The 71,038-nt window shown below is 45.5% G+C and overlaps 2 protein-coding genes across 6 annotated transcripts; one reads left to right on the top strand and one right to left on the bottom strand.

The window, feature by feature from the left end:
• Nucleotides 1-13,904: 13,904 nt before the first annotated feature.
• SLC25A45 (solute carrier family 25 member 45) lies at nt 13,905-24,916 on the bottom strand. Its single transcript, XM_048507463.1, has 7 exons — nt 24,779-24,916; nt 24,246-24,320; nt 23,281-23,324; nt 22,844-22,915; nt 19,606-19,791; nt 16,708-16,975; nt 13,905-14,410 (listed from the first exon to the last, which is right to left on the bottom strand). Exons 2-7 carry the CDS (start codon nt 24,280-24,282, stop codon nt 14,142-14,144), a joined length of 876 nt encoding a protein of 291 aa, XP_048363420.1. The 5' UTR covers nt 24,283-24,320; nt 24,779-24,916; the 3' UTR covers nt 13,905-14,141.
• Nucleotides 24,917-38,713: 13,797 nt separating this feature from the next.
• FRMD8 (FERM domain containing 8) lies at nt 38,714-58,128 on the top strand. 5 transcript variants are annotated; one of them, XM_048516759.1, is made up of 12 exons: nt 38,736-38,801; nt 40,008-40,108; nt 40,947-41,028; nt 41,550-41,717; nt 45,559-45,660; nt 46,087-46,145; nt 47,371-47,537; nt 49,511-49,729; nt 51,271-51,394; nt 52,947-53,117; nt 55,219-55,426; nt 56,299-58,128. In XM_048516759.1, exons 3-12 carry the CDS (start codon nt 40,947-40,949, stop codon nt 56,415-56,417), a joined length of 1,419 nt encoding a protein of 472 aa, XP_048372716.1. In that variant the 5' UTR covers nt 38,736-38,801; nt 40,008-40,108; the 3' UTR covers nt 56,418-58,128. The 5 variants fall into 5 exon arrangements, with proteins under 5 accessions (XP_048372718.1, XP_048372716.1, XP_048372721.1 ...); XM_048516764.1 differs by having other exon boundaries at nt 40,003-40,108; nt 52,974-53,117; XM_048516755.1 differs by having other exon boundaries at nt 40,003-40,108.
• The last annotated feature ends 12,910 nt before the right edge of the window (nt 58,129-71,038 follow it).

Here is a 71,038-nt window from a genome sequence, read left to right as displayed (position 1 = left end):
AAGTTATGGACCCCAAAAGGAGGTGCCCCCATTTCCCATTGTTTTCAATGGGAGCTATTAGTAGGTGGGGCTACTATTTTGAGGGTCCATAACTTTGGACCCTCTGAACCAAACTTCACCAAACCTGGCTGGTCTCGTCAGGAGAGTCTTTACGATACCAGCCAGGTTTGGTGAACTTTGGGTCAGGGGATCCAAAGTTATTGATCCCCAAAGGGGGTGCCCCATCCCCCATTGTTTACAATGGAAGCTAATAGTAGATTTTCCATTTCTGATAATATCCCTCTTAAAATCTAAGTTGGGTTACATTTGGACATACAGATGATGATGAGGAGGAATCCAGTTTTGAAGGATTTTAACTCTTGTGTTTTAGCTTGGTTGCTGATTGAGCTAAGGTTTTTGTACTTTTAAAGTTATTGTTGCGACCATATTGTTTTTGTTGACTCCCTTTTCCACTTACAGAGCCAGTTTACTGTTTTTCTTTGAAATAAATATTCAAAAACATTTAACCTACTGATGCCTCAATTGATGTAATTTTATTGGTATCTATTTTTATTTTTGGAATTTACCAGCAACTGCTGCATTTCCCACCCTCGACTTATACGCGAGTCAATAAGTTTTCCCAATTTTTTGTGGTAAAATTAGGTGCCTCGACTTATACACGAGTTTATACGGTACATACTGCAAGGATTTCATTGTCCTTTCTTGCTCTGCAAACCTAGGGTTCGGCAGGATCTTCCACCATTTCCCTCCGTGACATGGAGTGGAATTGTCAGACACAATATCCATGCTCAAGACCAGATTACCTCTATCGGAATACCACTCAGTTACTCCAAGGGTAGATTTTGTTCATCTTTATGCCATGTGTTTCAGAGTTAATGGGAATTCTAGTCCGGATTGGCAATTGTGCATGCTTAACAATGTGGAAGTTCATTCAGATTAATGGGCATACTTCTGCAGTGTCTGGGGTTTCATGAAGGTGTCCACTAAAAGCTGCAAGTCATTGTATCTTGATTGAGAGCCATTGGAGGTTTTTCTCTGCCTTGGCTTCCAACAACAACAACAACAAACAACTATCTCGAACGTCACAATAGGCTAGCAGCAATGGTGCACTGGAACCTTTGCAAAAAGTATGGCCTGCCCTGTAGCAAGACCTGGTACGAGCACAAGCCAGAGAAGACCACAGAAAATGAAGAAGCAAAAAATACTCTGGGATTTTGGAATACAGACAGACAAACACCTGGCACATAACACCCCAGACATAACAGTGATAGAAAAACAACATGTTTGGATCATAGATGTTGCAGTGCCAGTTGACAGCAGGGTAGAGGACAAAGAGCTGGAAAAGATCACGAAATACAAGGACCTACAAATTGAAGTTGACTGTTTGTGGCGGAAAAGAACAGTTATCCCAATAGTAGTCGATGTTCTAGGAGGAATCCCCAGAAACCTTGAAAAGTATCTGAAAAGCCTGAACTTGGACAGAACAGGTGGGAGGTGTTTTGTGAGCTGGTGCAAAAAATCATTGTTTGGTCGTTGTGGGGGAGGGTGGTCGTCCATACCTGGGGTGGGGGGGCACCAAACTCAGATTTTGTCCCCGGGCTCCAGTTTGCCTAGATTCGCCCCTGGTAGAAGCAACAGCTGCTGGCTTCAGACTCCCCAAATTTATTCAGACCAAAACTGGCCCTATTTTTTTTAAAAAAAACCAAGCAAGCAATTTCTTCCTCTACGTGCACTGCCAAACTCTAACAGGCAGCAACGCTTACTTGCATTTTTAGCACCAATTCATTTGCTGAGATTAATTCAAGTGATAGAAGAATGTTCTGTGGGAATCTGATTGGCGAAATTAGCTGGGAAGGGCAGAGGCAGTATTACAAATGAACGGGGATAAAGGAGAAAGCTTGTATGCCAACCGCATCTCATTCCCTCTCCCTCTCCACAACACACACACACACACACAAGGTTCATAGCACAGTTTACTGAGAGCAAGACTTGAGGCATTTTTTCAATGCCAGGGTTCCTCCTCAGAATTTAAGCCTCTTTCTAAAAGCCAGTTGACATTTTCATACTACAATATGATGAATTGAACACAATCTGGGGTGACCAGAAGCAAGTTTCCCCCTCCTCAGTCTATCAAATGGTTATCTCACCCCCTCTCCTCCAAGTTGCTCAGGGTGGCATGTATGGCTCTCTCCACCTCCATTTTTTCCTCACAATCAACTGCAAAGTGGGCTATGCTGAGGGCCAAAAGAGACTTTATAGCATCCAAAGGTCTGTCCTGTGAACACATCCACTTAAAAATGTTGTGAAGGAACAATCCTGGTCAGCTTTTTTTCAGGTAAATGGTATGGGGAGGGAGGACAGGATCATCTGGCAGGGGCGTAACGAGGCAGCCCTGGGCAAACTGTAGCCCTGGGCAAAACCTGAGTTGGATGCCCCCCCCATGGGTGACCAAATTTGTTTTTGCACCAGGACATTGGTGCCTACAGGGGGTGAAGTTTTTAGACATATCAGCACCAAACTTTGCTAAGGAGATGGGGGCTACCCTTTTGAGGGTCCATAACTTTGGACCCTGAACCAAACTGCATCAAACCTTGGGGGTGCCATCATGACAGTCTCCAGATGATACCCTGAAATTTTGGTGCTGATATGTCCAAGAATGCCCTCCCTGCAAGAACATCCCGAAATTTGCCCAAGAATCTTTGTTCTGCATTGAGTTTTCTGCATTGCTGTCAATGGGGGTTGCAGGCTGGGGGGGCACATTTTTGAAGGCACAGTCTCAAAACTTTCAGGGTCTCATCAGGAGACTGGCCTAATGATTCCCCCCAAGTTTGGTGCAGTTTGGTTCAGGGGGGCCAAAGTTATGGACCCTCAAAACTGTAGCCCCCATCTCCTATTAGCTCCCATTGTTTCCAATGGGGGATAGGGGCACCCCTTTTGGGAGTCCATAACTTTGGACTCCCTGAACCAAACCTCACCAAACTTGGGGGGGTAGCATAAGGACAGTCTCCTGATGATATGCTGAAATTTTGGTGCCGCTAACCTAAAAACTGCACCCCCTGCAGGCCAAAAATGGAAAAGCACTAAAAATACCCAAAAACGAACCCAGCATTTTGATGCCCCCCACAAGATGATGCCCTGGGCAGCTGCCCACCTTGCCCAATGGGCATTATGCCAGTGTCATCTGGTCTTGCTGCAGGATCAATCCCTCACAGTACCAATCCCTCACAGCCTCTTTAAACAGATAAGTTCAACTCTAAAATGGCATCAGCAGTGGTGGGATCCAAAAATTTTAGTAACAGGTTCCCATGGTGGTGGGATTCAAACAGTGGCGTAGTGCCAATGGGACTGGCAGGGGCACGATGGGGGCGTGGCCAGGCATTCCGGGGCATTGCTGGGCGGGGCTGTGGCAAGGACACAGCTGCTGCGCCGGTCCTTGGGCAGGAAACGAATGCACACAGGCGCAGGCTGCCACGCACGCCGGTGCACCTCTTGCTAGACTGCTTCAAGTTCTGCGCGCTACTGCTGAGGAGCGGAGGAGGGGCGTAACTAAGGCAAAAATCACATGGCAAAATCACCAATTAGTAACCCCCTCTCGGCACACACAAATAAGTAGTAACCTACTCTCAGGAACCTGTGAGAACCTGCTGGATCCCACCTCTGGGCATCAGTATCCAAAGCTTTTGGGGGGTTTAAAAAAATTGCTAGGTTATTATTGTGGGATATTGCGCTGTTGTTGTGCTAGCAGGGTATAGCAAAACTGGGACAGGGAGGGCACACAGAAGCAGAAAAAATAGATGACAACATGATGTAGAAGCTCCAAAAAACCACAACCCTGCACCATTTTGAATGCCCAATCAGACAAAACCTCCATGTGGAAGCAACCTAGTTCACATGGAAGCTATGAAGTAGCCAGGTATGTGAGTGACACCAAACTCTTCAATAAGGTGAAAACAAAAATGGGTTACAGAGAACTCCAAAAGGATTTCTATAAACTGTTGGGCAACAACATGGCTGCTATTTGCCAGGGGAGACTACTCCACGAAGGGTTGAGTCCCTCCATTTGTTCAGCCCAGCTGCTGCTTCTGTTTTATGATTGTGTGTGACTTTTGCATTGTTGTTTATTTTTTGGTTATTGTAAGCCACTTTGAGCCTGGCAGGAGGAAAGTGGGCTAAAAATAGTCAACTAAATAAACAAACAACATGGCAAATAGGATTCCCCATAAATCAGTGTAAAGAGATGAACATTATACCATAAATCCCACTGAGTGTCTGAATGAGCAAAGAAAGAAATCATGGGATTATGGCAGACAGCTCAGTGAACATGTCAGCTCGGTGAACAAAACAAATTCTGTGCTATTGATTATTAAGAAAGGGGTAGGAAATAAAACAATCAGAATAGTAATCTATAAATCTCTGCTATAGCCGCATGTGGAATGCCATATATAGCTCTTTTCTCCCCACCTAAAAAAAAAGAGAGAGAGGTTATAGAGCTGGAAAAGATGTACAAAAGAAAAACGAAAATGACCAAGGAGATTGTAGCAGCTTTCCTTTGAGAACAGTCGGAGGCTTTTTAGTTTGAAAAAAAAAGACTGCTAAGGAAAGACTTGAAAGAGGTTTTTAAACTTATGCATGATGTGGAGGAGGTAGAAAGAGAGAGAACATTTTTCTCTTTCCTGCATAATATTAGAACTCGAGGGCATTCGATGAAGCTGACGGGCAGTAGATTCCGGAAAGACCAAACCCCCCCTGCCCCCCGCTGTCGCCACCACGCGCGCACACTTCTTCTCAATCCACATAATTCATTTATGGAATTCACAATTCTAGGCTATGCAGAATTACACCCTTGTTGCAAAGGTATAAGGGGAAACATGTAAAGCAGCAACCTGTGTAGCTAGCACTGAAGTATTTAGAATGGTTAAATTCAAAGCAGGGTGTGGAATGGTTTAGTATAGCCCGATCTTGTCAGATCTCAGAAGCTAGGCAAGGTTGGTACTTGAATGGGTCTTGAATGGGGGACCACCAAAGAAGCTTTTACAGAGGAAGGCAATGTCAAAACACCTCTGCTTAATCACGTACCTTGGAAGCTCTTTGCTGTCATTGGACAGCATTTTATACGTGCACACACACACGCACGCACGCACACAGTCAAAGCAGCCTGTAAAGAACTCTAAAGAGGACTCTCCAAACTGGGCGGCTGGGCAAAGGGCCAGATCTACATTTTGTTTGAAGTGGGCAAAAGTACAAAATGATCCTCGTCAAATATTATGTACATAATTTTTCTTTATATATAATCAACATACGTAATTAGCAACTCTTTTAAATAACAGAATAAATTATGTTGCCCTCTATGAACTGTTAATGAATAATTACTCGTTTACATTATTTTATCTATAGGTCAGGGGTCTGCAGCCTGTGGCTCTCCAGATGTTCATGGACTACAATTCCCATCAGCCACCTGCCAGCATGGCCAATTGGCCATGCTAGCAGGGGCTGATGGGAATTGTAGTCCATGAACATCTGGAGAGCCACAGGCTGCAGACCCCTGCTATGGGTAATGTTTGAATATTCTCTTAATCCCTCCACAAACATAAAAGCCCAACCCAAGGAGAAAGTTTTTCAGCCTAGCCTTTTCCCAGGTGGAGGAGGGAAATTACCAAGCTCAAGGAAGGTTATGTGGGGGTCTACATCCCACAACATAAGACTTGACATCTTTGAACATCTCAGGAACCTTTAGGTCCTCCTTCTCTTCACTTATCATAGTCTCTAGGCCCATACAAAGCTGATAGTAGGCCCAGGCCAGTTGGGAAATGGAGACCCCATTTCAAACTGTTACTTTTGTCAGTTACTTCTGTAATCAGTGCTAAACACATATGATTTATGTATCATACACTTTTTTTTCCATTGTGTCACAACTTATCTGAAAAAACATAACTTGGTTTGTTGTTCCGCATTTATTTGTCTATGTGTTATCTATAATAGTCTTTTATTATTATGAATAATCTATAAAATATTAATATTTTGTGCTAAAGGACACTCTTTGACTCTCTTTATAACATTAATATTCTTCACTAAAGGGTCCACACTGTCTCTGATTGAAGGAGGGGGCTTCCTCAAAATCATAGGTCTATACAGAGGTGGGATCCAGCAGGTTCTCACAGGTTCCCGAGAGTAGGTTACTAATTATTTGTGTGTGCCGAGAGGGGGCTACTAATTGGTGATTTTGCCATGTGATTTTTGCCTTAGTTACGCCTCTCCTCTCAGCAGTAGCACGCAGAACTTGAAGCAGTCTAGCAGGAGGTGCACCGGCGTGCGTGGCAGCCTGCGCCTGCGCGTGCATTCGTTTCCCGCCTAAGGACGGGCACAGCGACTGTGTCCTTGCCACAGGCCTGCCCAGGAATGCCCCGCCCCCGGAATACCCGGCCACGCCCCTGTTGTGCCACGCCCAGCCCCATTGGTGCTACACCACAGTTTGAATCCCACCACCATGGGAACCTGTTACTAAAATTTTTGAATCCCACCACTGGGTCTGTCTGCCGACTAGTCATCTCTGCTGAGCTTCCCCCACTTCTTAGCAGCAGCCTAATTGGGAGAACAGGGCATGTGCGCTGCAGAAAAAGCAATCTCTTCAGGGCAATTGAGCCTCCCCCAGCTCCTGCTGCTGCCCCCTCCTGCCGGTACCTGTTCCCCTCTCCCTACTCCACAGATCTAGGAACAAAAAGTGGAGAATTAGAGCACTGAGGTAGGGAATCCCTGTGCAGTTGGTCTGAGGAATCTCCTTTATTCACTGACTGAGCCTCAAGAGACCGTTGTATTATAGTAAGCAAGGTTTATTCTGGTTGCCTGCTCAAGAGGCAGGAGAGACTTCTGCATCCTGTGGAGCACCTCCCCTCCCCCCAAAATTAATCCTGGCCACCTCCCCCTTATCCTTGATAATGTCAACATTGTCCAACTTCTGCAAAGATCTAAGTATTGCAGTCCAAATCAGTTATGCAAAGCACATACATCTAGGGAAACATGCATGCTGTCTGGGCACACTGCCTTTGGATTTCCTTGGCACAGGCTGTGCAATATTTTCCAGTCCAGAGGATGCATTTCTCATCTTCCTGGAGAAAAGCGCCAAATCCTTGCTTAGTTTAATTTGTTTGGTCCTCAAATAAACCTCTCTCTTCCTCCCTCCCTCTCTCTCTTTCGCTTCCACCTCCCCTCGACCATTGCCACTGGGAACTAAAGAGCGGGCAACAATAGGAGCACTTTCTGCCTGCAGTATTTATAATGGCCCAGGCTAGTCCGATCTTGACGAATCTCAGAAGTTAAGCAGGGTCAGCTCTGGTTATTAATTTTTTTATTGAATGTTTTCTTTTTTTCATTTCCTTCAAACAACCCCTTCCCAGTGGTAGGATTCTCACATCTACTACACAAAATGACATATTGTTCTGATAAAGTTTGTTGTGAAAAACTATTACAAGATAAGAAGGAGAATATTACTAAATGGGTAGCAAAATTCTGTCTATTCATTATGAAAAAGAAAAAATGATCTGAATATGGTATCCCCCTTAGATATTTTTGTTTTGTTTAGTATTTTTATGCTGTTTGGTGTGTTTACAAAGTAGAATGATATATAGATGGATAGTGCTGGAATACGGGAGAGAGATCGGCATTCTTGTTTTGTTGTAGATATTTTGGAGATTTGTAATATATCTGGTCATTGACTGTAAATAAAGTCTTCTTCTTCTTCTTCAGTGGTAGGATTCAAATAATTTAACAACCGGTTCTGGTGGTGGGATTCAAAGAATTTAACAACTGGCTGTTTGCAATCACCAGTTTAACAATCGGTTCTGCCGAAGTGATGTGAACCGGCTGAATCCCACCACTGCCCCTCCCCCCTAAACAACAAAGACAAAAACAGAATACATATAAAGACAAAAATATAATAACAGCAGTGGCAGATCTAGACTTAAGTTGCTTTAAATGGTTTCCAAATATCTAAAAACAAGTCCACTGGCAATTACCATCTATATGATGTATGTTCAAATATTGATAAAGTTCTAAGGTCCTCAATCCATTTATTTTCCAGAGGTGGGCTTTTATCTTTCCAATGTTGCAGTACAAGTCTTTCATCTGTTGTGACGGTATGGAGGATCCATTTTCGTTGACCATCAGTTAGCCTCCACAAAACAGGCAAACAGTTTGCTATAACAGACTAAGTCCTGAACTGGATGGCCCCAGCTAGCCTGATCTCATTCAATTTTGGAAGCTAAGCAGGGTCAGCCTGGTTAGTATTTGGATAGGAGGCCATCAGGGACTACCAGAGTTGCTATGTGGAGGAAGGCAATGGCAAACTACCTCTGTTTGTATCTTGCCTTGAAAACCTTACCGGGTTGCAATAAATTGGCTGAGACGTGACAGCACTTTACACATTATTGACAAAATTGTACACAATATTGTAATAAGCCATGGAGGGATAGCTGCCAGAATGCTTTTGTTAACGATAATAATCCTTGAGACTTATGTAGCACTGTCTGTGTTCAGCATATTTGGCACCCACCTTCTTGTTGCTAAGCTTACGACAGCTTTGTAAGGAAGGCTAGAATTTTGGGAGCAGGAGAGCTGAGAGTGAATAGCTTAAGGCCACGTATTGAGTTGGTGGCCCAGCAATACTTGAACTCAAGACTGCCCAGACCATAGCTCACATGCTTAGCTGCTATGCCAAACAAGCTCCAGAAAAGTGCTGACTGTGAGAAAGCATAGTGCAGATGGCACAGTATAGGTTGCACTGTTGCTTAGGAGACACACAGACCCTTTTGTACCACAGTAAACTGAGTCCTTCATTATAAGGAACTCCATTCTAGGCAGGATAGTGTAGGGATAGCATTCTAAAGCAGCTGTTCTCAACCTGTGGGTCACAACCCCTTTGGGGGTCGAACAACCCTTTCATAAGGGTCGCCTAAGGCTCTCTGCATCAGTGTTCTCCATCTGTAAAATGGATAAATGTTGGGGTTGGGGGTCACCACAACATGAGGAACTGTATTAAAAGGTCGTGGCATTAGGAAGGTTGAGAACCACTGTTCTAAAGTAACTAGCTAAACTAGGATGGATGGAGATGCAGGAAACACACCTTGCTCTCAGGTGTGTCAGATGGAGAGGGTGGGGAAGGTGAAGGCAAAAGAAGGAAGATTATCTGAGAGTAACAATCTATACATCAAAGGGACAGCACCAGAGCTGTAGGAAAGGACCCACAGGGCCCTGACCTATCTATCTCTGTCTCTCAGCTTTTCAGTCTCCCTCTGAAGTCTGAGGTTCTTTATGCATCCAGTGCTTATCCACAGCACTTAGTTTCACAGTGGGGTTTTCCTGCCTTTTTTGTTTAAATGGGATTCTCCTGCTGCTAAGCGTCCCCAGGCGAGCCGCCATTTTACCCACCCATTCTCTCTGCACAACCTCTCGCCGAAGAGGTTGCTTTCTGCTGTCTTTTGTGTGTGTGCCATCTTGTATCTAGCAGTATTTTGCTAGACCATGTAAATTTCTTGCAGATTTCCCCAATCTATTACTCCCGTGACAAACCGGCAGTGTTAAATTAAAAAAAGAAAAAAGAAAGCTCTTCTGATCACTCTGAATTGCTGCCCCCAAAGAGTGGGAGGAACTGTTAAGTGGGCAGGGAAAGGTGGGGTGGTCCAAGAAATCCAAGAAGCCAAATGCATGCTGTCTTCCTTTACTTTCCCCACAAAGCAAGAGGAAAAGAGATCTTGGAAACCATGGATCTGATCTGAGATGCAGTAAGTTTGGAAGAGGGGGAAATGTGTGTGGTTACAGAGAATCCAACACATAGGGAATGCAAAGAGGACCACAAGTGCCTCAAGAGACATCACAAAGTCCTTCACTTCCAAAACTAATGACAGCATTCTTCTGTCTTGGATGCATTAATGCAGGGATTGTGATGTGTGTTTATCGAATGCAAAGGGCTCACTTCAAAATCCCACTTCACCACTGCAAAGCTATGTAAGTTGATCCAGAATGAATTTGCTACTTCCAGTTCTCCTTTCCCATCGCAATGACCCAACGTTGTTCCTTAAGTGTCCTGTTCCTCCAGGAGCCTTTGTGGAGACCGGCAGGCTGCAGTATGGGGAGGGGAGGCAGAAACCTTCCATTCCGCTGATGGAAAATGATTCAGCTTTAAGACTGGTTTCCATTAGAGCTCTAACCTTGGCCGAATCCCCACTGAAAATTTAATCTAGATACAACCAGGTTTCAAAAGAATCGGCACCTTTTCATCCAGGTTCCAACATCCTCACTGCAGCATGTTTCTAGTGAAGACATCTAGGCCTGCCCCCTGGGGGTGGGTGCAATTGTTAAGCTAGCAGCACCAAAATTTCAGAGTATCTTTAGGAGACCCTCCTGATGATACCACCCAGGTTTGGTGAAGTTTGGTTCATGGGGGCCAAAATTATGGACCCTCAAATGTGTTGCCCCCATCTCCTATTAGCTCCCATTGGAGTGTTTTTTTCAAAAAGGTGCATATACAAGCAGGTCCAGGAAAATCCTTTGATAAGGGAGGGGAGTGCCAGAAACGGGACTGATCTGTGTTCTACAGTTCGGCTGTGAGGAGATCTCGAAGGAACCTGGATATTTCGGGTGACTATCCCAGAATTAATCGCCAGTGAGGAAATCACCCTTGACGGATGTGGAATTTTTTGGTACAGATTTTTTTTTTTACATTGTAGAAAAGTCAGAATTTAATGTATTACAGACACCTGGAATCCATGCTGACCCTGTACAGAATTTATGACATCACATTCCTGGTGTGAAGTTTGGAAGCTTATAGAAAGTAAAAGGAATGTTCTTCACTAGAAGCTCTTCTTGGGAGAGTAACTTGCGGAGTTATTTTTTACTTCCGAGCTCTGCCCTCTGGTGGAAAAGAGGTTGACTTCTTTTCACCCGTTATGTAAGGAAGAAGATACAGATTAGGAAACGCTTCCTTCCTGAACAGAGACTTCAGAATTTGGAAATGTTTATCTCTGGTAACTTTGCAGTGTACCTTTGGGGAACTTTGGCATACAAATAGCAGCTTAAAAGGTAAAGTTTCCCCTTCAGTCGTGTTCAACCCTGGGGTACAACTGTGAGCAGTAATTTTATAGGCAAGCCTCTTTGTGGAGTAGTTTGCCATTGCTTACCTCGAAATAGCAGCTACATAAAGCCTAATACCAATTATTCACCCTACATACATACCATCCCCAAAGGCCAGACTCTGAGGGCTATACTTCCCAGCTGCCCTCGCTGTTTCTGGTTCATCATTGGGAACACGCTGCTCAATTATATTGTAAGATTTTTTTTTCTTCCTCCATTGTATCCTTACAACAATCATGTGAGGTAAGTTAGGTTGAGAAAGACAGAGAGAGAGATTGGCCTTGCCCATTCAGCAAGCTTCCAAGCATGACTGGGGATTCGAACTTGGTTTTGCCAGATCCTAGTCTGACACCATAGCAACTGTACCATTTCCTTCTAACACCTTTCTTTATTAAACTAGATATAATTTTTGGGAAAGAACAGTTCATTTGCTTTGCCTGGAGCTTTGAGTTTGCCCCATATTTCTTCAGCCTTAAGATACCACTAGTCACACAAGGTATCCTTCAGAAAGTTTAAAGGCAGTTACAAGAATCAGGGCTTATCATGCTACAGAGGCTCTGACTTGTGTGCTCAGACTAGCTTGATCTCATTAGCTCTGGGAAGGTAAGCATGATCAGTCCTGGTTAGTATTTGGATGGGGAGACCACCAGGAAAATGGAAGGTTGCTGTGCAGAAACAGGCGATGACAAACTACCTGTGTTCATCCCTTGCCTTGAAAATCTCACTAGTTGCCGTAAGTTGGCTGTGACTTGATAGGGGAGAAAAATGCTACAGACCAGATCTTGGCCTTGATCCAAGGTAGGTTTTAACCCAGGATGGGCTTCCTTTCTGTTTTAATGAAAAGCTAGTGATAGGCAACCAATCTGTTTACTAACTGCAGTGTTCAAACTCAGGACCTGAACAACAGAGCAAACTAACAACCCAATATCTGTCAGGACTACGACTCCCAACATGCACCAGTTCCCACCGTACTGGCCCCAAAGCGGGAACACATCAGCCAATGGGAACCAAGGGAGGGAGAAAGGGGGAGAGGTGATTGGACCACCTCCACTACGAAACTGCAATAAATGCTGGAACCGAAGAAGGAATCCTCAGTTCCAGCACCCTGTAGCTAGGGCGAGCCAGTTCTTCTTTTAAGTAGACTTTGTCCGAGTGGTTTCAGCCTTACAATATCAGGCTTGTTTTGTTTCAGGGGATCATATATTTTGACCTTCAGGATGCCTTCCTCTTTAGTGTATATTCAACAGGCCTGCAATGTTGCCCAGGAAAAGGGAGACCAACATATTTCTTATATGGATAAATTTGAAGAAGAAAAGAATTTGGATTTATACCTTGCTTTTCTCACCCATAAAGAGTCTCAAAGTGGCTTACAAACTACTTCCCTTCCTCTCCCCAACAGACATCCTGTGAGGTAGGTGAGGCTGAGAGAGTTCTGAGAGAACTGTGGCCACCTCAAAGTCACTCAGCAGGCTTCACGTGGAGGAGCAGGGAAAACAAACCCGGTTCACCAGATTAGAGTCTGGCACTCTTCACCACTTCATCATGCATTCATGCATGTAGAGTCTTTACTTGTGGGGCCCAAGAAGAATTCTGCAGGCAGCAAGAATTGATGAGCCCAGAGATGCCATTCTCTCTGAAACCATGCCAGTTCCAACCTACCAGGTCTATGGTGAGGCCTCATTTGGAATAGTATGTGCTCTGGTTGCTCAAGAGCAATATTGCAGAGTGGACAGAAAGCACATAAGTCAAACGACCAAAAACAATTAAATGATTCAAGTGACTTTTCCATGAGGAAAGGCTGAAAAGTCTAGTTAGGGAAAGTTTCAGAGTGTAGCCATGTTGGTCTGCAGTAGAACAGATAGATTCGAGTCCAGTAGCATCTTAGAGCCCCACAAGATTTTCAGGGTATCAGCTATTGAGAGTCAAAGCTCTATTTGTCTGGCACCTTTGCATCGGGTTTCCTGTTCTCCCTGTAGGAGATCAAAGATCCTTTTTACAGTTATGTGTGAGTTCCTTTGCTTTAGCGATAGCATCTCCATCACAAGTGTCAAAGCTCTTTTTGTCAAATATGATGGGGGCCTTCCCTTGACTCTCAAAAGCTCATTCCCAGAAAATCTTGTTGGCCTCTAAGGTGCTGCTGGACTCAGATCTGGCCAGTAAGGAAAAGATGACTGGGGGTGAGGCATGATAGAAGTTTGTAAAATTATGTATGAGATGGAGGAAATTAATAGACAGAATTTTTTCTCCCTCTTCCATAATACTAAAAGTAACAGACACCCGATAATGTGGACCGCCAACAGCTTGAGGACAGAAATAATTAAATACTTCTTCATTCAAAGAGTAATTCAATTGTAGAATTCACTGTCAATGAAATGTCATGATGACCATGAGGATAATAAGTGGCTTTAAAAGGGGTTCAGACAGGCCCATCCAGTAGCTACTGGCTATGGTGAGTGACTGCAGATACAGAGGAAAAAGTCTCGGAATATCAGTGCTAAGATGCAACATTGGGGGACGGCCTTGGTCTCTGCGTCCCATTTTCCCTCCAAAGTAACCGAAGAAGAGTTGAAGAGAAGAGTCTAGATTTATACCCCGCTTTTCTCAACCATAAAGAGTCTCAAAGTGGCTTACATTCCTTCCCTTCCTCTCCCCACAACAGACACCTTGTGAGGTAGGTGGGGCTGACAGAGTTCTGAGAGAACTGTGTCTAGCCCAAGGTCACCCACCAGGCTTCATGTGGAGTGGGGAAACAAACCTGGTTCACCAGATTAAAGTCTGCCACTCATGTAGAGGAGTTGGGAATCAAACCGGGTTCACCAGATTAGAGTCTACCGCTGTTAACCACTACACCACTGGTTGACCACTGTATGGACAGAATGCTGGACTTGATGGACTCCTGGTTTGATCTAGCAAGGCTCTTCCATTCTTTCCCAAGGTGTTGGCACACAAGTTCATCCATGGGTGCTTTTTCATCCCATAGTGTGAGGTAAAGTAGAGTTGAGTCAAGGTGGTCCCAGAGTTCAAATGGCAATCTTGAGGATGCACTCGTAGCTCAAGAAGGTGACCGCATTCACAGGGAAAGCCCGGAAACTGTTCAGGGCAAGGCTCTTCAGGAAAACCTGCAGTCCCTCCTGCCGAGCACTGGTGAGGACGCAGTGTAGGATCCCCCGATACTCCTTCCCCTTCATCCCATCCATTTGCAAGCGGGCCTTCACCACATCCATAGGGGTGGCCAAGGCCCACGAAACACTTCCAGCAAAGCCGCCAGCCAAGAGAACTGTTACTGGGCCTGGAGTGGGAGAGACAAAGGACCAGGGAAGGGGGAAAGAATAAACTCTTGGTGACCAGGAAGACAGAGACAGATTCTCAGGCCTGCGGGACTCCTTTAAAAGATATGGTATTGCTGTGGGAAGGCATTTGGCCTTAACAGAGTCGTGACCTTTGGATGTTTTTTAATGGCAGTTCATTGTTTCCTCAGTGGGAGCTAGTTGTCAGGAGCTGCATCTCCTGATAGATAGATCCAGAGGTGGGATCCAGCAGGTTCTCACAGGTTCCCGAGAGTAGGTTACTAATTATTTGTGTGTGCCGAGAGGGGGTTAATTGGTGATTTTGCCACGTGATTTTTGCCTTAGTTATGCTCCTCCTCTCAGCAGTAGCGCACAGAACTTGAAGCAGTCTAGCAGGAGGTGCACCGGCATGCGTGGCAGCCTGCGCCTGCGTGCATTCATTTCCTGCCCAAGGACCTGGCGCAGCGGCTGCGTCCTTGCCACAGCCCCGCCCAGGGATGCCCCGCCCCCACAATGCCTGGCCACGCCCCTGTCGTGCCCCACCCAGCCCCATTGGCGCTACGCCACAGTTTGAATCCCACCACCATGGGAACCTGTTACTAAAATTTTTGGATCCCACCACTGGCTAGATCCCTTCTTAAATGAGATAGAGAAGATGGCCCCACCAGTGTAGTGGGAAGTATGTAAGCATCTGTGGAAAAACAGCAATTTGGATTTAGGAAGAGAAAGAAACACCATATCAAGTCAGCATGTAGATTGGTAAAGTAAGGTATTGCTGCTGTGACTGCAGTGAGGCTTCCGTGTGGTAGTATCCTTTGCATTTTCCTTGCCACAGTCCCCTCTAGCAGTCATTCTCCACCCATTACCATCAGGGGTGCTTTTTAACTGTTGTTTAAATCAGCAGCTGATGTAGCGTTTGAAGGTTATAACAATCTATCATCCCATATTTCATCTTTAACAAAGTCGCCACATCCCCTTTTTGTCTTTTCCCTTATATCTCCACAATGAAAGGGACTAGCAACCTAAGAAAAATGAAAGCAGAGAACCTAATATACAGATTATTATCGTGCTATAATGATATGCTGATTTAAAAACAAAGAAAAAAAGTCCCCCCCAGGGGCAGGGAGAATGGTACCGGCATGAGTGGACCTGGAAAGATCCAAACACCCTCAACAAAGCAAGCTAGAGAAAAATTGCAGTGATGCTTATGGTGGAGAGGGACAGAAAGATGCACAGAAACAACAGGGAAGATAAAAACCTGCTTAACATTAATATTTGTACCAAAAGCTGGGATAAACAACTTTCCAGGGCTCTCTCATAAGAAAACTAACCACTTTAAACCTTAACCTCAGAACTACTGCCTGGGAAAGCAGGGAGCATATAATCATATCAGATGCCTTTGCCTCCCAACTGTCTTACATGTCCTTTGCGTACTCTGAAAAGACTCCTGCAGACAGATCTGCTGGATTTTGCTTACGATGCTTCCGCTGAAGGCTTTTTGCCAGGGAACAAGCAATTGCTACCCACTGGTTGAATATATACTGCAGTTCCAACTTACTGTTACGTATTCAAAGTCTTTATTGTTTTCTCCACTTTTCTTTTCAGGGAGCCCTGGGGCAACTTGCATCATAACTAAAAAATCGTCGACGCTCCCAGGGAGAGGTGGAATTTTCTTCCTCCAGAATCCACACTGAGTTTGTAAAATGGAACACAGCCCTGCCTGAAGGGCCTGGCTCCACGAGGAAGAGGGAATGCAACCCCTTCCCTTTTCAGGAGCCAGCATGGTGTGGTGGTTAAGAGCAGGTGGATTCTAATCTGGAGAACCGGGTTTGATTCCCTGCTTCTCCACCTGAGTGGCAGAGGCTTATCTGGTGAACCAGATGTGTTTCCGCACTCCTACATTCCTGCCGGGTGACCTTGGGCTAGTCACAGTTCTCATAGAACTCTCTCAGCCCCACCTACCTAACAAGGTGTCTGTTGTGGGGAGAAGAAGGGAAAGGACCTTGTAATTCACCTTTATTCTCCTTACTGGAGAGAAAGGTGGGATATAAATCCAAACTCTTTTTCTTCTTTAGGAAAGGGGGAAAAGCATCCCATTAATATGTAATCTGCATCGACTCTTCTTCCCTCCTGAATTCAGGGGACCCAGACTATCTCTTTCCTATCTTGGGACCCAGACTATCCCTCCCCCTAGTGAACTGAGCTCTTGAGTCTGCTAGCATTCAAATGCATAAGCCATGGGAGACCAGACAGATCCCAGCCCACTGCCTTCCCCCTTAAGGCCCTCCTGGCCCCTCACCTGGCTCCTGCCCTTGCAGAGTCATCCCCCTGCACAGCCCCACATAAGTCATAAAGTACATCGCCATGGTGGGGGTGTCACGCAGCCCCAACGCCAAAGAACCTCGGAACAAGCCTGGGACGCCCTCCTTCCGCAGTATGCTGGCAGCACAGTGTACTGGGCCCTTATACAGCGGCTGGGCCTCCGCCGGCAGGATGCCACGAGTGTAAGGGTGGGTCTGGTTCTGCAGCCGGACTTTGACGAGATCCACGGGGGCCAGCACCACAGCCTGCAGCAACACAGAGAATGGCGGCAGTAGTCGGTTATCCTTTCTAAGTATGCGGATGCTGTCAAGTCACAATCAAATCATGGCGACCCCTGTCAGAGCACTGTTGTAACTGGTGTCTGATCATCAAAATCTAACTGACAGGTATCACATGACACAGCCTCATTTTGGGTTTGATTGGTAAAGAACTGTGATTGGCCAGTAAACTAGATATAAGGCTGCAGTGTACGGAGGTCTGTGAGACCCTTGTCTTCGCACTGCCTGGCGGAGCACTTTGTCTGTGCGAGCTATACTTGAGAACAAATAAAAGTAGGGCCGCTTCTGTGAAGCTGAGCTGCTGTGTGCGTCTGACTTCCTACTGCGTTCCAGTATATTGTGCTACTCTGCTATAGGGGCTTCACCCCATACCTTCACAACCCCAGCAAGAGACTTGCAGTGCAAGTATGAAGCAGAGGTGGTTTGCTATTGCCTTCTTCTGCTGTCTTGCTTGGTGGTCTCTCTTCCAGTTACTGACTCTGCCTCGCTTCTGAGATCTGACGAGATCTGGCTATACCACGCTGCCTGCCACGCTGGTCACCCTTTCTACAACTATTGTAGGGGTGTCCAACTCTACAGTTCCCATCAGCCCCTGCCGGCATGGCCAACTGGCCATGCTGGCAGGGGCTGATGGGAATTGAAGTCCATGAACATCCGAAGCGCCAGAGTTGGACACCTCTGAACTATTGGAACAAGAGCAAAGGAAGCAGATGGAAGGTGAAGTATGAGGGGGAGTGAAGACTCTTGTGACTGAATCTTCTTTAAACAGGGCAATGCAGTCCTTGCAAAATCCCCTGCTTTTTCTCTTTGTAGCTTTTTTCACATCCATGTATCTGCCTAAAGCAGGGTTCCCCAACATGGTGTCTGTGGATGCCAAGACTTTTCCCGACATCTGCTAAGTGTTTTTAGAAAGGTGATGGAGCCAGGCGGGGCTTTTGCCCAGGAAGGTTTCTGATTGGCCATTGGATATTTGATTGGCTGTGCAGGTTTTTAAAAACGTTGCTTTAGTAGCAGCTGCTACCACAGGACAAGGATCCTCACTGTGTGACTGAAGGAAAACAAAAGCAGCCATGTTATAGCTGGCTCCACCTCCTGTGGCAGGTATTTCGTGGCAGGCATTTTGTGGCTATGGCCACACCGAGTCAGAATTCCAAAGGTGTACCCGTTCAGAAAGACTGGGGATCCCGGGCCTATTGGATATTCTTTCTGATGCATGAAAGCTTATTCCGGAAGAAATTTTGTTAATCTTTAAGATGCCATTGGATGGCTGTTTTATTTTTGCTCCAACAGCTTTGCACAACTACCCTCCTGGAATTATTACAAGGGGAAACTGCTGTGCTGCCCAAGCCACTTGGTCACAGAAAAGAGCCTGAGGGCCTTTCGCAGAGTGAGGGTTAAGCCTGGCTGGCCAAGGCTTTCGTTTCACAGCAAGGAGCTGAAAATCTCCTTCCCCAGATTTGGTAGAGTATAAAAGGTATGGATAATAGATCCCATGTCTTCAATATGGAATATTTTTATTTACTTGTTTTGCAAAAAGTTAAATTGCAAGAATAACGTTTGGGGGAGAAAAAAAAGCAGAGAATTGGATGGGGATGAATAAGATACTCATGTGATATACTGCTCCAAAACATTTTTATTATGCTCATGTTAAAATTAATAAAATTCAATTTTAAAAAAGAATACAAATTAACATTGGACACAACCCACTGCGAAGTTCCCCAACCCACCCCTGTAAGGCCAATTCAGCAAAAAGGGGAACACTTCACAAGGGCATCATTGGATTGGCCTCTGGCAAAGTTGTCTCAGAACTTCTCTTAGGACTATGGGGTAGGGGGCGGGGGGGGGCGCAAGGAGAGGATAGATGATACTACAGGGCAGCTGGTTAGGTCATACTAGGTTTGCCATTCTCCAGGTGGGAGCTTGAGATCTCCTGGAATTACAGTTGAATTCCAGACTACATCCATCATTTATTGTTTGTTTATTTAAAACATGTATTTCACTTCTCTTGGAGAAAATGGCTGCATCAGAAGGTAGACTGTATGACATTATACCTTACTAAGGGCCCACCCCTCCCCAAATCCAACCATCCTAGACTCCGCCCTCAAACCTCCAGGTATTTCAGCTGACAAACCTAAGTCATATGGAGAGGAGGAATGAGCAGCCAAGAGCCCTGTTTCCTGGCTGTTGTGGGTTTTCTTGGCTGCGTGGCCATGGCCTGGTCGTTTTTGCTCCTAACATTTTGCCCGTATCTATGGCTTGCAGCCATAGATGTGGGTGAAACATTAGGAGCAAAAACTACCAGATCACAGCCACACAGCCCAGAAAAACCACAATTACCAGTTGATTCCGGCCATGAAAGCATTTGACAAAGCTCTGTTTCCTTTTCTTTTTCTTGCCATCAAGTCATAGCCAACTTATGGTTTTCAAGGCAAGAAGCGAACAGAACTGGGTTGCCATGGCCTGCCCGTGCATAGCAATGTGGTCTCCCATCCAAGAACTAACCAGCGCCCCTGCTTAGCTTCCGCGATCTGGCAAGATTGGGCAAACCGGGGCTATTCTTTATACATGCACAGTCCAGGGGACAAGCTGTCTCTTACTTGCACCAGTCCTGAGAAGCAGCCGGCTACAAAGATGTGGGTGTAGCTGGGGGGGTTGGAACAACGGTCCTGATGATGGGTGTTGCTGAGGTACAGCAGAGCGTTGCTGTAGGCCCCAAACATGACGGAGTTGACCATTGCCACACTGAGTAGCGGGAAACTCATGCCTTTGAAGAAGCCGAAGATCTGCAAGGGAGAAGAAGACAGAAGAGGGAACTGGTAGCCCTCAAAGGCAGGTAGTAACTCAGATAGTCTGCCACACACAAGGTTTCAGAGCCGGAATCCTGTGTAAATAAGGCTGGGATATGGGATCCAGTTCATGCGCCTGTTGGGGTGCTGTGTGGTTTCCGGGCTGTATGGCCGTGTTCTAGCAGCATTCTCTCCTGACGTTTCGCCTGCATCTGTGGCTGGCATCTTCAGAGGTGTATCACAGAGGGAACACAGAGTTGACAAACCTAAGAAATTGGCAGCCAAGAGCCCTGTTTCCTGGCTGTTGTGGGTTTTCTCAGCTGTGTGGTCGTGGCCTGGTAGTTTTGCCTGTATCTATGGCTCACAGCTGGCTCCAGACTACATCCACTCCAGCCCTGAAAACCCATGAAAGCATTTGACAAAGCTCTGTTTCCTTTTCTTTCCATCTTCAGAGGTGTATCACAGAGGGAAGTCTGTTATACATGGTGTCCAGGACAGACTTCCCTCTGTGATACACCTCTGAAGATGCCAGCCACAGATGCAGGCGAAACGTCAGGAAAGAATGCTGCTAAAACACGGCCATACAGCCTGGAAACCACACAGCACCCCAGTGATTCTGGCCATGAAAGCCTTCAACAACACATGCACCTATTGTTTGCGGAAGGAAGCCAGGGGAAGGTCAGTAGGAAAAGGGAACATGCAGAACTGACTAGCAGTCCATTTTGGCCTCTCCTCCTCCTTCTGCTCACCCTCACAAATAGCAGAAGTGGAGAAAACATAAACAACTGTCATGTTTAAGCAATCCGTTCTCCAAGGCGCTATCTCTGGCTTTCCTCTGTGCACAGTTTGGGTTGCCGTGGAGAGCATCAGAGCTTGGTTCAGTGCCTTGCACGCAAACCCTGGCCAGAGCCCAGCTCCCATATTTCTCACATAAGGTGTAACCACAAGAAGATATTTACAGGATCCAGCGGGCACGCAGCAGCAAGAGGCCCCAGCCGTGGCAGCAGCTCACAGCCTCGAAAGGAAGGTTAAACTCCAGGTAAGAAAGGCTTCGCTGGGTCACCTCCAAGGTCCGTGTGATGTCACAGCAGGCAACCCACAAGATAGGCTGTACGAAGATGATTCTAGTCCCCACTGGCTAGCATCTAGACATGGCTCTCTATTGGAAGCTGCCTTCTTAGGCACCCTGGCTACAATAGGGTAATGGGCTACATATGTGAATGAATGCAGACCATCAAGGGGTAACTTACCAATTATTATTCATAGTGTCAGATGGTAAAACTCTGCTGTCAACTCCTGGGTCCCTCTGCCAACTCTGGCTCTTCCTCCTTGCTCCCCCATCCCCATCTCAGTCAGCAGCAGCAACACAGGCAAGCTGCTGCAGCTCTCTCTGCCCGCTGGCTTGTCCTTTCAAGAGAGCCAGCTCAGTGTTAAGAGTGGAAGGCTCAAATCTGGGGAACTGGGTTTGATTTCCCACTCCTACACATGAAGCCTGCTGGTGACCTTGGGCTAGTCACAGTTCTCTCAGAACCCCCTCAGCCCCCCCAACCTCATAAGACAGTGGTGGCGAACCTATGGCACTCCAGATGTTCATGGACTAAAACTCCCATGGACTAAAACTCCCAATTGGCCATGCTGGCAGGGGCTGATGGGAGTTGTAGTCCATGAACATCTGGAGTGCCATAGGTTCGCCACCACTGTCATAAGAACAAGCCTGCTGGATCAGACCAGAGTCCATCTAGTCCAGCATTCTGCTACTCGCAATGGCCCACCAGATACCTTTGGGAGCTCACATGCAGGATGTGAAAGCAATGGCCTTTTGCTGCGGCTGCTACTCCCGAGCACCTGGTCTGCTAAGGCATTTGCAATCTGAGATCAAGGAGGATCAAGATTGGTAGCCATAGATCAACTTCTCCTCCATAAATCTGTCCAAGCCCTTTCTAAAGCTATCCAGGTTAGGTGTCTGTTGTGGTGAGAGGAAGGGAAGGGTATTGTAAGTTGCTTTGTGACTCCTTAAAGGTAGAGAGAAAAATGGGGTATAAATCCAAATTCTTCTTCTTCTTGCCTTCCGCTGGCCTGTGATGGGATTGGCCATTAAGGGAGGAAAGGTGAGTGGATGGTGCAGGTCCACAGAGTAGGTTCAGTGAGAGCATCTTGCCAGACTGCCTCTGGGATGCCTGGGTGAGGACCCTCAGAGTAGAGTTGCCAGGACCTCCCTGGCCAATGGCAGGAGGTGGGGTGTTCAGTTGTCACCTCCAGGTTGGAAACTCCTGGAGATTTGGGGGTGGAGCCTGAGGAGGACAGGGACTTCAGTGGGGTACGGGTACAAGGTCATAGAGTTCATTTCCAAAGCACCCATTGTCTTCAGGGGAACGGGCGTCTATAGTCTGGAGATGAGCTGGAATTCTGAAGCTGTATCTCTACACTCAAGTATCAACCTAACAAGGGGCGGGGGGGGGGGGGGATGACCATTTCCCTGGATTTCTAAAAACTCAAGCACAGAAACAGAGTACTTGGTACAGCGAGGCAAAAAAAAGCGCTTGCCCAAACATCTCCTGTGCATCATGGCCAAGCTACCACCTGAAATAATCCGTGCACAACGACAATATGTCAGAAAAGGTGAAGATCCCGTTTGCGCACCTAATAAAGACCAATTATCTACATGCATATATATTTAAACATATAGTAAATGATATATCATTTACTATATGTTTAAATATATATGTATGTAAATAATATTGTATACAGAGAATTGTAGAATTGCAAAATATTGTATTGTTGAACATAGTAGTCAAAATAGGTCTCATTTCACATAATAAGAAAATACTGAGTCACACCACGGGATAATCGGTCTTTATTAGGTGCGCAACGGGATCTTCACCTTTTCTGACAAGCTACCACCTGGTCATCTGCATTCATTATTTGCTGCCTCCTATCTGGGCTCGGCTGTTTTGAGTCTTCACTTTTGCCCGGGCAGCGCCTGGCACCCTTTTGGGGCCAACTTGGTGCCTTTGGTGAGGGTAAACAAGTCCATCCAACACATGCAAACCGTTTCGTCGCGGTACGTCCTGACGACGCAGTCCAAGATGCTTCGGTAGCCAGCCTGCGTCTGCAGCCGCACCTAAAACACGACAGAGTTGGTAGTGGGGGGAGGGTAACAAAAACTACCCCTAATTGGGAAAAGATGGCCCAGTTTCAAATTGGTGTGTGACTTTATCTAGTGGGAACCAGAATTTGTTTCTCGTACATTATCCCAAGCCAGGATAGGGCCTACTGAAAACCCAGATCCCTACGCCCCTTGTGCTGTTTCTGTATTTTGCACACTGTTAGCAGTTTACACAGGGTATATACCATATTTGTTCAAAGTACCTGATGCTTCAACCACCAATCTTCTCCCCAGCTGGGATCCCTCCCCTTTGGCCCTCCCCAAAGCTGGAAGGACCTTCTCTATTTCCCCTGTGCAAATTTTCCACCCCCATAAGTCACCTTCACAGTGTCCACTGGGTGCCCTAGAACCAACCCGGCTGCCCCTGCAGCAAAAAGAAAGAGAAGTTAGTGAGGGGGGGGGGGGGCTCAAAGTGCTGTTGCCACTAGAGGGTTGCCAACATCCAGGTGAGTCCTGGAGATCTCCTGGAATTACAACTGATATCCAGATGACAGAGATCAGTTCACCTAGAGAAACGGCTGCTCTGGAGGCTGAACTCTATGGCATTACACCCCAGTGATGTCCCTGCCCTCCCCAGGCTTCACCACCGAGATCTCCAGGGATTTCCCATCCTGGAGTTGGCAACCCTTACAGGAGTGCTGCATTGAGTTTAAAGTCTGCCTCAGCCCCAAAGCCTCTGGGTGGCCAAGGGCAGGTATTTTATATTCAGCCCCTCATCTGTGGAATAGGCATAAGGCAGCCTTGCACCGTGCCACAGGGCTTCTGTGAGGGAAATGGAAATTAGTGGCATTAGAAAAGTTTGGTAGATCAAGGATCGGGGAGGGGGGAGGATTCCTTGCAGTTAAACCAATTCAAATCCATTCTCCAACTACCTTCTACTCTGGAAAACGGATGTGATTATATTAAGGCCTCACAGAGGCCATGGGGGTCAGTGTCCCACACATCTTCTAGACATGACAGGAATAACAATTCAGTCCCACCTCCATTCCTGAGCCAGGGAAGGAAGCCGTCTTCTGAGGAAGGGGCTACTCAAGGTGAAGGAAAAGAGATTCCACCTAAACATCAGGGAAATAACTTCCTGACAGTAAGGGCTGTTCGACAGTGGAATGTCCTACCTCGGAGTGTGGTGGAGTCTCCTTCTGTGGAGGTTTTAAAGAGAGGCTGGATGGCCATCTGTCAGGAGTGCTTTGATTGTGTGTTCCTGCATGGCAGGGGGTTGGACTGGATGGCCCTTGGGGGTCTCTTCCATTTCTATGATTCTAAGAGGGAGGAATTTAGACCTTACCTGAAAGCCATCCTGCAGCGAATTCTGCACTGGACATGACACTCGAGCAGCAGGGCACTCCTGAAAGGTCTGCACCTGGAGGGCAAAATCTGGTCAAAATTAATATTTCACGCCGCCTTAATCTTTAACCAAGTTCACGCTGCTGAGGCACGTCCTTCCCCTTTTGCCTACAGCAACCCAGGACTGAGACGAGCTGTTCACCAGCAGGACTGTCCATGGTGAGAGGTTTGGGCCTGAGGAAGATCCATACAGCACAGCAAAATTTTAAAAGGAGGAAAGTCAGCAGGAAAAAGGCCCAAGAAGTCTGTGGCCAACGAGGCATTTTTCAGACAAGATAGATGCTCGTGACAGGGTTTACATGGAGGGTCAGTGGGTGGGTAGGTGGGAGACTGAGGTTTGGCTAGGAAGGCTGTATCCAAGAGGAGACTGCAAGAGATCAAGAGTGCACAAAGGCAGCTCAAGAGGGCTGACCCCAAATGGTTGCTGGAGCCTTGCTGCATTGAAATGAAGCTTCCCAGAGCAATCTTCCCTACCCCTCCTCTCCAGACAACATCTGGTGGAGCATGATCCTCCTTGATCTCAGATTGCAAATGCCTTAGCAGACCAGGTGCTCAGGAGCAGCAGCAGCAGCAGAAGGCCATTGCTTTCACATCCTGCACGTGAGCTCCCAAAGGCACCTGGTGGGCCACTGCGAGTAGCAGAATGCTGGACGAGATGGACTCTGGTCTGATCCAGCAGGCTAGTTCTTATGTTCTTATGACAGACCTTTGTTCTGACCCAGCAAGGCAACCTGCCCGTTCTCAAGCACCCAAGTGCTTCTCCGAGTGCAAAGAACACAGCTGAATTTGTTAATAAATTCCCACTTGTCAATGAATCCCAATTGGTTAATGAATCCCTCCTCTGTCCTGATGGCACTGCACTGCTCATCTGAGCAAAGCCTTCTGAAAGGGTCACCTTGCAAAAGGGTAAAACCGGCAACTGCCTGTTCACATTCTCCATGGTGATTCCCACCTTGTGGAAGAGATTGCCCAAGGCAGCCAGGGAGGCTCCCATGCTCCTATCAGAACGAGAAAACCAGGAATGTATTGTCGAAGGCTTTCAAGGCCGGATTCAACTGGTGGTTGTGGGTTTTCTGGGCTGCATGGCTGTGGTCTGGTAGATCTGGTTCCTAACGTTGCACCTGCATCTGTGGCTGGAATCTTCAGAGATGTATCACAGTGTGTAACAGACTTCTCTTTGTGATACACCTCTGAAGATGCCAGCCACAGATGGAGGCAAAACGTTAAGAACAAGATCTACCAGACCATGGCCACACAGCCCGGAAAACCCACCACAACCAGAAAAAACAGGGATGTTCAGGAGGGAATTTTTTAATTAAGGGATTAGAACTGTGAAAGAATGGAACAGTCCCAGAGTGCACCTTCCTAATAGTATAGGGTTGCCGTCTGCTGCAATGATTATTGTAGGGATCACTTGCTTTTACTGCATTCTTATATACCTTGTAATTCCACTTTCTGCACTGTTTATGGTGTACCTTGCTTCAGATAGTCTGTTGCTCACTTTGTTTTCTAGTTCTGTAATCCTACTCCTAGCACATAGCGGCTGTTTTATGCTTTCTTGATTGCCCTGTTTTAAATTATTCAATCGGCCTTTGAGTGTCAGCAAGAAAGGTGAACTGTAAATCTCCTGACAGTAAGGACTGTTCGGCAGTGGAATACTTTGGCTTGGAGTGTGGTGGAGTCTCCTTCGTTGGAGGTTTTTAAATAGAGGTTGGATGGCCACCCATCAGCTTTGGTTGTGTCTTCCTGCATGGCAGGGGGTTGGATTCAATGGTCCTTGTGGTCTCTTTCAACTTTATGAATCTATGGAAAAAAGTCATTAATTAATTCGTTTCCCCCCTCTCTTTCCAACTCTCCTTCGAACTGCATCTATGCAATTTCAAAAAGCCCTGACCTTGGCCCTTTCCCCACCTACCGTTTGCTGCGCGCTACTGCCCCAAATAGCGCGTGGTCCAGCGGTGCTCCCCACGAGTCCACGCTCTAACGTCCCTTCAGCGCGCGTCATTTCTGACGCTGAAGAAATGGCACCTTCTGACTGCCCCGCACAGAAACGGCACCTTCTGACTGCAGAGCGCGGGGCAGTGGGGAACACGACCCCGGGGTGGAAATCGCTCGCGCTCAGAGTAGCGCGCTGCAAAATGTAAGTGGGGAAAGGCCCCTGGTTGGCCCAGGTGTCAGATCTTAGAACTACTAACTTGGCCCAAGTTAGTAGTTGGAGGGGAAACAAGGAAGATATGCAGAGGAAGGCAATGGCAAACACTTTGTTAGTCTCTTGCCTTGAAAACTCCACAAGGCATGGCCGTAAGTGGGCTGTGTCTTAGCCACACTTTACATACACACACACCTCCAGAAAGCCCTATGCAATATCTTCAGTGGGGGCATAAAAGCACAATGATTCCAGGTTCTGTCATGGGTTCATTTTCAGATCGGCTTTGTGTCCGCTGAGTTTTTTTACAGAGAAACTGACCCGTTAGTCCAATAAAGGCACAAGGAAAGGTGGCATGGGAGCCAGGTGGGTGACTTGTGTAGCAGAAGCCTTATCTCCTTTTAAATCCACCCCATTGCAAGTTCCCTGGGCATCCACATGCAGATTTGAGTACAGAAATGACTTGTTATGGAAATGGTTCCCAACCTTTTCTGGTAGTGTGAACCACACGTCCATCATTACTTGGAATAAGGACCCATTTAGGGCTGGCCAAAGGTTTTTTGGCACCCTAGGCAAACTATGACCTTGGTCCCCAGCTAATCCATCATTCCATTTGTCTACAGTGGCCAAACAGATGTTTGTGCGAAACCAACAAATGTTGCACAAAGAGCACAGCTGGGCCCACTGTGAACCCCAAGGCATTACAAAATATGTGAGCTTATACAGAGATTACATTCTAGCCTTTGACCACCCTCTTCTTCTTCATTTCTCAATCTAATCTCTTTTAAGACCCAAGAAACTCACTTTTGTAACCATAAGAACACATTTTACTTCATTATCAACCAACATGCATATCCACTGGGGAAAACATACCAACTAAAGTATGACCCAGAACATATGGTTTCCAAGTTCAGATCTTGGTTTCCAAAATATAGGTCAAAGTCTGGTTCTTCTAGGAGCCATTTCACACATTTTGATCTCCCTACAGATATTATTCTAAATAGGAAAATGTATATACTTATCCTCAGCAGCAAAATGTCATGTTTTGCTTACATTTGGTTGCATTCATCACACATGACAGCATATGTTCCTTTCTCTACAAAGGTAAAATATCAAGGTAGGTAAATCGCATGAAAATGGCTTAGCTTTTCACCTCAGTGCACTGCAAGATACTTCGTACGGAACAAACTGTGACAGGACCCCATTTTCCATCTAAAGTTAGAAGACAGATGGTTTTGGGGGAAAAAACACAAGGCATGTGTGGGCAGACACTATTCAACTGCTATTTGCTCCAAACCGCTTAACACTGAGCACTGTACCCCTTTTAACCACCTTTTTGAAGGGGTTGAAGCATAGACATTCATCAGGGCTTGCATCATTATAAAAGGAAAGATTTCGCCCACACATTATTGATTGTACAGGCATGGAAATTAAGAGGTCTCCGTTACAGCAACCAAATCTATTTATAAACATGTCGTTTGCGGGGAAAGTGGTGTCATTGTGGTATATTGGTATTGTCGTTTTAAGGCTCTTGGGAATGGAAAGGTTTAGGTTTTGCAGCCATAACTGGAGGAGGAGTTAGAGCAGTGGTTCTCAACCTGTGGGTTGGGACCCCTTTGGGGGTCGAACGACCCTTTCACAGGGGTTGCCTAAGACTCTCTGCATCAGTGTTCTCCATCTGCAAAATGGATAAATGTTAGGGTTGGGGGCAGTGGTGGGATCCAAAAATTTTAATAACAGGTTCTGATGGTGGTGGGATTCAAACAGTGGCGCCGTCGCACACACGCACCTCCAGTCCCTATTGGGCAGGGGGGTTGCTTTAGTAACCTCTTCTCGGCATTCAGAAAAAATTAGTAACCACTTCTAGAGAAGTGGTGAGAACTGGTTGGATCCCACCTCTGGTTAGGGGTCACCACAACATGAGGCACTGTATTAAAGGGTCGCAGCATTAGGAAGGTTGAGAACCACTGAGTTAGAGGCCTAGTTGCTGAGGCCTAGTTGTGACTTGGATAGTTAGTTGGCTGTTGAGTTCCAATAAAAATAACTCTTATGGCCACTAGTGCCTCCAGAACGGATGCTTTCGCTCCCTAAAGGCATAGCAGTTATAGCTGAAGGCTTTCCTGCATGTTCATTTTCCTTGTTTCTAAGTTCAGGGGGGGGGGGGGTCATTTCAGGTTTGTGTTTAGTTCCCTCTTGCAGTTGATTTGGTATCATACAGATTTAAATCCAGCGTACCTCCCTGCAGCTTTAAGCTGCAGGGTTTTATGCAGGGTTTAATCCTATGTGATATCAAATCGATCGCTAGAGGGAACAGAACTGAACCCCCCCCTCCCCCAAGAAACAGGAACTTAGAAGCAAGGAAAATGAGAAAAGCCCAAAGAGTCTTCCCTACCAAGTGGAGAGTGGTCAAGGTTTCCCCTGAAGGCAACATCTGGAGAGCAAGAAATTCTCTCTGCTGTCTCTGTCAGCTGGGCCAGAGTAGAGTTTGAGGAAGTGTTGTTAAGTCTGGGTGTTGTTAAGTCTTGAACCTTTGAACCAATAAACGGACTTTGTATTGTTGATCAGCAGTGTTCATTGAAAGGCAACAAAGCACCCAGCTTGTTAAAGCTGGTTCTGGCGAACCTGGCTTTGACTATTCCCTTTATTCAGAAATAATCCCCCCTCCCGTTTTCCCAAAGAGTGTGAGAAAGAGTTGTTCTGGGGCCAAGGCACCCCAAGGTCGGCGACAGATAGAGACAAAGCCATCTGGCCTCCCGCCCCCACAGGACAATGGAAACATCCAATTTCACATGAGAATGGAAGTGTCAGGGGCAAGCCTAGTTATCCACGTAGAATGAGAAGCCATAAAGAAAAGATCAAGGAAAGAATGTCACAATACAGCAGTGGTAACATATAGCAGGCTGGTTACATATATCTTGTAGCAGTTACATTGAGACAGAAATGTATCTGAATCAACTAGATGAAATCACCGACAATATATTTTGTAACAACTGCACTGAGCTAGGAATGCCTCTCAATCAACTAGGTGCAATCCCTGTCAGGTGCGTGTGTGTGCATGTGTGCACGTGTGTGAGGAGAGATATAAAGATGGCAGATGGTGGCAAAGGGATCAGCAGTGAAAGGCTCAGTGTGGTACATCTCCCACAACAGGTCGAGGGCAGTGAGATGGGGTAGAGGTTTACGTAAGAGGTCTTGCTGTTGAAGAAACAGCATCCAGACAAACCTCACATAGTCATGTGCCTCTTTCTCGTTTTCTTTTGCTTTTCCACACACTGAACAGCTCCCACCAACTCTCCAGCCTTTCTTCCCTCCTTCCAGCTACAGTGTTTGTGCACATGCCCTCAAGTCACAGCCAACTTATGGCGACCCTGTAGGGTTTTCAAGGCAAGAGACATTCGGAGGTGGTTTGCCATTGCCTGCCTCTGTATGCGCTGAGAGAGTTCTGAGAGAACTGAGAGTGGCCCAAGGTCACCCAGCAAGTTTCATGTGAAAGGGTGGTGATATGAACATATAGTTTATGACGTTTTAAGCCATTGTATTTAATCATAAAAGTTATATGAGAGTAATTCACTGGGCACCAAGTGTAATCCCCATGCTCAGAATGGATTGACCCAGTAAAGGGTGGAGACTCAGAGCAGCACGAGGCAGCAGACCTCATGTAGTTGGAGGAGACAAGGCTACCAGACTCGGACCTTGATTTCTATAAGCCCTTAACACCTTGTTTAGGGTTTCTTTTTGTGGTTGTAATGGGTGAGAGTTCTCCTGGAAACCTTCATCATGTTGAAGCCTGTTCATCAATCCCTTGGAGTCTTCAGGAGCCAACCCACTTGCAAAGAAGAAATGGACTTGGCAATATCAGTAGACTGTAAATATAAGGACTTGAAATTGCAACCTGAACAGGACCTTGAAATGTGATGTTAAATGTTGATGTTATATGTTATGTGTTAAGAAAGTAAACCATTTTGTTTTTTAAAAATTGTTGTTGCAAACTCATTCCAGGTTCTGCCCTACAGAACCCACAAGCTGAGGTTACACAAGCACTTCAGAAGCTTACTTTAGTTGGAAGAAACGAAACTCATGGGGCAGCCTGACACTGAGTTTTTCAGGTGGTTTGGGAAAACAGGGCCCCACCAAGGAGGAGATCTGGCAGGAATTAGCAAGAGAGCTCACAAAATACAGAGATAAAAGGTAAGAAATAGAAACCAGTAAGTTTGTTGCCATAGAGAACCTTTTCACGCCATGAGGTGTTTTTTTTTGACTCTAGGTTTCACCCCAAAATATAGGGAATGGAGGCAAGGAACTAGTTGGTAAAAGGTGGGATGAGATGACCAGGTCTGTACTTCTTCTTGACTCAAACCAATGGTCAGAAGACAAGGAGGGATGTTTGTAAGAGGGTATAAATTGTATGTTACTCAAGCAACAGCCCCTTGAACCTCCTCCCTGTTGCTAACAGAGGAGAGTTCCCTCTTCTGCGCAGAATTGAATGAAAACAATAAATCTCTGAACACTGAAGAAGCTTTTGGGTGGTTATTTTTGTAACTGGTCAGAGCTTTTGCTCTGTGGACAGGGCCTTTGCCCTTGTGCCTATCAGTGGAGAATGGCACCCCAGTTCTCCACATTAGAGTCTGCTGCTCTTAACCACTATGCCACTGGCTCTGTCCAGCTACCACAAAGTTACAAGCTTCCTGACCAATCCCTTTCCCCTCATTATTGTCACAAAGGGAATGTGGAAAGTGAGAATGTGAGAAGTCGATGAGGAGAGGAAGAACAATAGAAAGGGCAGGAGTGACCATTAGGGAAGGCTGGTCTGCAACCCATTTCTGGGGCTCCTCAGCCTACTTTTGGCTCTTGGCCTACAAGTTGGGAAGCAGTGGGTTATGGTACCTCATTATGGTATCTGTCTCGGCTTGTAAGATCCCAGCAGGCCTAGAAACTGAGGGATATCTGAAAGAAAAAAGGTCTGGTGCTTTTGCCCACTCCTGGAGGCAGAGGAGATGGTGCTGGAGAGGTGGGTTTCTACAGAAATCTTCCAGCATGCAGACTTCCCGGCCTGGAGTTCTGCAGGGCCATGGTCCGCTTTTGCCCTCTCAGGGAATCAGATTGCCCCTCGGTCCCTGTGCCTGGCAGCTTTGTTCAGTGCAGGGAGAAGCAAGCTGCAGACGGCCAGACCACACCTGCAGCTCTCTGCAGCAGGCGCATGGATAAACATAGGCACATTCCACCTCAGCAATGCATGTGGACGTCTAGCCGCCACAAGGCGGCAGCAGGAGCCTACCCAAGACTGTTTCATGCAGGGATGATGCAGAAGCAGCCTCCAAATGAGGGCTTGGATTACAGCAACCAGGCACAACACCACACACGCCCAAAGCAGGAACTAGGGATGGGACATGGGATTCCCAGAATTACAGACTACAGAGATCAATTCCCCTGGGGGGGAAAGGATGGTTTGCAGGTGGGCTCTGTGGCATTGCACCCCACTGACGTCCCCGTCCTTCCCAGGCTCCTTCCCCAAATTTCTAGAAGTTTCTCAACCGGGATCTGGCCACCAAAACTCCCAATCTGCCACCAATGGCTGGAAAACCTGTCAACACTCACAGGAATGGTGCTCTCCTCCGCCCCACCCCAAGGGCGTAAACAGCAGAAAGGGGCAGAGAAAAGCATAAGAACACTTGCCTGGAGCAGTCATCCATCCCAGAATCCTGTCGTCAGAAGAGGAACTTACATGTGAGGCTGCCGCACACTTACAGATTGGTTGCTTCATATTGGTTGTTATCAATCTATTACTAGTATTTAAAAAATGGAATTGGGAGGGAAGGGGGAAGATTAGGCGGGAGAGGTTAGAATGTGGGTGGGGGGAGAAACCTCCAAAGAAATCTCTATGTACATGATTGGCAGTCTATCAACACGGATATATAATGTAGATTAAAAGAGCATTAAAAAAACTAAGGAGAGAGAGATTATTTCTGAAGGTAGGAAAAGACGGGACAAAACAAAACGCCAGAGTAGTAGCCGGGCTGGTGAAGATGGAAACAACATGTAATAAGTCATTGTCTCACCAGACCTCTCTGTAGGGAGCACTGCAGTGGTGGGATTCAAATAATTTAACAGCCGGTTCCAGAGGTCGGATTCAAATAATTAAACAACTGGTTGTTCACAAGCACCATTTTAAAAACCGGTTCTGCCGAAGTGGTCCGAACCGGCTGAATCCCACCACTGGGGCACTGGTTAGATAGAAAATACTTTATGCATCTCAAATCTAATGTCAGTCCTACTGTGTCTAATGGGGCTTACTGTCAAGCTAGTATCCATGGGAATGCAGTCCAAATCTCAACACATCATTTCCAAATGTTGTTTAGGCTGCCCAGAGGAGAGGTTATATAACAGTGGTGGCGAACCTATGGCACGGGTGGCACTCAGAGCCCTCTCTGTGGGCACGCGTGCACAGAGTTTGTCATGTGGGGGGGAATCCCCCCACCACCACACACATCTAGGCTGGCCTGTGACGCTGGACTTGATGTGCGTGCACCTCAGTGAGCAGGGAGGATGGCGGGCCTGGTGCCTGTGCTCCAGGTGGCTGGTGCCAGGGGCAGGGAGCGGGGGTGGTCAGAGGCAGCAGAGATGTTATTTTTTTAAATAATTTTTTATTGTATCATTTGAATATTACATTTATATTAATGCTTTTCTTCATTTGTTTTCAAACAATACATTTTCCCCTTTTTTCCCTCCCCCCTATATTTTTCATATTTTTGTCAAACAAACAGCAGTAAGTTCATTCTTTGTAATCTTTTCTCCCATTTCTCCTCATTGACTCCAGCTTCTTTCATCCAGTCCTCATATATGGTCCATATCTTCAAGATTTCGCTCTGTTTATCTTGCCACAGTTTATTCTTTGTTATTATGTAGAAAATGTCCAGTGTCACTTGTTCCCAGATGTAATCCAACCATTTCTGGATTGTCCATTTTTTCTTTTCTTTCCAGCCTAAAGCTATTGTTGCATGTGCTGCTTTGATCATTATTTTGTATGCAGCAGAGATGTTAGAGAGGCGCAGAGTGGCGTATGTGGGACTTGCTGGAGGCTACAGCAGGCTGACCCCTGCTCAAGGGGGTTATTCAGGTTAAATTGCTGCGTTGGCACTTTGTGATAAATAAGTGGGTTTTGGGTTGCAATTTGGGCACTCGGTCTCGAAAAGGTTCGCCATCACTGTTATATAATGTTTAACCCCCCAAAACTCTCAGAGACATGGGGGCAGGTGTAACAGTGCAGAAGGAAAGGCACGTTGTCCATGCTCAGAGGGTTAATAGAAGTGGTTCCTATTTTGATGCACTCCATTAAAAGCTGCTTCAAGTCTACAAGAAGCAGGCGGGACAAGTAAGAGTAAACAAGCAATGTTATGAAAACATGTTCCAGTACCCCTGGCCCTGGGGCAATCTCTACTGAAACCAGGAAAGGCCCAGTCGGGAGGAGCTGCTAGTCTGTTTCCAAGTGTAGGCGTATCAGCAGGCAATTTGGGATCTCAGACGAAAGAAGAGATACAGGTTCCACAGAATGGGCATCGCTGCAAGTTTCCCAAAGCATTCACCAGGCTTCTACCAGCTGTGCCCTTTTTTTTCATCTCTAGTCACCCATCTTGCTGTGGAGATATCAGATAGCTCCTTTCCCCCTGAAAAAGCCCAGACTTGCTCTTGCAGTGGCCAAAGGCCTATTCGGTAGAACCGGTTACTAAAATTTTCTCAGTTCGAAGAACCGGTTATTAAAGATTAACTCCACTAGGGACAAGGAGGTAATCTCTGTCCCTGGGTACAACAAATCTCGTCAAGTGGGGGATGCAAAATCGCCCCCTCCCAGGGGCCCCTGCGCCCCCCTGCCCCCATGGCACCCCCCCATGTGTGTATGAACTGTATGAAATAATACAATATATAGTAATTCTATTTTTTTTGTTCGTTCATTGGTATAAAGGTTGGGAAAGTATTATAGGTAAAGATTTTTCATTTTCTTTTTTCCCCTTGAAATTTATATTGGAAAGAGAGGAGTTTAAACTACTCTTTTAGATTAAGGATTTTGGATCTCTCCCTCTGTTAGTATTCTTTCAAGTGGAATAGACAAAGTAGTTATAGGAATCTGAAGGGGAAGTAGAAAGTAGGGAGGGAGGGAAATATGGGAAGGAGGGAGGCAATATAGGAAGTTTTAGTTGGGGTGGTTGAGCGAGAGACAATTAGATATGTTTGTAATATGTTAACAATTGTAAACAGTTTTTGGTTTCTCTCCTTACTTATGTTATTATTTAAAATCAATCAAGATAATTATATAAAAAAGAAATAACACACTACTTTTCGGTATATTGCTTTTTTAATACTTTAAACAGTCATTATTTGAATCTAGAGGCGGGGCGAAGGGGAACTGCACCTGGGGCGTGTGCGTCCTGCGTCCTTGCCTCAGCCCCGCCCAGGAATGCCCCACCCCCGGAATGCCTGGTCACGCCCCTGCCGTGCCACGCCCAGCCCCATTGGTGCTACGCCATTGTTTGAATCCCACCACCATCGGAACCTGTTATCAAAATTTTTTGAATCCCACCACTGGCCCAAGGGGTGAGCAAAAACAAAGGATTCTTGGCAGCTCCTCCTTCTGTAAAACATGAAACATCCGCTCCCATTGATCTTTAGAAAGGTCCTTGCCCAAGCCTACAAAATGCTTTACTCAGGTACTTTATTTGGACGCTTTCAGCCCTTTGTGCCTGGTGATAGGTGGAAATTACCTGGGAAACAGGTCCCTACACCAAGGAGTTACACGTGGATACCAGATGATAGGGAGAAAAAGGAGAGAAGGGGGAAAGCTTTTGGGGGGTAGGGATGTGAGAAACCCATAGGAGCAAGCAGTTGCAGAGACTTCGGCATCTGGGGAAGAATCTGAGCTTCCACAGGAGAGGTCAACCTCATCACTGCTTTCCTTTCCGGACTACACGTGTTGAGTTTCTGCCTGACCCACAGAGAAGCCCTACAAGAAAAAAGAGAAAAGCGCTCCCACCTATGTTTATTTAATACATTTTTATCCCAATCCTCAGTAAAGGAGATATACATTGTTCTCTCTTCCCCATGTTACCCTCACAACCATGCTACCCTGCAAGGTAGGTTAGGCTGAGAGTGACTGTTCCAAGGTCATAAACTTAGCATTATGGAGATTGGAACTCCCAACTCCTAGTCCAACACACTAACCAATGGAATTCAATCCATGGCTTGGGGAAAGCCACATTCACAAATAATTTCAATAGAGCTACATGTGTGTCCTCTGCACCCCACCCCCCACCAAACACACACAGAACTAGAACATTGATTTTAAGGTAGGGCATTTAAGTCTAGTTCAGTGGTTCTCAACTTTCCTAATGCTGCAACCCTTTCATACAGTTCCTCATGTTGTGGTGAACATAAGAACATAAGAACTAGCCTGCTGGATCAGACCAGAATCCATCTAGTCCAGCATTCTGCTACTCGCAGTGGCCCACCAGGTGCCTTTGGAGCTCACATGCAGGAGGTGAAAGCAATGGCCTTCTGCTGCTGCTGCTCCTGAGCACCTGGTCTGCTAAGGCATTTGCAATCTCAGATCAAGCAGGATCAAGATTGGTAGCCATAGATCGACTTCTCCTCCATAAATCTGTCCAAGCCCTTTTTAAAGCTATCCAGGTTAGTGGCCATCACCACCTCCTGTGGCAGCATATTCCAAACACCAATCACACGTTGTATGAAGAAGTGTTTCCTTTTATTAGTCCTAATTCTTCCCCCTAGCATTTTCAATGAATGCCCCCTGGTTCTAGTATTGTGAGAAAGAGAGAAAAATTTCTCTCTGTCAACATTTTCTACCCCATGCATAATTTTATAGATTTCAATCATATCCCCCCTCAAACGTCTCCTCCCCAAACTAAAGAGTCCCAAACACTGCAGCCTCTCCTCATAAGGAAGGTGCTCCCAACCTTCAATCATCCTCGTTGCCCTTCTCTGCACTTTTTCTATCTCTTCGATATCCTTTTTGAGATGTGGCGACCAGAACTGAACACAGTTCTCCAAGTGCAATCGCACCACTGCTTTATATAAGGGCATGACAATCCTTGCAGTTTTATTATCAACTCCTTTCCTAATTATCCCCAGCATAGAGTTTGCCTTTTTCACAGCTGCCATGCATTGAGTTGACATTCCCATGGAACTATCAACTAAGACGCCCAAATCCCTTTCCTGGTCTGTGACTGATAGCACTGACCCTTGTAGCTTGTATGTGAAAGTTTGGATTTTTTGCCCCTGTGTGCATCACTTTACATTTTGCTACATTGAACTGCATTTGCCATTTCTTAGTCCACTCACCTAATTTATCAAGGTCCGCTTGGAGCTCTTCACAATCCTTTGCGGTTCTCACCACCCTACATAATTTGGTATCATCTGCAAACTTGGCCACCCCACTACTCACCCCTACTTCCAGGTCATTTATGAATAAGTTAAAGAGCACTGGTCCCAATACGGATCCTTGGGGGACACCACTCCCTACATCTCTCCATTGTGAGAACTTCCCATTTATACACACCCTTTGTTTCCTGTTTCTCAACCAGTTTTTAATCCATAGGAGGACTTCCCCTCTTATTCCTTCATTGCTGAGTTTTCTCAACAGTCTCTGGTGAGGAACTTTGTCAAAAGCCTTTTGGAAATCCAAGTAGACAATGTCCACTGGTTCCCCCTTATCCACATGCCTGTTTATACCCTCAAAGAGCTCTAGTAAGTTTGTAAGACAGGACTTGCCTCTACAAAAGCCATGCTGACTCTTCCTCAGCAGGTCTTGCTTTTCTACATGTTTAATAATTTTATCTTTAATGATAGATTCTAGTAATTTACCAGGAACAGATGTCAAACTGACTGGCCTGTAGTTTCCTGGGTCCCCCCTAGACCCTTTCTTAAAGATTGGTGTGACATTGGCCATCTTCCAGTCTTCAGGGATGAAGGCAGATTTCAGGGATAAGTTGCATATTAATGTGAGAACATCAGCAATTTCATGCTTGAGCTCTTTAAGAACTGATGGTGACCCCCAACCCTAATATTTATCCATTTTACAGATGGAGAACACTGATGCAGAGAGTCTTAGGCGACCCCTGTGAAAGGGTCGTTCGACCCCCAAAAGGGTCCCGACCCTCAGGTTGAGAACCACTGGTCTAGTTCATCTTCCAACATTATACATGCTATCAAATGTTAGCAATTCCCTTCCACTCTCCACATCGGGCAAACAGGTATGCAAAAAAATAAATGGACATAAATCCCACATTAAAAACGACAATGCTCAAAAATCAATTGGGAGATCATTTTAATCTTTCAGGCAGTTCTGTTTCAGGGCATTCTACAACAAAGAAGGTCCAGGAAATGGTGGATTAATATATAAATTTACTGTCATCTTTTCATGGAAAAGTCCTCCTCTCTTTGCCCCTACCTTAAGAGGCGAGGCAAGTGGCACCCAGAGGTGGGGCACCTCACTTGTGAAATGCCCTTTCCTTGATACTCACCTGGCACTAACTTTACTTTCATTCAAGCATCAGACCCAAACGTTTCTGTTCACACAGGATTGACATTTTAACACTATTTATTCTAGGATGGTATTTTATGCTGTTAGTGGTCTGTTTTTATGGTTTACAGCTTTATCCTGGGCTAGGATTTTAATGCCGAATTTTAATTACTATATTTTAATATTTCATTTTTATTCGTTTTAGTTTGTAAGCCGCCTCAGGTAGGTTTTTGGAGAAGAGCAGCATAATTTTTTAAATAAATCAATAAAGCGTAGTAGAGACAGCATCGCTTGTACGGTGTGGAGGGGAGACACGCGTGTTAAGACTTCTAGACACGTACCCAGAAAGTCGTAGAAACAGAAGGAAGTGCTGCTATCCACACACTTTAAAAAAATGAGATCTCTTCCCCGCACCGATAAATGTTAGGAACTTTTGTGTTTTTCTTATTCGAATTTGCGCGGGCTTCTGCATTCATCCCAGACAGCGACTCTTCGGACTGCGATTAACAAACACAAGCGATTAACAAACACAAATCAAGTAGCCACCCGTTCCCCTGCCGCGTGCCCTATTCCCCCTAATATGCGGTGCCAAGAACACATTAGATCACGCCACCGCTGCCGCCTTGTCCATATAAGCGGCGCATCACATCTGCCCTTTGGACTTACCCCGCCCACGGAATTCCGGGATTCGAACGAGAACGCGGCGCAGCCAATAGGCGAGCTCGGCTGGGGGAGAGCCCGCGTGACGTCAGGCAGAACTTGGGTAGGGCCGCGGCCGGAGTTCGAAAAGGCTTTTTCCTGCAGGAAGGAAAGAAGGTGGGCAGGTAGGAAAAAAGTGCGACCCCTTCCCTGGCTTGGCTTTCGGTCCTCCCGGCTCCTCTCCGTCGTGCTTATAGATCACCCCCGTTGTTCTCTCTGTCTACTCATTGCAGGGGGGTGGGGGGCAAGCAAGAAATAACTACGGGAAAGATGTAAAACTGGGAAGGGGGGTGGGCGTGGGACGAAGCCCCAGAGAGCTTGGAAAGTTTGTGCTTTTAGCTTAAAAGGACTCTGAGAACTCCCCAGCCCAGGTTAGCCTGCATTATCATGTCTTGACCACCAGTTGAAATTTATCCTGTTTACCTGATCTTTTACTTCCATGTATTTTTGCATCTTCTAAGATCTTGGAACTTAAAAAAAAAAGTATTTATTTTACATATCTGAATATCACATACATAGAAAGATACAGAAAAAATCCCTATCTAGTCCCCCTCCCCCCATTATAGTAATACTAAATGAAAAGTAGAAGAAAAAACACAAACGCCTACACATGTACTGTATATGGTGACTTCCAGCTACCTCACTAAGGATACAAGTATAATTTTGACTAAGGGATTATAATTAATATCTACATTTTTTCACTTTTAGTCCTTATAAAGTTGACTTAATCTAATGTGCCGTTTTCATTTAAGTCTCGAATCCTGCCATTATTTCTCTGTTTGAATATGTTTTCAATAAGTAGTCTGCAAAGTTTTTCAGAAAATTGTCTGTAAGATCTTGGAACATTTAAATTGATGGCTTGTATCTGTTTTGGTATGTTATTTATTTACTTAGTAAATTGTTATCCTGCATAAGGCGCTCAGGACCTGATGGGATTCAAAAAATGTAACAACTGGTTGTTTACAAGCACCATTTTCACAACCAGTTCTGCCAAAGTGGTGCGAACCGGCTGAATCCCACCACTGCTTGTATGTTGTTCTCATGTTCTCCATTTTATTTTCACAATAACCCTGGGAAGAGGGTGAGATAGTGAGTGGTTGGTCTCTGATCACCTAAAGATTGAGGCTTTTCTAATATACATATGATTTATTGATATGTAAACCAGTAGGGTAGGAATCGCAAATATCTATAATATAATCTATAATGTAATATAATCTATAATATAATAGTCCACATTAAAAATCAAGTTATTAATTCACTTGATTGTGCAGGTCAAATTAAAACCAAAGTTAAAATTCTAATTTGTATTTCTTCTGTCACATGGAGGAAAGGATACAGTGATCACCAGTCCGTTAACAAACTAACAACTAATACAAGTGATACCACAGAGACTGACAAGTGAAACGGGGGCATCCAGGTGACCTCTGTGAATGTGAGTTAAATTCTGTTAAAATAAATGAGTGAACAGTCACATCCGTGGTGTGTTGTGCATGTGCTAAAATGAGTATTTCAGCAGTTTCCAGTTTTTTTTTGTAGTGTTCTTATTTTTAACCAACTGAGGGAAATACATGTTATATTGTGTGTGAATTTTTACAAATATTCCAATATAAATCATTTCACATCAAGCTGAGGACCTGCTTGAATACAGTATAACGTTTTAACCCCACTGGCCTTTAAAAAAAAATCAAATATTCCACTTCAAGTATTTGTCACTATTGAAGAAGAGTTTGGATTTAGATCCCCCCTTTCTCTCCTGTAGGAGACTCAAAGGGGCTTACAATCTCCTTGCCCTTCCCCCCTCACAACAAACACCCTGTGAGGTGGGTGGGGCTGAGAGAGCTCCGAGAAGCTGTGACTAGCCCAAGGTCACCTAGCTGGCATGTGTGGGAGTGCACAGGCTAATCTGAATTCCCCAGATTAGCCTCCACAGCTCAAGCGGCAGAGCTGGGAATCAAACCCGGTTCCGCCAGATCAGAATGCACCTGCTCTTAACCACTACGCCACTGCTGCTCCATAGGCATAGAATTACATGGTACTTAATTTAACGGAAGTCAAAACAAAATTTCCTTTGGAAAACCCACATTCAGATCAGGGGTTCGAATTCTGATGCCAGCTCAATAATTTGTATTTGTAATTTAATTTGTACCCTTCCCTATCCCCGTAGGGCTCAGGGTAGCTAACAACATAGCAAAACAGTAAACATTATAACAAAGTGATACTAATATATAAAACTAAGCATAATGCCAACTTTGATGTGTTTGCCTTTACAGATGGAGGGGGACAGGCTCCCTGTACCCCCTAGTTTGGAGGAGCATTCACGGCGGAGCAGCATTTCTTCCATTAGCCCCCGAAGTAAGTGAATGGGCTAGATGAGGCAAGCTTGAAAAGTGCTGAGGAGGCAGGTGGATTTCCTGGTCTAATGCTGAAATAATACAAAACATCAACTGTGTTCCTGGGGTTGGGAGGGGGGATTTAAAATTTCCTCCATCTTGTTCTGAAAAAGACAATGTTCAGGTATTGATATCAAGACTTTCAATGACTCTGGGACTTAATTTTTGCATTCTCCAAGTACTGCTTAAATCTGATTACTCCATTCTAAAACAGAATGGAAGGAGTGGAATCCAGGATTCCTAGGTCCATTGCATAGCACAGGAAAGGACAAAAAGGAGGATGGTTGTTGTGGGTTTTCCAGGCTATGTGACTGTGGTCAGCCCAGAAAACCCACAACAACCAGGTGAATCTGACCATGAAAGCCTTCGATAATACATAGAAAGGAGGGAGTTTACAGAGTTGCTCCATCTCTGCTTTGCAGCACGAAGGGAGTGGAAAGTAATTGGGGCTCAGCTATCTTGTCTCTTTTGCTGCCCTTCCAGCCCTGGATGTCGTGGTGTACCTGATCAATGACACAGAAGTGCGGCTTACAGTGGACAACCTGCCTTCAGCCACTGTGCTTGAGTTGCATCGTCTCGTCCGGGATGCTCTGAGGCTGCCAGACTGTGCCCTGGAGGTCTTTTCTTTGTGGCTGATCTCTCCGTTGCTTGGTAAGACTTTAGGGTTTCAGTCCTCCTGCCTTTCTTTAAATAACTCGTCATTCATCTAACCAAAGAACACACTCGCTTACATTAGGCCATAATAAATTCTTAAGTCTCTCAGGCATAATAAATTCTTAAGTCTCCAATTGGCCACAAGCAGCTCATGAGATATCTGTAATTTGCTGGCTGCTGCGAAGTAGCTTGCGTGTTCCCAGGAAAACCCAGAAAAAGAGGTCTAAAACATCTGCTCTAGACTTCTGTTTTTGAAAAGGTTTTATTTTAGAGGCCAGGGGCCCCCGATGTCATGCTTGTCAGTGCTTGGGCGCCCGCTGATACCTTTCCTGGCACCTGCCAAGCATTTTCAAAACGTGGTCCGTGCCATTTGGGGCTTTGGCCCAGCAAAGCTTCTGACTGGGCAATGGAGATTCGATTACCTGGGCAGGATTTAAAAAACAGTTTTGGCAGCAGCGGCCACCCTAGCAAAAGGATCTTCATTGTGTGACTGAAGCCATTTTGCAGCTGGTTTTGCTCCTGTGGTAGCCATTTTGTGTCTGTGCCCACCATTCTGCGCTGCTTAGCTCATCACTTCATTTCTAGTGCTCTGCCTAGTCCGTATTCGGTTTTTAGGAGAGAGAAAAGAATTAGTACCCTGGTGTGGATGGGAGAGAAGTAGCTCAGACTAGCTGCTTGCTCAGAAATTGCTTTAATTAACGAAAAAGTTGATGACCTCTGCCTCAAGGTGTCATGGGACTTTCTTGACATTCAGGCTGCAGAAGTAACCACCCCTCTGGAATATGCCTCATTATCTTGCTGCTTCTGGCCTCCTGGGCTTCCGTGGCGCCCCCCTCCTTCCCCCTCACCAGAAACCTTTTTTCAGTGCCAACTAGCAGTAATGATGCTTTTGGCAGCAAGTGCCCAGAGGCATCCTCTTATTACTGTCCACAGCTGGCTCTCCCGACAAGGATGACTTCTCATATTCTAAGAGAGCCAGTGCTGAGTGGTTAGAATGTTGCATTAGGACCAAAGAGAGACTAGGTTTGAATCCACATTCAGTCTTAAGGTTTCTCTTGGCAGCCGCCACTGTCTCAGCCTAGTTCTGACCAGAGGTTCTACTAACTAGGCGTTCTTACGAGGGTAAAACAGAGAAGGGGAAAGAACCTCGTCTCCTTGGAGGAGTGATGAAATGTGGTAGGTGACTGATTTGTCTTCCCATAACGAAGCACATGCAATAGAGTGCCTTTCCTTCGTGAGTAAATAGCGGGAATGGTGTTACTGGCTTGTAACTTGGAAGCATGAAGGCAAGTAGTGATTCCTTGCCCATATCATGTTAGAGATGAACCGTGAGGGGTGTAGTTTCTGTTCAGAACTGGGGCAGTACACTAGCAATTAAGTCTGAGATTCAAATCCTGCCCCTTCCCAGAAAATGCTGAGAGTCCTTTGACCACACCGTCAGTTTGTCTCCCTCCTGTGACCTGTAATTTGGGGAGATAATAAGAACATAAGAACAAGCCAGCTGGATACAGATACAGATCCAATCTTGCAGTTGTGACCCATCTAATGAGCTAATTATGTATTCAAACACTGTAATGCTTGGTATAAATGTGGAGGATTGTTCCATGGAGGCATGCCCCCTGCGGCTGCCAGCTGTGCTGTCCTTTACCCTTGTGTGGAGGATCTTGAGTGTGTTGGAAGAGATGGGGCAAAGGACTTGGTTGGGTGATAAGGTGATGTGGGTTTATGGATCATTTTGCTTCCTCCTGCAGAAAGCATCTTGATTATTTAGGCTGAATCCCCTGGAAGATTCTCTTCCTCCCTTGTGACAGTCGGGCTGGTCATTCACCTTGGCTATCAAGTCCGGTCATAGAGGTTATGGAGCACCTTCCTTATGAGGAGAGGCTGCAGCGTTTGGGACTCTTTAGTTTGGAGAGGAGACATCTGAGGGGGGATATGATTGAAGTCTATAAAATTATGCATGGGGTAGAAAATGTTGACAGAGAAGAATTGGGGGAAGAATTAGAATTAGAATTAATAAAAGGAAACACTTCTTCACGCAACGTGTGATTGGTGTTTGGAATCTGCTGCCACAGGAGGTGGTGATGGCCACTAACCTGGATAGCTTTAAAAGGGGCTTGGACAGATTTATGGAGGAGAAGTCGATCTATGGCTACCAATCTTGATCCTTCTTGATCTGAGGTTGCAAATGCCTTAGCAGACCAGGTGCTCAGGAGCAGCAGCAGCAGCAGCAGGCCATTGCTTTCACCTCCTGCATGTGAGCTTCCAAAGGCACCTGGTGGGCCACTGCAAGTAGCAGAGTGCTGAACTAGATGGACTCTGGTCTGATCCAGCTGGCTCTTTCTTATGTTCTTATGTTATAGTGCCATTTTGCACCTACAAGGTGATCGGCTGGCTGCCCCAGTAAACTGGCTTTCTAAAGCTATTCAGATTCTGATCTTCAGCATTAGGAAAACATCACACATTTCCAGATGCCACGTTCAATGGGGGTCTTGGTAACTTTTCCAGAAATACATTCTGCCCACTGGCAGCCTTGCTGATCCGAGCAGGTGCTACACCTGTACTGTCTGTACACGGGCATTCTCCATGCCAGCGTCCACCTTGTGGAATGTCCCACCTGATAAGATCCGGAAGGCTCCCACTCTCCTGACTTTCTGCAAATTAGGCAAAACTGAACGATTTAGGAGGGAGGTTTTTTTACATGGGTAAAAAGCTCTGCTCACGACCCAAGTTTGATCCTGACGGAAGGCAGTTTCAGATAGCAGGCTTAAGGTTGATTCATAGCCCTATCGAGGGGAGGAGATGAATTCCCTTCTGGAGCTGGTGAACCCATGTGCCAGCGTGGGTGCCCACCCTGCCAGCACAAGGGACAAATGGGCCAGTGGGGAGGTTACTTACTCAGGCAGCCAGGAGCTATGCGGCTCTGCAGCACCTGACCCAGAAGCCGCCACCCTCACCTAGGCTTGCCTGCACAAAAAGCTACACCGGTGTGACCAGGAGGCAGAGCAAACATTATTCAGCTTCTTCCTGGCCTTTGCCCACTGGAACGCTGGTGCCAGAGATTCAGGATTACGCCGCCCTTTTGGGTGGCATAAGTCCATAGAGCCCTACGGGGGGTGCTTCTCAACAGTGGGGAGGCCTTTCTTGTTTTTAGTCTGTCCACACTTCTGAGAAGCCCTCCTGGAGATATCGGGGCAGCCCCAAAGCAGCGCTACGACCCATCCCTGCAGGCTCTGAATTAGGCTGTCAGGCTTCCCCCCCCTTCTGAGGTTGGTAAAATGAGCTCTCAGCTTACTGGGGGGTAAAGTGTAGATGACGGGGGAAGGCAATCACCCTGTAAACATAGTCTGCTTAGTAAACATCTGGTCAGTAATGGCCGGGTGCTTGCACAGGAGACAACCTTTACCTAATAGGACAATGCAGTGGAGGGGCCAATCAGAGCAACCTCTTCCTCGCAGAGCGATGGGAGTGTTTCTTTCTGGCACCTCGTGCCTTGTCCTTTTTTTTGGGGGGGGGGTCTCCAAGAGACCAAATATGGTTGTTACCCTAGGACAGTGATGGTGAACCTATGGCACTCCAGATGTTCATGGACTACAATTCCCATCAGCCCCTGCCAGCATGGCCAATTGGCTCTAGGAAATGCTTAGAATTCTCCCAGAGTTACAACTGATCTTCAGACTACAGAGATCAATTTCCCAGGAGGACATGGCAGCTCCAGAGGGTGAAATCTATGGCATTGTAGCCCACTGCGGTCCCTCCCCAGGCACCCTTCCCAAATCTCCTGGAATTTCCCAACCCTGGAGCCATAATGGCTGTTCTCTCCTGTCTGTTTCTGCAGAGCTGCAGCTGAAACCCAAGCACCAGCCCTACAAGGTTTGCCGGCAGTGGCACGACCTCCTCTTCCGATTCACCAGCTGCTCTGAAGACGAGATCTGTGAAGGTGTGGACGTGAGCAGTGGCCGTTCCTCTGTGCCTTTCCCGGTGCTCTGCAGGCTCTGAAACCTTGCAGAATCGGTGGAGTCTGCTGGTGGGAAAGTAGCAGTCGGGGCGCTTAAGCTTGACTCTCACTTGCTGGGTGGGTGAATTCGCAAACGGTCTCAGTGGACAATGCCTGCAGTTGCTGCTGCTTATCTACCAATCCAGGCTTCTGGAGTGTGGTGGGGGGAGGATTTTGCCTTCCTTCCTCTGGCTGCTTCCGGGAGATCTGATTACGTGCAAATGGGCTGAATAGATAGCTCAGAAGGTTGCTGGGGAGGCCCTTCCTAAATGCCAGTAAGCTTGGGCTCCTGGGTTGCTTTGGCCTTTGCAGTCTGAAAAAGAAGCTGGGCTTATAGTTTTGTCTCCTGCTTCTGTCTCCCACGGGCAGATGAGCCGTCTCTGCAGTTGCGAAGGAACGTCTTTTTCCCAAAGAGAAAGGAGTTGCAGGTAACGTCCAGGTTAAGTGATGGATAGATACGTGGCGGGGGAAAGGGGGCAAAATTTAGAAGCATGCTATTGGCAAAGAGGATTTTATTTTGTTCTCTGTGAGGAAACTGCTGCTGTGGTTTGGCATGACTGCTTGCCCTCCCCATAGACCCCTGCATAGACTTAGGTCCACCACATCTCACAGAAGGAGGGCTGCAAACTAAAATCACTGGAGCTGCATGTTTTTGAGTTGTTCAGAAGAGGATAATTTGTAGGTTTGCTGGGAGAGATCCCCCTCCCTTTCCTCAACAGAACTGGAGAAGCTTTCTTTAGAATCTCCATCAAGATGCGTAGTGCATTTGGTAACATACAAGTGGGTATAAATTCAAATAATTCCAACAAGCGATCAGTGGAAATTGTTCCATCATTGAACATCCCTAATAATATAATTTGACGTAGCAAGGAAGTCAACGGCACTGATGGATTCCTGGCCTGCTTTTTGGGCACTAAATAGACTTCCCTGTTTTCTGCCACACAGAATGTTTTGGTAAGATGTTTCTGTGGTTCTGAAATCCTCCTGGGAAAAGATAGTTTGAGGTGCTGGAAAGAGAGAAAGCTAAAAAAAGAGGGGGGAAAAGACACACACACCTTCCAAAGTGTGATGAATGCCCAGAGTCCAAATCTTGTGTACCAAAACCCGTTACACATCTTCTTCAGACCAACAGCAGCCAAGACTGGGTGTTCAGGCCAGTCAAGAGTTCCATGTTGGTTCAGTGTGCTGTTGTTATTTGTGGCAGTCTTTTTGAGGAGCATCAATGCCCTCCTGTCCAAGACCCTGTGAGTAAGGCCCACGCTCCCACAATTGCATCATGTAAACCTGCAGTGTTAGAGCATGTAAATGCAGTATCCCAACTTCCATTCTGAAACAAAGTTTCTAGCCCTCATAAATTTTGAAGATAAACCGTGCTGGGCAGGGGTGCCAATAAGCCACATGGCATATCTTCACAATTGTCTGGGCTAGAAACTTTTTTTAGTAAAAAATTTTTAGTCAAAGTTGAAGGGTTCTCAGCAGGATGTGGTCTGTTGATTCCTCACTGGTCCTTGTGGTAGACCAAGTGGGCCGAATTATTTCCAAATGAGTAGGGCTTTGCGCACACTGAACATCTCTAGACTATCAGACAGGCTGTCGCATGCATGCACGATTGTTTTCCTTCTGGTTCCATGTGCTGCCCATTTCCTACCCAAGATCCAGGATGAAGCTGTGTTGCAGCTCTTGTACGAGGAGGCCAAGTACAACATCCTGGAAGGGAGGTACCCCTGTGACCCGGCAGACTGCGAGATGCTGGGAGCCTTAGTCTGCCGGCTGAGCTTGGGCCCGTATGACCCGGAGCAGCACACGGCCTGTTTCCTGAAGTAAGTGGGGCAAAGGGCAGAGGAGTAGATCTCTCACTGCCCACTCTTTGGTTCTGTGCTAAACTTAGAGGAGGCAGCGAGTGCAAGACGAGACTGGTAAGGATGGACAGATGGGCTCAGTAGAAAACAGAAGAGGGAGGGCAGAAGTTGGTAAGCTGGTGTGGAACACAGCAGGAAAGAAGAGGAGTTTGGATTTATACCCCACTTTTCTCAACCATAAGGAGTCTCAAAGCAGCTTCTAAACTTCTTCCCTTCCTCTCCCCACCACAGATGCCTTATGAGTTGGGTGGGGTTGAGAGAGTTCTGAGAGAACTATGCAACCCAGCAAGTATTTAAGCCAAAGTTGCATGGGGATGCCCAGCCTCTGATGAAAATACTAGCATTGAGTGACAAACTGCATGTGTGAAGTTGCTATCCAGCATCAAACACTGTAGGACACAGGGAATCAGTATCTTGACAAATACGTTTTTCAAGGAACTTAGTGACCTGGTTTCCCATTGAAAGGAGATTTGCAAGGTTATAATGGGTAATAAGTAACAGGCATAAATTACAAACGGAAAGGAATCAGCTGGATATTAGGGGGGAAAATTTACAGTAAGAAATCTTTTACAGTAAGAATATTTCAGCAATGGAATTGACTGCCTAGGAAGATGGTGGGCTCCCTGTCCCCCCACTGGCAGTCTTCAAGTAGTGGCAGGATGAACAGTTGTCAGAGATGCTATAAGCTGATCCTTCATTGAGCAGAGTTGGACTAGATAGCCTGTATGGTCCCTTCCAACTCTATGATTCTATAGGTCTGTGCATGTGCCAGTTGGCTTATAGAAAGGTGATGGAAGCAAGGGTTCAGATGGCAAAGGAAAAGCAAAAGGAATTCCTTTGGAAATAGTTGGGGGAGGGAAATGCGCTTAACCTTGACATTTCTGGAGCTGCAAATCTCTTTCCTTGCGCTGTGCCCTCCCCACGCTTCAGTGCTTTCAAGAGACTTTTTCCCTCCACGTCTCAGTCTCCGTTTCTCTCTCAAGCTCAAAATGCGTCAGCCTTTTGTTCTTTAAAGTGATGGGCGACAGCATCTTTTGAAAGGGACCATCTCAACGTTTGCCTTTTAGAAGAAAGTATTATTAAAGGCCAAATTACACATTATGGTGGACACGGGTCCCACTCTCATGGCAATTTCCTTGTCTCAGCTCCACTGCACCTTGTCATTTGTTATCTATTTTCAAAATGCCTACATTTCCCTCTAAAATGGCCTTGCCAGCCACAGGTTAGACCTGTGTCTGCTTTAATTTGTAGTTTAGCTGTGAGAGTCTGGCCTCCTTGTACCTAGCTTCTCACGCTTGTCCAGGCAACACACGGAAAGTACCAGAGTGGCTGCCGTGGTCATTCAGCTGAAAATGTTCTATGGGGTAGGCTAGGCATGCAGCTGGATGGCAGGCAAACCTTAGCAGAAGCACTGAGATCCAGTTGCAGCTGACCCTCTTGAGAGGCAAACGAGACCCCCAGGCCTTGCCCATTCACCCTTGAAACGTGCTTCTGTGCCTGCCCAGTCTTCTTTGTTTGCTGATCTCCATAGCAGAACAGAATCTTGGGCCTCATGCACAGCTGTGCTTTTCCTGAAGAGAGGGCCAGGGGATTGATATCAACAGCTGCTGCTGACAGTGCTTGTAGCTAGAACTTGGGAACAGCCTGAAACCAGCTGGGCCTTGAAGAATGCAAGCCTGGCCAGGGCCTTGGAGATGTTCAATCCCCCATTGTCCTTTCCAGGGTGACCTAGATAAAACCCAGCAGTCAGGCAACCAAGTGGAATTTTATGAATGGCTCCATGGGTATAGCTGTTGGTGTAGCTCCAATGGATTTTTACTAGGTTTCTCCGAGTGGGTCAAACTGTAGTGGTTTGAGCTGGGGGCGGGGGGAGACCCTTCCGGTAGAGATGGTCTGGCTCCTGCCCTGGGCTGAATGGGGTTTTTTTTCCTCAGGGAGAAGTTGGATTTGTTCCTGCCATCCCACCTCTGCCGAAGGGGACATGGCCTCTTCTCAGCCCTGTGGAAACGTGGGACCCGGCCGCCTGCCTATGAGCAGGGCCTGCTCCATGCCTACCAGACAGTGCTTGAAGATGGAGCCTGTGAGGAAAATGCTGCCCTTCACAGACATTATTGTGCCTACCTGCAGAAGTGTCATGAACTGCCTTATTATGGGTAGGCTTGCTGGTTCTGAGGTTGTAAGGCGGGGGTAGAGGATTTGTAGAGGATTTGGGTGGGGGGAGGACAGAAATTGTCACAGATGAAACTGTTTTCCGAGTCTTTTTAGTTTTTCTAATGGACAAACTGGAACATTTGGAGTAAGTTAAATGCTTTTTGGCGCCCTTAGAATGTATAATGAAAAGTTATCAAGACAATTTGCATTAGATCAGCAGTTCTCAACCTGTGGGTCACGACCCCTTTGGGGGTTGAATGACCCTTTCACAGGGGTCGCCTAAGACTCTCCGCATCAGTGTTCTCCATCTGTAAAATGGATAAATGTTAGGATTGAGGGTCACCACAACATGAGGAACTGTATTAAAGGGTCGCGGCATTAGGAAGGTTGAGAACCACTGCATTCGATAATGGTAATTCCTATGTATATGGTAGATATGTACAATATATTTCCGAGAATGCATTTATTGTTTAAATGCAGGTAATTCTGGCAACAGTTCTATACGCTTCAATTTAATACATTGTTAAAGAGTTCAGTGTTTCTTGTATTAAACTCTGTAAATATGTATCTAGTTCCATTGTGACCGGGTAAAACAGTTGCTGTCCAAATGATGTGCTTTTTTTTGGTTTGCAACCAAAAAAAAGAGTTGACACTGGAAAATAACTACTTTTCCCTACCTCTCTGAGAGCAGACAGTAAGATTCAAGCACTATGGGTAACATAGGGTGTGTTGTGGCAGTGTGCGGCATTCCCTCAAGTGTTGACTCAGTAGACTATTCTTGTCAAAAACAAAAGGCATTTTTTTACTCCACAAATTTGCCAAATGGCGCAATAAACTACTAACTTAAGTTATAAGTGATGCCATTTTATGTCTTTAAAACAGTAAAATAAGTGTAGATTCAATTGGATGCAAAAGAGATTCCCCCGAAACATTAGGAAGAACTTCCTAATAGTAAGGGCTGTTCAACAGTGGAATACACTGCCTTGGAAGGTGGTGGAGTCTCCTTCTCTGAATGGCCATCTGTTGGGAGTGCTTTGACTGTGTCTTCCTGCATGGCAGAGGGTTGGACTTATGGTCTCTTCCAACTTTATAATTCTAGGGAAGAGTTCCATATGTTTCAACTTCCCTCATCTTTTCCCCTTGCATGATTTCAAAATTGCTGGAAACCTTACATCCCTACTGATCAGTGGCCAAACATGCTCCCAGGAAGGCAGACTTTTTAAAGCACAGATGTCAAACTTGTGGCCTTCCAAATGTTATGGACTACAGTTCCCATCATCCCCTGCCAGCATCATGCTGGCAGGGGATGATAAGGCTGAATCCCTGTATCCTGGAGGAGTCCGCAAGTTTGACACCTTCCTCAAAGCAATGGAGGTGTAGGCGTGCAAGTTGGCTGAAGCATCATAGTGCATCCGGGGCAGAGATTGGAATTTGAATGGCCTTGGTGCCGTTGTAAGATTTGCTTTCCTTGTTGCTCTGTTCCTGTGTTGTTAACTTGAGATGCTTTTCTTCTTTGCCTCTTTCCTTCTCCCCCCAAACCCAGCTGTGCCTTTTTCTCTGGGGAAATAGACAAGCCAGCCCAGGGCTTCTTACATCGGGGAGGGCGCAAAGCCGTCTCAATCGTCATCAGCCTGGAGGGAATCTATATCATTGACAGCAAGGAGAAGGTAACTGCTTTGTGGTGATGGCTGCCTGTAAAAGCCAAGTGACCTCTGGACCTGGTTCCATGTTTTGGGGATCCCTGGGGAGAGAGTACGCCACTACCAGCCCCCTCTTCTTCCCCACTCACCCACATGCCCCCACTCATGCATCGTTCTGCCCACTTGCAAGCTGTCCCACCATCTGCACTAATAGCTGCCGTGCCACCTGTGTGCCCTTTCCCCAGTGATGCCAGACGGTGGGTGCAGGTATCAGAAGAGAGGCATGAGTAGGAAGACATCATCAGTGGGCCTTGCTGGAAGCCATGGTCCCTGTCAGCTGCCCCACTTCAGAATATGCTGATGCAGCCCCCAAGGAAGTTCTACTGAGGCTTACCTTGGAAAGGGCTGAATTCCTCTCCTCTGTCCTAAAGCCCCACTGTTGCCTTTGATGGGGGCAGGGAGAGACGTACTTTCCTCATGGTATTTATTGGATGGGGGCATAGCAGAATTCTGCACTGCATTGGACAAATTATTTATATGACCTGAAGAGAAATCAGAGTTTATCATCCAATTCTTGAAAAGTTTCCAGGCCAGTCAGAGAAAGCAAGGCTTGACTGACTTCTTTCCGATGAGAACTCCCAAATCTCAAGCCAAGTTGCAAAGTTCTGCCTACTATACCATTTCTCATGAAAAGATGTCCACACTTCCTTTCCTTCCCCCCCCCCGCCCCCCCGAGATTCTCTTTGAAGGTAAAAGAATCGGACTTCACACCGGCTTCGTCAAAACCATTATCGTTGGCAATGTTCAACACAGCGCTTTGATAAAACTTTAGATACTCAAGCTGTTCTGCTTTGGTTTCTAAAGTTCGCGTCCACCTGGGTCACAACTTTAGAAAACAAAGAGGATTGCTATACAGCTGTCTAGACACTAAATGCTCTTTTGTCAAAGCGCATACATATTACCATTACTAACGATAATGGTTTGACGGAGCAGTGGGTAGAATCGTTGCATCTTTAAAGAAAATCTGCCTATTTTACGTGCGAGTAATGCAAGGCTGCAACTTCATTTGCGGATACATCGCATGTCATATCTTCCTGAGAAAGGGTATGGTTTATAAAACCTGCAGTTCACATCTCCGAAGACGCTTATTGAAGCTCTGTTTTGAAATGGGGTTTTTTTTTGGTGTGTGTGTCTGTTTTAATTCTCTAACTTTTTTTCTGCCTGTGTGTACAGCTCGTTTAGTGTGTTATTTCCGATGGTTGGTTACATTAAAATTATACTGCATTGGCTGTATAATTAGGAAGAGCTTTTCCTGCCACAGACTGACTAGTGACTGTATTTTCTGTAGCATGTGGCTTGGCTTACCAACCAGAGCCACCCATAGCTTTATCCTCCACAAGCTTCTTTGCACAACATGGGTGGATAGGAGGGGCCGTGGCGCCATCTGTGACATCGAATGCAGGTGTGTGTATAGAAGGGAGAGCTGACAGAAGAAGCAGCGATAGTTTTCCCAGTTCTCTTCCTGCTCCGCTTTGCAATGTGCCCCTTGACCACCCCCTGTTCTTTCTCCTGCATTCAGCTGTCTGTCTCTGTCTCTCCCGGGCAGCATGTCTTGCTGGGCCTGCACTTCCAAGAACTGTCATGGGATCATACCTTTCCCAGCGAGGAGGAACACATTCTGTGGCTGGAGTTCGACGGGGAAAATGAAGGCACGGCCGTCAACAAGTTGCTGAAGGTCTACTCCAAGCAGGTAGGTTGCTGTCTGGAGCCAGTGAGGTCAGTGTGGAACTAGGGAGAGAGCAGTGGGAGCTCTGAGCTGCAGCTGGTTCCAGGACATGGTTGGAAGTCAGGTGTGCTTAGAACCCACATCTTATGGTCTTTGCAAAACATGTATGGGCACCCTACATGGAAAGGATTGTCTGTCTGTCTGGCCACTCCAGGGTTTTATTTTTCTTTTCCCTGTATTGAGAAATACCCCCATGTCGAGAAACACGGCCAGACTTATGATTGAGGGCAGCAATGGGTTCCTACTGCCCTCTCTTTTCCCTGCTCATTCTCTCCTTCATTCCTCCCCCTGTCTTTGGATGTTTGATTTTGTCCTTTCATGTTTACTTCTTCCTTTTTGATTGACATCTACCTATTAGGTAAAGCACAGGAATATGGTTATCTTACTGTATTTCATACTTTTGATCAGATTTGTGCAAAGCTGGTAGGAGGCCTTGGCCAGATAGGAAATACAGGCCCCATTTCAAATTTCTCATTAAGTATTTTTGGAATTATCATTTATGTTATTACATTTATATTACATTTATATTTATTATGTTTACATTCCCAACTGAAGTTGGGCTTAGGGTGGCAGGCATAAACATTAAAAACATTTAATAGCACAATTAATTTTTTCCATAAAACTAATATTAGGATCTAACTTAAAAACCCCACAGATGGTGGACAATCAGAGCAATTCCTCAAGTCTATGTCATGTACCCTGCCCATCTTGGCATAATCCTTTGCCAAAAAGGTTGTCAAAGAAAGAGGAAAGGCACACATTTACATGGGTGTACTGATTTATGTGTGGGTATACTCCTGTACATGTAGTATGTGTATGATGTACTTAAGTTACAAGTAGTAGAACAGAATAAAAAAACTGGAATGGTTTTTAAAAGGCTGGCAAGCAATATTATTCTAGATTGGGGTGCTCAAGTCTGGTCCTCTGGGTGTTCATGGAATCGGCTGGTAGGACTTGGTGGGAATTGTAGTCCATGAACATCTGGATGGCCAGAGTTGGACACCCTTGTTTAAGATGTATTTAAGACAATAGAATACGGTACTATAATAAGAATACAATAGTACATTCATGTTTATCCATATTAACTTTTTATTATTATGAATCTTCTTTAAAATATTAGTATTTCCTGCTAAAAGATTCCCCTTGACTCTCTTTACAAAGTCAGTATTCTTCACCCAAAGGTCCTTTTTGCCTTTATCCAAGTGAGTGATCACAAAATCATAGGCCTGTGCCAACTGTCACATGATACATTCTGACTCATGACTGATTTTATTGTTGCTCTCGTTAGGTGTTGTAAGCTGTCCTGAGATCTTTTACAAGATAGAGTGGCCTGTAAATCAGATCAATAAAATAAAATGCCTCTGCCACCTTGTAAGGGAGAATGAAAAAGGCAGAATGGGGGAGAGCACACTGCCCAGTTGCTACGCTGTCTTCTAGAGTAGCCTGGCTTGAGAATATGAAAAACGGACCCTAATAACACAGATAAAAATCCTGTGCAGTACAAATCAACCAGAACTCTGGATGTGCAACTAGCCTTGAAGCTTGTTCGAGACCAGTGTGCATCAAGGTTCTAGTTATCTTAGCGCAGGATTTTTATCTGTGTTTTTAGATGTTTGTAGTGTTGGACATGTATTATACTCATAACAAAACTTTATTTGAAAGTAGACTGCAATTTCTGCAAGCCTTCTTCAGTGTGGTGGGTTTTCCGGGCTGTGTAGCCGAGATCTGGTAGAGCTTGTTCCTAACTTTTCGCCTGCATCTGTGGCTGGCATCTACAGATGTGTATCACAGAGGGAAGTCTGCCCTGGACACGTTAACGGGCTTTTACTCTGCAGCCACACCCTCCTGAAGATGCCAGCCACAGGCTCTGGCCAACGTCAAGATACCACCAGACCTCAACCACAGCTGGAAAACTCCTTCGGATAATCGACCCATTGAAAGCCTTCCACAATACTTCTTCAGTGTGATTTCTGTTGGGATGCACTGTGTGCAGTGATCCCCGCTTCATTCAAATGGTTGAGAATATGAAAGGCAAACATCAGTGAACTTCCTGCCTTATTTCCAGGCAGAGCTTATGAGCGGCTTGATTGAGTATTGCATAGAACTGAATGCAGCTGCCGAGGGGGCTGCTCAGGACCTGGCTGGCAGTCCGGCTCCTCCTTCTGAGCCCCAGAGCCTCCCTACCCACAGGCAGCCCCCCAAGCTACAACGGCAGAACAGTGTGCTTTGCAGTAGGATCCAGCACCTCTCCACCATAGACTACATTGACAATGGTAAGTTGGCCAAAGGGTTTGAACTGGGGCGGGGGGAGGACGGAAAAAACAACCTTATCGTCTTCCTCAAGGAATTACTGACAGAGTGGAGGAATTTGAATTTGTGAGCTGCTCTGTTATGAGGGAAATGCTGGAGGGAAATGCTGGGCTCAGATCTCCATGAGCTCTACATCAGCAGTGGAAAATATTACATTAGTCTGCCCCCAGAGCTAATGGATCCTATGAAACTATAAGAAGCACTGTGGATGGGGAGTCCAGCTGGTGACTCTGTGAAAAGTCTGGTGGGAATTTAGAATGCCAGGCTGTGCCAGAGTACACACTCATTTTTAAATTGTGTAAGGGATGAATGATAGAAACAATTAAAGAATCATAGAGTTAGAGTGGATCTCCAGGGGTGGCATGCAAGGGAGGGGGGTGGATCTTGAGGCAACCATAATCCTACTGTTTTCTAACAGCATTCCTCACAGGGTTGTTGTGAAGATGGTACAGAGCAGGGGTCAGCAACCTGCGGCTCTCCAGATGTTCATGGACTACAATTCCCATCAGCCCCTGCCAGCATGGCCAATTGGCCATGCTATCGGGGGCTTATGGGAATTGTAGTCCATGAACATCTGGAGCTTCCGCAATTGCTGAACCTAATTACAGAAAATAGAAAACTACTGTCCTGAGCATCTTGGAGGGAAGGGCGGGATAAAAATGTCGTGAATAGCTTCCAGAATGTAATTGGGAGATTGGGCTGTCGTGTTCCAGGCTTCTTGGGTTTCCCCTTTGGATTGGGCAAGACTTGATGTCAGTTACATGCTGCTGCCCTGCTTGTGAGGAGGAGCCCAGTACTGACTAACTGAAAATCCATTTGTTTCTGTCTGCTGTAGGGAAAGAAATACGGAGGGTGAAGCCCCGGCGGACTGCCTCATTCTTTGGCCGCCAGCTATCCACTGCTCCCACCTCCTATTCAGCTGTGCGGGGTGCTGAGAATCTGGAACACGGCTGATGGCTTTTTGGCACTGGGTTTGGAAGGGATTGCTCCGCTTGGGAGTGGCCATGATACCAGCCTACAGACTCTCTTGGCTCAGAGGCAGCCTGTAATACTCTCTTCTCCCCTTTTCCCGCCCCAGTTATGTATCTCTTGTATGGTAAAGTCGTAGTCTGCATGGAGTCAGAGCCGAGTTGCTGATCTCCATTTTGGGACTTTACAGGTTCTAACTTTGTTCCCTGCACATGGTGGAGGTGCTCTGGAAGTCCATGCTACTGTGGGCCACGAAGTGCCTTATCCTTGTTTGTGTCTGACTAAGGATTTGGTGATGAGTCCCTTCTATGTTTATTTTGGATTCACATTACTTCTTTTTCCATTTCAGTGGTCTGGCCCCAAATGCTGCCTCATCTCTATCCCTGTCTCTTAGCAAGTCCTTGGAGTGAAAAAGGTTTAAACAGGGACTTTTCAGGGCATCTGAAGTAGTTACAGAGGAAATTCAACTGGAGTTGCCAGAAATAGCAGGGCTTCAATCATGTTTGGCAAGTTATGTCCAATTTGTTTGGCCTGTCCTACCTCATAACCTCCCAAGATCCTCTTTTTACAGGTTTTCTAACTTTTGAGAACAAAAAACCTCTTTTTTTCATTCGTGCCTGTTTCCTCAGAGGGGAAATCCTCTAAAAGCACTATGGAGCTCTGGGATTCCTTGATTCTAGCTTTTGTTTAAAAGCTCCTTTTATACTTTCACAAGAGAAACTCTGCTAAAACAATGTCTTTGGGAACCGGCTTCCTTTAGATTCACTACTGCTTGGGTGTTGTGTCACACAAGTCTGGTGGGTGTGTAGTCACACCAGCCAGTGTGGTAAAGGTAGTATCTGATTGGTCCACTGTATGCCCATTCCTTCCCCACATTAGCACTAACAATTGTGTTAAATAGGTTTCTGTTTCACCTTGAAGTTCTTCAGCCTCAAGTGCTTTCTTTTTTCAGGGCTCGTCAAAGCAGGCCAAAATCAGCAACATGTCTGCTTTGGGTTAAACACTAGTGCAGATATTGAAGGTGTTCATTTGGGGCAGGGGGAGGGATTATGTACTGTTCCTGTTTGTGGGTATGCGTCACTGTGTTTGCCAATGAAGAGAAAAAGTCACCAGACAGTGATGTGCGTTCATCTTTGGTATACTTCTGGGAGCTGCCTCCTGTAGCACATATTGGCTTTGCACTGATCGATGCAGCTAACAACCAAAACAAAAGCAGATCCATTCTTGTCAAGAATCCAGTTGCATTTTAGACATGTATTTTACTAAACAGTAGAACGACAACCCCTTGAAGACTGTGGGACAGAAACTCGTCATCTTTCTTATCCAACAACCTCTGGATTGCTCTAGTTAGTGATAGCTTTAAATGGCAGTCCCCTTTCAGGACTAAAGAGCAAAGTTAGAGATTTTTGTTCTGGGTCCAAACCTCATAACTGGCTCCAGTCTGTTCGAGTATCTTTTTACTCAATTCTCATGGGAATCTACTTGTCTGGCAGCACAAGCATTATGGAAAGGACAAAGCTTGCAAACAAATGCCTGCTCGCCCTGCCAATAGTGAATCTCTTCTAGTTCAGGCAAGTGCCTTTTATTGAAAAGAAATTGTGCCTTTTTTACTTAATCTGCATTTTCAGAGTGTATGCACAGTTGTTAACTTTGAACAGGGACTGTTTATTGCAATAAAGGCAGTGGAATCAACAAACTGTTGCAAGTTTTAAAGAATCTTTTAAAGTCTCTCACGGTGTTGGATGTTGTTTTATTTACTGAACACAGGCTTAAACATAAGCTGGCCGATGGTCCATGGCCCTTGGTAGATTTCTATACTGCCATTAAATTGATTTCCCTACATCAACCTGAAAGAATCTTAGTGCTTTCTAAAACAGCATATCTATTATGGGCCTCTGCAACGTGAGTTATATCCTATAGCAGTGATGGCGAACCTATGGCACACCAGATGTTGATGGACTACAATTCCCATCAGCCCTGCATGGCCAATTGGCCATGCTGGCAGGGGCTGATGGGAATTGTATTCCATCAACATCTGGAGTGCCATAGGTTCACCACCACTGTCCTATATTTTTTTTAATTTATTATTAATTTTATATACCGCCCCCCCCCGAGGGCTCAGGATGGTTCACAACAAGGTTAAAACATGCACTAAAACATAATTTAAATATTAATTACATAAAAACAGAACCCATTTAAAAATGTGGATGGCGTCTGGCTACCCCCCTCCCCCCCTTGTGTCCACGGGAGGCCAGATGACATGGTAGATGTATTTTTTAACCAGGCTGGCTACAAGCATACGCCCATGGTGAAACATGGTCCCGCTTTTGCAGGCCCCCCCTGTGGAAACTCTGTAAAATCCCACTTGGGGCCTCCTGATCTCCTAGGGGGAGCCTGTCTCCACCTGTGGGTAGGGGTCAGGGCTGAAAAGGCCCTGCCCCTCGTCGAGGCCAGCCTGATCATTTTTGGGCCAGGGATCACGAGTAGGTCCTCCTCCGAGGAGCTGAGGGGCTTACCGGGGCAATATGGGGTAACACCTGGCATACAATCCTTGTCTTCTGTCTCTCCCCCCACCCCCTTCCTCTTGCCATTGAGGGCTGCCACAATTAGACGCAAAGTTACATAGCGTACATAAATTACCTGATGCTGTGTATGAGAGTGGCTTGATACAAGGTGTAAGATCTCCAGGCAGTGATTTCTGATGATTTCGCCTGCTGTGGAGCCTTAAATTTCCCTATTTCAGGAGTCCCAAACATGGTGCCCATTAACAGCCTCATGCCCACCAACATCTTTTCCGGTGCCCACCAAGTGTTTTTGGGAAGTGAGGAGGGGCCAGGTAGCTTTTTGCCCAACAAGGCTTCTGGCTGACTTCGGAGATTTGAATAACTGTACAGATTTGGCAGCAAGCTGCCACCACAACACAAGGACCTCTTGCTGTGTTACCCTGAGATCTTTTTACTATGCTGTGGTAGGGAGACCTTGAAATATTGAAATGTGGAATTCATCATTCTCTCTCTGATAGGCTTGTGGGGTCTAGCAGAAGTGAAACAAAGAGGTCTTCTTAGGGTGAGACTGGCCACAATTGGAGGTGTGTGCTGAAACATAAGGATATTGCTCTGCCTTTTCAGTATTGTGCTATTAGTGCCTCAACAGAAGCAGAGTAGGGAGACCTTGAAATATTGAAATGTGGAATTCATCATTCTCTCTCTGATAGGCTTGTGGGGTCTAGCAGAAGTGAAACAAAGAGGTCTTCTTAGGGTGAGACTGGCCACAATTGGAGGTGTGTACTGAAACATAAGGATATTGCTCTGCCTTTTCAGTATTGTGCTATTAGTGCCTCAACAGAAGCAGAGTAGGGAGACCTTGAAATATTGAAATGTGGAATTCATCATTCTCTCTCTGATAGGCTTGTGGGGTCTAGCAGAAGTGAAACAAAGAGGTCTTCTTAGGGTGAGACTGGCCACAATTGGAGGTGTGTGCTGAAACATAAGGATATTGCTCTGCCTTTTCAGTATTGTGCTATTAGTGCCTCAACAGAAGCAGAGAGTACCTTGGCATTTTTTGCTGTTTGTAGAGGAGTGTTGCAAACTGTGGAGTATTGGATGAAGGAAAATGAATAAGGACTCTGAAATAGTACATCTATTTGGGAGAAAGTCTTGGGGGCAACTGTATATTGCAGTGTTTGGGGTCCACACAGACCATTTTAGTAAGATCTCAGTTGTTCCTGCAGACTCACAGAACTACCTCTTGTCTTTAGAGTTTGGATTTATAACCCCCCTTTCTCTCCTGTAAGGAGACTCAAAGGGGCTTACAATCTCCTTTCCCTTCCACCCCCCACAACAAACACCCTCTGAGGTGGGTGGGGCTGAGAGAGCTCTGAAAAGCTGTGACTCGCCCAAGGTCACCCAGCTGGCATGTGTGGGAGTGTGCAGGCTAATCTAGTTTCCCAGATAAGCCACAGCTCAAGTGGCAGAGTGGGGAATCAAACCCAGTTCTCCAAATTAGTGTGCACCTGCTCTTAACCACTACGCCACTTCTGCTCCTACATTCTTAGTACATGCTTAGACTCTGCTGATGGAACACATACCAAATTAGACTGAATTCTGTCCCATTGCCAGAAGCTGGTAGAGCAGAGAACCCTCAAGAGCAAGCAGCTAAAGGGTTCCTACCATTTGCAGCAGCGGTGTCCAATTCTGGCTCTCCAGAATTGTAGTCTGAGAACATCTGGAGGGCCAGAGCTGGACACTCCTGATTGGCAGCAACTCTGTAGGGCCAGAGTTGGACACTCCATAAAATGGAACCCATTCAGACACTCACTTGTCCTAAGCTATGATGTCAGGAGCATTCTGAGAAAGGAAGGAAAAACCATTTGGACAGCAATCAAACCTCTTGCATGATGTTTTGTGTTTTGGTTGAAGTAGTGTGTGGCTTTTGTGTGTTTTCTTTTCAGACAGTTGCCCTAACTGGGTGTGTCTGGAGTGAGCCAAGCATGTTTTGAAGCATTCAGTGTGGATTTTTTTGTGTGTAACATAGTCCTGCCAGGGGGCGCTGCTATGCTGCTTTCTCAGCTGTGGAAACAAATGGAACAAAGATTCCTATGGCACTACTTAAAATTAATACAGTATCGTACTTTGCACCTATAAAGAGGGCCCTGACTTTTACAAAGAGATTTGTACATTTAGGTGAATGCTAGGACAAATGTACTGGCTTCCACACTTTCCGAACGAAAGCAGCCATGGGGACTTGCCTAAGGGTTAACAGAGGTTGTTTTGTAGATTTAAAAAGTGTTTCAAATTGCTGGTGTACGTTTTCCGTCGTGGCCGGCATTGCTTGCCTCATCATGAACCCTCCTTTTTAAGTTTTATTTTTGTTTTGCCGAGAGTATTGGATTCAAAAGTCACCTAGCTTGCTTGTGATTTTACCTTCCAGTAAGCCACAAGCAGCCCCTCCTTTTTTATTGTCAGTAGTAACCCCCTAAGCCTGAGGTTTGTAAAAGAAAACGGCATTGCTTCCAGGGTTTTTGCATATGCCTGGGTCACTATGCAGGGGGAAATAATGGCAAAACACCTTTCTTTGTCTCTTGCCGTGAAAACCCTACTAGGTCTGCTGTAACTTGACTGGCACTTTACACGTACACGCAGTGATCTTTCTAGAAACTAAAAGCTGGGAGGAGGCTGGCATTAATCAATCGCCTTTGTCCACCGTCCAATCATGATGATTTGCTGTGGGCCCTTTAAAAAAAAAAAAGATCCCTCGGAAGTGCATTCCTTAGCAATGAAGCAATTGCATCTGCTTCTGGTACCTATTTGGTTTCTGCTGACAGGAGGCAGAGCTGGAAAGACGCAGTGGAAAATTCCACCTTGGCGTGAGTTTGAACAGGGCTGACTGGGTTGGGCAGTGTCGCATACTGGATTGTGAGAAGAGAGGAGGCAGGGAGAGAGACGACAGCTGCCCAATTTGGGGAGGTGGTTGTGTGTTCAGACTACGTTAGCAGAGTGACCTACACTGCAGCAAATATAGTGGAGGAGCAAGTGTAAACTGTGTTTATATAAGAGCTTCCTCCTCCTATACACAAATCCACTTTTTTTTGGCTTTGGATAACTACGTTCCAGATTACTTTGCTTTGCAAGTTTTTTAAAAAGCTAATTAGAATCCCCTACACATGTTAGATATAACTAGGCAAGGCAAAAATAAGGACGAACACCCATTTATTCAGTAGCTGAAGGCAAGCCCAACATTTGTAAAAGTTCTTATACTAGGACAAACTACAATCCAACATGCATCACTGTTCTTGCACACTTACTGTTTATTTATTTCCTTTGTAGTCCACCTTTCTCACTGGGAGTCAAGGCAGATTACAAAATATAGGAAACAATTAAATCAGCCAACGCAAGACTCATTTGTTTTGGATACTACATGATTTTTGCTTTTGAAATTCAACCATTCTGGTCGTCTTAGGAGGACATTGCTGGGGGTGGGGGAGGGAGCCCCTTAAGAGCAAGAGCTAGGGTGCCTGAAGAAACTTCCAAAAAGCAATTACTGAAATAGGATTTGCTGGTTTCTGATTTTCTCCCCACAGTAGGAGCTGAGTAACAAACAGGTCAGATGAGGCACAGGGAAAAGAGTGGACGTTGTCCATCTTAAAGGGAATTTTACATCCCCCCTTCTTTGGCAGGGAACAACAGTGTGCTAGAAGAGAGGCTGTTTCTTCTGTCTCCCCAAATGCTTTTCCTCTCCATTGTGGGGTGAGAATCCCTGCATCGGTTTGACCCCACCTGGCAGAAGTTTACAAGTATATGCATTCTTCATCAGCCAAACAACTCCTATGGCCTGGTAGACTCAGAACCAAACCCCAAAACAAGAGGTCCTCTCTGGAAAACAAACTTTTGGGGGAGGGTGAAGGTTAACTTTCTAAGAGAGGACACAATATCCTTCTGGCAATCTTTACCCAATCAGTGCTGGGTGGGTTGAACGTGAGGGCTATGTGTCCGAACAGAAATATTGCCTGTGTTGGAGACTTCGTCTTGCAGCAGCCTTCTCGTGTTCTAGACAAGTAAAAGAAACTCTGCCCCTAAAAAAAGAGATTGGAGAGCTCTTCCGCTTATTTAGAAAATAGCTCCAGCTGCCTGCTGGAAGGAGGGAGAGGGAGTTAACTGCAAGAGAGATGCAGCTATACTAAGTGGGTGAGGCTGTGGAATGTTTTCCAGATGCCTCCCTCTAAGCAAGAGCTATTTATGCAATGCAAGCCAAGCGCGCGCACACACACACAACTCAGCCTCTCTCTCCACACACACTGCAGAAATCCCTCCGCTGTGCCCTTCCCCAGCTCGGCTTCTCTCTGGTCTGCTGTGTGCAAAATAAGGGGGAGGGGAGGATTAATGAACCTTTCTTCTCCCCCACACACACTCCCTGCAAAAATTCAAGAATAATTAATATTGCCGTGGGGGCTGATGTAGAAAATGAAGGGGAAAAGATGCCATGTAGCTGCAGCACCACAAGTGGGGCAGACACCACCCTTCTGCACCCAAATTCTGGGGCAAAATAAGTGTTGCTTTATATGTGAAACATGGTTTTATTCTTGCTGCAAGGAGCAGGCCAAAGCGATGCCCCATTTTGTGTGTGGGAAACGTGAAACCGTCAGGGTTGGCTGCTTACACATTGGGGGGGGGGGGGGGCTGTCTTCACCAGCTAAATACTTTCTATATATCTTAATATTCCTATTATTTCCCCATCAGTTTTTACTTTTTTTATTTTACCAAACTTGCAGCCTGCCCATCCCTGGTTGCAGACAACCTTGGGGCGGCTGACATTCAATTTATACTTGGTGTACTGGTGTGGTATGGTGATTTCAGTTCTTAGGATCTGAGAGACTCAAGTTCCAATCCCTGTTCTGCCATTAATTTCGGTGGCTGACGTTGGGCAAGTTGTTCTTCTCCTAACCTTACCTACCTCACAGGGTTGTGGGAATGTTAAAAATCAACAGGGACTACCATGTAGGTCACCTCTTTGGAGGAAGTCTGGGATTAAAAATCCCTACTCAATAAAAATGTATTGACGTGCATATCAGGGGAAATAATAGTTTGCAAAGGGAGGGGAGAAAACGGTTTTGGGGAAAAATAATTGGAAAGGGACTCTTTTTTTTCCTTTTCCTACTGCTTAGCTGCGGAGGAGTCGTTCCGTTTGCCCTTCTGCTGAGCGGTGGTGTAACTTTTTGCAGGCTATATAAAGGGACGCATTTGCAAGGCTGGCATTGCAGGCAAGAGGGGGCGGAGGTTACCATGGCAACCAGGACAGCGCTGGACCATCTCTTGGCCTGGAAACATCTTAATGGGAATGGGGAAAAAAGGAAAAGGCTGGGGGGTGGCTGGGAGGGAATTAGGGAAAGGTAAGTATGGGGTGGGATTTTTTAAATAAATAAATCTCCAGGGCAGTAGAGCTTGTTTTAGGATGGGAGATGGGTTAGTTTGGTCATAGTCAGGGAGAGTCTGCGGGGTCTGTGTGCAAAATCTTGTTGAAGTTTTCTTTTCCAGATGGCAACGGACTATCCCTCCCAAGGACGGCTTCCCTTGAGTTCTGTTCTCTGGATTGAAAGGTAGCATCTGCCCTGCCCTTTTGCCAGCTAGATCCAAATTCTGTCTCCAATCGTGATTACTATAATAGGTGGGCAAGGGGGATATTCGGTAATTTATATAGTCCCAACCCAGCTGTTCATGGAGCTGTCCCGGTGTCTTTAATATACCCGGGCAGGGACTGTCAGTGTTCTCTAGGGAGGGCTGGGAGGGAGTGATGATCCAGCTATTTCTAGATTCTTTTCCAGATGATTTTCCCTCATCATAAGCATGAAAGGAAAGCCTTCTTGGAGCATGATCTAGCGAGACCTTTAAAGAACCTGCAGCCTCTTGGCCAGTAGGAGACCATCAGAGAATCTGGGGGGAGAAAGAGGAGAGTCAACAAGCACATAACCCAGCCTGTAAGCCACCACCATAGAGAGATGTCCAGGGCTTTTGGAAAGTTTTCACAGCCTTTTCAGAAGAAAATTCGCATTCACATCTTGATGCTTTTAGAAGTGCTCGGATGTATTGCACGTAGACATCCATGCACCCACAATCAGTTGCTTGCTCTAATCTTCACATCCTTTTCCAAGCAATAAAAAAATCAAGGTGGCCTGCTACGCAGTCGCGGAGAGGTTTGCTCCTTTAAAAAAAAACCCAACTCATCCCAGTCTTGTGAAATGTGTAGATGGGGGAGGAGTAACTTACTTACCTAGGTTTCTTGATGTGTGCAGTATGGAAATTTTGGAAAGAAGACTTTGCCTAAACCTTAAAACTGCCACAATAAACATTATCTGAGCCCAGCATTCATAAACATTTTTGATAATTAGAAGAGCTTTTGCTGGACATTATTCTTCCTCTATAGACTTCGCCCGACATGCTGAGATCGGCTGAAACCCTGAGCAGGAATTTATTTGGACCGCGTCACTTCTTGCAGAGTGTTATTTCTGGTTGGCTGCTGACATTTGGGTTAATCAGGGCTATGTGTTAAATTATATTTGCAAACGGTGGAACATGCAATGCTCTGAAATGCTATTAAAAAGAATCTATTTGTCGTGTTATTATACCGGTAGATAGGAAAGGAGCTAACTTAGAATAGAGCAGAGTAGAACAGAATATTTATTTTAACAGTCAGCAAACACAACAGGAGCTAATTTGTTTTTTTCATTGTAGGGGAAGTGAACATGGGGAGGGGGATATTTTTCCCCAGACAATTTCAAGAAGCCCACTAATTGCTACCTTAGTGGGTAGGGGCACTTGAAGGTGGCATTTCCATTTTAGCCACAAGTTTACTCCAGGTTTTACCTGCAAAATCAAGCAGGAAAAGCCAGTGTTTCTCTGCTATTAAGGAAGGTTCTTAACACCAAACCTTCAATGCTTGAGTCTTCACAAAAAGGGACATTGTCAAAGCCATGCTGGAAAAGCACCCACCACTCCAGATAAACTGGAGTTTTCTATTCTAATCGGCTGTCTTGCCTTTACCTAAGGAAGGATACTAAACTTTCAATTCCAGCTTGATTTGGCAGTCATAATATTTAAACTCAAAATTGACTGCATTAAAACAAGTACATTAGTAGTACTGTATTATAAATTATTGCACTTTAATACCTTAAAACACACACAGTGATGGGTTGCATAGTTTTTAAATGCACTTTAAAATGACAAATGTCCTTTTCAATAATGCTGTGCCGTTTTGGTGTGAGGAACGTAGTTCTGATGCTGGTGGGTGGAGGAGACGCTAGAGGGAAAAAAGGATTCAAGAATGTTGCATTTCTTCACCAAGTCACTTAGGCTTTCTGGTAACCGAAGGGGTTTTTTTTGCAGCTCATGCTCTACATTTTTGAGGAATATTATAAAAATTTACAAGTTGCCAATTGGGAAGGGACAGGGAACAGCTGGCTTCATGAAGCAACCTGGTTGAGCTAAGTTCAGTAATCAAAAAATATAAGCGTTGGGGGAATCAAGATATGTTTCATGCTAAAGCTGTGTGCAAAGCTACATTACTATCTCCCTTGGCTCATTCAGAAATGCAAACACACCCTTTCTAGATGGTGAGTACGTTAGGATAAAAAAGTTCTATTTCAAAAATTAGTTTTGAATATCAAGCTATTGATTTTTTTGTATGCTGCATTATTATATGTGGGTATGACTTGTTTTGTTCGCTTGGGATTATATGAAAATATTTAAGGAGAATCTCTTGTGTATCAAGGGGGTTAAAAAAACCACTCAAATCTTCTAGGATCCACTCAAATCTTCTAGAAACTAACTCCCTTTGTGTGGCATTCTAAAATTTTAGAATGACACAGTAGTCTCCCTTGTGATGGAATTGCTCAGAAACCAGGGGTTCCTTACAATATTTCTTTGTACGCCCAATTCTCTGGCCTATTAACAAGCTCTAAATAATACCTTGAGCTTGGATCCCATTGATTTATCAGGGACTTGCTGGCCTTCTACAGTGTCCTTGCAACTGCACAGTTTCTTCCCATTGTAGCCTTAATTTCTAATTGGCATCTTCCTTCTTCCCAGCTTCACCTAAAAATTTAATTTTGCTAATAACCTGACCTGTGCTTTCAATGCCATCATTACCATCATGCTACCATCAGTTACCATCCTGCTAAATAATGAATTTGGGCCAAGACAGTATTTCAGTGGGGTTCTCAGAAAGAATTTTGTTCCTTTATGTCATGCAGTATGTTAACAGTATTGCTATTGATGTGAGTGAAATATTTTAACTTTTTTTCCACAGCAAAAATCATGACAAACCTTACATTGATTGTAGAAGCCTTTGTCACTTATTTAAATAAAGTTTTCCCTACACGACTTTTCATTTGCTTTCATAATAAAACATTTTTGAATAGTGATTGACTGTAGTTATTTATTTGTCACATGAAATTCCTATCCTTCTTCTCTAATTAAACTGTATGCATATAAAACTATGATTATAATATATGACTAACCACATGAACAGATGTTTAATTAAGACGCCTTCTTGTGGGGGTTACATGTTGCTCTCAAAGCCATAGGGGATTTCATTGAGTGCTGTTACATCAGTCATACAAGTTTTTCGGACTGGTCACACTGTTTTTAGATGCCACTGTCAATCAAAGAAGATTTCCAAAATACCATAAAGCAAATGTCAGCCTTGGTGAAAATAGAAGATACCCGGTCCTTAAATAATGGCTACTTTAAGACTGCAGCATAACAGCTGGGGATATTTTTCAACTGTCTTGGGTATTTTTGGATTTCCTGCTGTCTGTGAAATGTCTCTTTAGTCCCAATTGAGCCAGTGACCTCTTCATACCTATTATTTTTCAGCATGGGTGAGTTGTTAATCATGCATACTTCCATGGCTGTTCTAGCAAAAGAAGCAGCCTGAATCATTCACAGAGATGCATAATAAATATTTTTTACAGACCAAGAAATGGTGTTTAAAATTAGGTAGTATTTGGTCATTTTACTGGGGGTAAAAATACTTCTGTGACTAAAGGGTAAACTTTCTTGTAATAGTTCTTGTAATAGTTGTAATAGCTATATTAGTTCTTGTTGAGTAATAACAAACAATACTATTGGGGTGAACAGTCTGGCTTGAGCTAGTTTTGTACCACCTTGCAAAGTTCTGTTAGTAACCCTATTACAGTTACCATGTAACCATTTTGTAAACCCAGCTCTAATAGTTCTAACCACCTACAGACTCTTCCGCTGCAAATGGAACAAATTGGTATTAACTTTTTTGCAGTTTGCCACAAGGTGGCTAGTTGTCCTGCTATTTGGAAGTTTTCTGCGCATCCAATATTGAGTCAGTCAATTTCAGCTTGTGTTACCTGTACTCCAGGACTCCTACAAGCAGCTTCAGGAAAGGGACAAATTCTCTGTGGTACTTTTTAAAATGTTCCTCAACAGAAATGAAAGCAAAAGACATTGGTGGTTGGCACACCTGGCTTCCAGGATGGGGTTCAAATCCCTGCAATGTCAGTGCTTAAGATTTCGTCATCAACATCACCTGTACCACCAGCAACAATTTATGTTCTAAATGGCCTGCACCCAGTGTAGCTTGAGGGTCTCCTCACATGAGCCTACCTGTCATTACAAGCCCCTTTAATCACGCCCATCTGTGATGGGGCCTTTGCAGGGAAGCTCCTTTCCTGCTTCCAGTTGCCTAATTTGTAGCCTCAAGCCCCAGGAGAAGAAGACATTAAATTTCCCCTCACAGTAATAATAAGTGCTTTAGCTGTTCCTATTAATTCTTTAAAGGCTGCTGTTACTTTTAAACTGCTGCTATTATGATGGCTTGTCGCTTATCATGACGATATTTGTTAGAGTGACTAACTGTTTACAATTGAAGTTAAGGTTTCATTGTTCTTTTGCTCACTTCCAAAATCCTGAACTGCTGTTTCTTCACACAAGCACGTGCCCCCTCCTCTCAGATCTGTGTTTGTGTCACCTTCATCAAGCTTGGTTGGGTGAACCATTGAAACAGACATACTTTTATAATTATTGTATTGATTTTAGTATATTCTTATAGCAGTGAGAGGGAATAACCTATGTGGTGTTAGGATAGGGATTTCCCAATGTGGTGTCCATAAGCACTATGCCACCTGCTGATACCTCTGGTGCTCAAGTGTTTTTAGGGAGCGGGGGCAATGTGTGAATGTGGCTTGGCAATGCTTCGGATTGACTACTGCAGATTTGATTGGCTGTGCAGATTTTTAAAAATGTTGATCGGCAGCTGCTGCCGCCATAGCACAAGGAACTATACTGTGTTACTGAAATTAATCTGTGGTAGTGATCTTATGACTGGCTGTGCTTCCTGCAGCAGCCATTTTGTGGCAGCCATTTTTCCCCTGCACCACTATGCCATATCACAGTGATGGCGAACCTTTTCAAGACCGAGTGCCCAAATTGCAACCCCAAACCCACTTATTTATCGCAAAGTGCCAACACGGCAATTTAATCTGAATACTGAGGTTTTAGTTTAGAAAAAACGGTTGGCTCTGAGGCATGTATTACTCGGGAGTAAGCTTGGTGGTAGTCGTGGTGGCTTTGCTTTGAAGCAACTGGTGCAACTCCTTCCAACAGGTAGAATCATGACCCTAGGAGGGTTTCTTACTCTGTGAAGCAAGCCCCATTGCTGGAAGTGTAAACTGAAGCTTACTCCCTGGTAAAAGGATCACACTTTTAGTTCTTCTCGTGATGAAAATCAGTGGGGTTTAACAGCACTTAACAGGGTTACCTAAGTACTGCCTCCCCCCAAAACTAGGGTCTTAGGTTTTAATGCTAATAATCGAGCTCCCAGCAAGCTCCTGTGGCCAGCTCTAGATGTGTGTGTGGGCCCTAGTTTGTGATGTGCCTACAGAGAGGGTTCTGAGGCCATCTCTGGCACTGCAAGCATAGGGTCTTCATTTATCACCGCCATATCACAGTGATGGCGAACCTTTTCAAGACCGAGTGCCCAAATTGCAACCCCAAACCCACTTATTTATCGCAAAGTGCCAACACGGCAATTTAATCTGAATACTGAGGTTTTAGTTTAGAAAAAACGGTTGGCTCTGAGGCATGCATTACTTGGAAGTAAGCTTGGTGGTAGTCGGTGGCTTTGCTTTGAAGCAACTGTGCAACTCTTCCAACAGGTGAATCATGACCCTAGGAGGGTTTACTCAGAAGCAAGCCCCATGTTAAAGGCAACCGAAGCTTACTCCCAGGTAAAAGGATCACACTTTTAGTTCTTCAAGATGAAAATCAGTAATAACAGCACTTAATAGGGTTACCTAAGTACTGCCTCCCCCCAAAACTAGGTCTTAGGTTTAATGCTAATAATCGAGCCCAGCAAGCTCCAGGCCAGCCTAGATGTGTGTGTGGGCTCTACTACAGTGCCCACAGAGGGCTCTGAGTTACTCTGGCACCCGTGCCATAGGTTCGCCATCACTGCCATATCAGAACTCCAAATGGGCCCCCAAGCTCAAAAAAGTTGGGGACTCTTGGGTTTGGGTGTTACAATAGGATCTGTCAGACATACAGTGCAATCCTATGCAGAATTATACCAGTCTGAGCCCAATGAAAAGAGTTGGTTTAGATTGGAGTAACTTTATTTAAGATTGCACTGTCAGCACCAGAAGGTGGATTATAGCTGGGTGATTCTGGAAGAGTTTTGACTTAACCTGATCACGTAGGTCGTCCTGAGCTCCTTGAAGAAAGGCTGGAGTGCCCATATAGAAGAAGTTCTACCGTAGGAGCAGCCCTACTTTGGCCTTTGGTTTTCTTGGGAAGAGAGCAGCTTGGAGATTTACGCTTTATTTGTAATTTTGCCTTTATTTGCAAATATGCTAAGAGAACACAGGTGGAGGCAAATGGAGATTCATTCGTACAAGGGCTGCCACTCCACATCAGCTTCCCAGAAATTAGGAGAGATTCCAAATCTCAAAAAGTTCCACCTTTCAGGCAGTTTTCAGGGCCCACATCTTCTTTTTCCCCATCCCAAAATCCCAAACTTCTATTTCTTCACACACACTGTGTTCTGCTTACATATTGATTTTTACACACCATTCAGATAAACCTATT

The sequence above is a fragment of the Sphaerodactylus townsendi genome, linkage group LG01 (assembly GCF_021028975.2).
Source record: "Sphaerodactylus townsendi isolate TG3544 linkage group LG01, MPM_Stown_v2.3, whole genome shotgun sequence".
In the NCBI taxonomy this organism is placed as follows: domain Eukaryota; kingdom Metazoa; phylum Chordata; class Lepidosauria; order Squamata; family Sphaerodactylidae; genus Sphaerodactylus; species Sphaerodactylus townsendi.
Note: the sequence above shows the minus strand (reverse complement) of the source record. Positions and strands in the feature narration are given on the sequence as shown.

Coding starts and splice junctions, on each gene's coding strand:
- FRMD8 (XM_048516761.1), top strand. CDS start 40,947: ATGGAGGGGGACAGGCTCCCTGTACCCCCTAGTTTGGAGGAGCATTCA. Junction 45,661..46,086: donor TGAAGACGAGATCTGTGAAG/GTGTGGACGTGA, acceptor TCCCACGGGCAG/ATGAGCCGTCTCTGCAGTTG. Junction 55,427..56,298: donor CATAGACTACATTGACAATG/GTAAGTTGGCCA, acceptor TGTCTGCTGTAG/GGAAAGAAATACGGAGGGTG.
- SLC25A45 (XM_048507463.1), bottom strand. CDS start 24,282: ATGTCCAGTGCAGAATTCGCTGCAGGATGGCTTTCAG. Junction 22,916..23,280: donor ACCCAGTGGACACTGTGAAG/GTGACTTATGGG, acceptor GTCGTGTTTTAG/GTGCGGCTGCAGACGCAGGC. Junction 19,792..22,843: donor GGACGTACCGCGACGAAACG/GTTTGCATGTGT, acceptor TCTCCCTTGCAG/ATCTTCGGCTTCTTCAAAGG.